This window comes from Neopsephotus bourkii, unplaced genomic scaffold (assembly GCF_033783945.1).
Source record: "Neopsephotus bourkii isolate Nb327-2 ecotype Australia unplaced genomic scaffold, CSIRO-AGI_Nbou_v1 NB_53, whole genome shotgun sequence".
Lineage (NCBI taxonomy): Eukaryota > Metazoa > Chordata > Aves > Psittaciformes > Psittacidae > Neopsephotus > Neopsephotus bourkii.
Window position 1 is genome coordinate 319139 of NW_026900570.1, and position 72089 is coordinate 391227.

The 72089-nt window shown below is 37.3% G+C and overlaps 1 protein-coding gene across 2 annotated transcripts; it reads left to right on the forward strand.

Annotated features, from left to right (window-relative positions):
• The first annotated feature begins 13032 nt into the window (after positions 1-13032).
• LOC133209763 (sodium channel protein type 5 subunit alpha-like) lies at positions 13033-54829 on the forward strand. 2 transcript variants are annotated; one of them, XM_061348554.1, is made up of 26 exons: positions 13033-13348; positions 14877-14995; positions 16368-16454; positions 17483-17611; positions 21797-21876; positions 23777-23983; positions 24593-24656; positions 25250-25394; positions 26617-26799; positions 28716-28907; positions 30541-30634; positions 32812-33050; positions 33173-33325; positions 34474-34827; positions 35591-36043; positions 38209-38328; positions 39644-39755; positions 40885-41039; positions 43594-43767; positions 45264-45398; positions 47687-47941; positions 48599-48652; positions 49531-49672; positions 50199-50299; positions 51114-51378; positions 52854-54829. In XM_061348554.1, the coding sequence occupies exons 1-26, from the start codon at positions 13076-13078 to the stop codon at positions 54026-54028; spliced, it is 5460 nt and encodes a 1819-aa protein (XP_061204538.1). In that variant the 5' UTR covers positions 13033-13075; the 3' UTR covers positions 54029-54829. The 2 variants fall into 2 exon arrangements, with proteins under 2 accessions (XP_061204538.1, XP_061204528.1); XM_061348544.1 differs by lacking the exons at positions 13033-13348; positions 14877-14995 and having other exon boundaries at positions 16310-16454.
• Positions 54830-72089: the final 17260 nt, after the last annotated feature.

Below are 72089 nucleotides of genomic sequence, written 5' to 3' on the forward strand. Positions count from 1 at the left end.
TTCTGTGTGTATGTTTATCAAGCCTGAAGTAAAGACAATATTATGCAAAAAAGTATTGTAGGTAAGATTGTCTTTGTTATGCTGTAAACCTTTCAGCCTTTCATCATGATAGAATCAGTCATAGAATGGTTTGGGTTGGAAGGTGCCTTAAAGATTATTTAGTTCCAACCCCTTCCTGTGGGCAGGGACACCTTCCACTACACCAGGTTGCTCCAAGTCCCGTCCAACCTGGCCTTGAACACTTCCAGGGATGGGGCAGCCACAGCTTCTCTGGGCAACCTGTGCCAGGGCCTCATCACCCTCACAGGAAAGAATTTATTGATAATACCTAATCTAAATGTTCCCTCTTTCAGTTTAAAGCCATCTTCTTTTGTTCTATCCCTATGTGCCCTTGTAAAAAGCTCCTTGTGTTTGTATAATTTTAGGAAAGTGGTAAGATAATCTAGTTTATAATGTTAGCTGTTTGCTTTTGGATTTGGAAGAGAAGGATCATGGTGAGTAGATGAGTCTAAGGATTATTTTTCAATTTCCATGAAAATCTGATTGTCTTTGGTCAAATTGTGAATTTCTGAGAACACTAGACTTAGCAAACAGCTGTTGAGCCAGAAAGAAAGTGGAGGAGAACCAAACATGCCTTGGAAGTGAAGCCAGGATGTTGAGATTAGGAGAGAAGCTAGGATGGAAATGCCAGAATGTAAGTATGTAGGGTGAATGATCATTGTAATAAGTAATAGTATAAAGATGGTATTTCCTTAATAATAGTAGTTTTAAGATTACTATAGACTTTGCCAGCTTCTTCTGTCTGCTGCTCCATTCCCTCTTTGTGAGGTTTGACACTCACAGCATTTAAAGAAAATGTTAAAAGTATTTAGAAATACACTGTAAGAATGATTTGTAGCCTGAGAAGTACGAATTACAGTGTGAAGTTCAGGTGGATTTTGTCTACAGAATAGAAGACGAAAGGAAACATCATTTCAATTTTCAAATAATTGAGAAGAAATGTGGAATAAACTCATCTTTGTGTTCATGATGAATGAAACAAGAAGTAACAGCTTGAGCTTGAAGTTAGGGAAATTCAGGTGGAGCACAGGAGGAATATTTTTTGACAATGAGAATAGCGAAGCACTAAAAGATGTTGTATATGAAGGTTTTGGAATTACCATCTGTTGCAAATAAATATCTCCAGGAATTACAGCAGTAGAGTTGATGCTGTTTCGGGCTAAAGCATGAGCTAGTTTGCTTTAGGATATCACTTCCAACCCCATTTTTTAAATAAAAAACTACAAGTAGCTGGTTTTTTTTTGGTTTTTTTTTCATAAACAAAGGGTTCTTTAAACCTCTAGGAAAAGCTGTAATAAGTTCTGTAGTTGGGAAAAGAGCTACAGGAATTCAAGATATTCAAAGGAAGTGGTAGGTTCTTCATAGCTTGAAAATGAAAGTACTGTAGCCTATATATTATTTATGGGCATGACTCAGTAACTCTTTCCTAACTGTTTGAAATTACTGGATTTAGTCTGTGTTTTATGGAATGTGAAACTTGGTGATCTTAATTCCTGTTTAATTTTATTGTGTACCTAAATTTTCCTGGCATATATTTTTCTACATATCTGCATAAGCAGACATTCAGATAATACCACCAACTGTTTTAAATTCCTTCATGTCCAAAATCTGTAAAAGCCACAAAAATACATTCACAGACAACATAATGAGCCCAGTTTTTGCTGTGGTTCTCCGGAAGCACTATGTCTATAATTGTGCCTCTTGCTGTTGGAAAAGGCCTGAAAAGATGCAGAACATTATCTGGAATAAAGTTGTGATTTTAGGTGACAGCCAGGCAGATTCAGGGTCATGCTGGACAGAGCCGTGGGCAACATGGTCTAGCTTAAGGAGCTCCTGCCCATGGCCGGAGGGTTGGAGCTATATGATCTTAAGGTCCTTTCCAACCCATACCATTCTCTGATTCTATGTTTATTTTTCTTGCACTATTTACAGTAAGGAAATATTTGTAGAAATAAAATTAAAACCACTGCAAATGTGTTGTAGTTTAAACCCAGCCAGACAGCTTTTTCACTCACTCCCCCCCCTTCTTGCCCTCCCCCTACTCCTGAAGGGACTGAGAGGAGAGTCGAAAAGAATGCAACTCCCACGGGTTGAGATAAGACCAGTTTAGTAACGAAGGTATAACACAAATCACTACTGCTACCACCAATAATAATAATGATAAAGGAAATAACAAGGGAAGAGAATACAACACCTCATCACCAGGCGACCGATAACTCGCCCCTCCAGCCCGACCAAGCACTGACCGATACCTCCTCCAACCCTGCCGTCTCTCACCCTTCCGGGTAGCTCTCCGTTACCTCCTGGGCCTGACGTGCTGTACCATGGAACACCTCTTTGGTCAGTTTGGGTCAGGTGTCCTGTCTCTGCTTCCTCCCGGCTTCCCCTCCTCCCTGGCAGAGCATGAGGCTCACAAAGTCCTTGGCCAAACCAAAGCATCATTGTTATCAGCTCTGTTCCCAGCCCAAAAGTCAAAACACAGCACTGCATCAGCTACCAAGAGAAAAATGACTGCTTGTGCTAAACCCAGGACATTATTATGACTGCTACTGCTAAACCCAGGAATTATTTGCAATAATTCTATTTTTGACTGCTGGATGAGGAGTTAGTTTCTGCACTGGTACATAGGAGTGAGAGAGTTACAGGAGTCACTAGGGCAGCTGGCATGTCAGAGTGCATGTTGCAACTGGGCTATTTATGAGCAAGGGGACTGGCAGAAAGATGACTACACATGCTTTCTTAATGACTAATTTCATAGAATCATAGAATGGTTTGGGTTGGAAGGCACCTTAAAGCTCATCCAGTTTCAACCCCCCTGCCCCTGGCAGGGACACCTTCCACTAGACAAGTTTCTCTTAGCCCTGTCCTACCTGGCCTTGAACACTGACAGGGATGGGGCAGCCACAGCTTCTCTGGGCAACCTGTGCCAGTGTCTCACCACCCTCACAAAAATAATTTCTTGCTAATGTTGAGTCTTAATCTACCCTCTTTCAGTTTAAAGCCATCCACCCTTGTCCTATCCCTACATTCACTTGTCAGGAGTCCCTGTCCAGCTTTCTTGTCAGCCCCTTTAGGTATTGAAGCTGCTGTATAGCCTCCCCAGGGCGTTCTCTTCTGCAGGCTGAATAAGCTACTTACTGCATGCAAGTAGGAGATAATGGAACCAGTGTAATGGCAACTGAAAGCAAAGGAAGAAACAAAATTTCCCAGCCATTTTGATAAACCAGATACCCCACCTAACTAGAGAGGAGGGACAGACAGAGCTGAAATCCAGGATGGTTGGGAGAAAGGAGATAACTTATTATTTCAGCATTATCTTGCTTTTAAATTTACTTTTTTGCATTATTCTAACTGCAGACAATGTCTATGCTAGTTCATTAGCATATATGGTTGGTCAGTTTGTTTAAAATTTGTAAAGCTGCATGGCATTATATAATGAGTTGCATTCTTGATATGTTGAAGTTTAGACTTTAATCTTACAGGGAGCTACAATAAGAAACAGGTTTGAAACCAAATGGCTCAATCTTTGCTAATGCCCTTGTATTTATCATGTCATGGTTGTGTTGGGAGGAATGCAATAAAAGTTGAGACTTTAAGAATAAACTGTGTTATCAAAATGGCATCAGAAGTGCTGTAAACCTCTCAGAGACTGTAGTAGCAATATTTTGCATGCTCTTAGCATCTTTTGAGAAATATAAAATGCTTCAAAAATACTAGGACTACTTTTCAGAGTACTAAGAGGAAACAGATGGGATAACTTGAACTTCAGGCACTGAGCTAATTTTCAGACTTATTCAGTGTACATTAGGTCATTAGGCAGAAAGCTACTTTGTGTAACAATGCATTTAATGTGTACTTACCATAAAAGCTATTTCCTGTTATTCTGTAAAGCCAATTAGTTATTTTCCAAATACCAGATTTCATGTCTCTGTCATTTCTTGTTTCATTGTGTAGCATGAAAAAAAAAAGGAAATGGCAACCATATAAATTATTATCTTAATGAATGCATTGTGCTTTATATTATTAGATTATTTTCTAAGAGGGATTGGGGTACACTTAGTTTATATCAGAGATACTTACTAGGCAGAGCGTCTTGTTTTTTCTGTGACAGACTCATACCTTCATATATTTTGTATAATATAAGTTTCTGTTTGTGTGTTGGTTTTGGTTTTATTATTATTTGGTTTATTATTATTTATTCTGCATCCCAAGTATTTCCGCACTACTTTTCTTCTTGTCTGCTGTTCTGTATTATTCATGTTTCAGGGATATGATATTTTATAAAAGATATTCCTGGCATCTTATCTAGGTCTCGAAATTAAGAAGAATCCTGAAGCTTCTGGCTAGCAGCTAAATCAGTTCAGTCCATGAAGGATGCATTTGAGTTTGCACTCTAATAAACGTCTGTGCAGTGTGCATTATTTAGAGATATGATGGCTCTTAATGTGATATGTCAGAGGTTATGGTGTTTCCCAAATTGTGGGCATGCCTCTCCCTTCATGCCCGTTTAGGTTACAGACAGAAGGGAGGATTGCAAATTCTCTGAAGTTGCAGCTGTAGTCAACTGAAATCTCTGCAAATAATTTTCATTGCAAGTGTATCTGATGCAAGTGCTTGAATTACCAATGTGTATGAAATTTTGTTGCTGAGCCATGAACTGCCTCCACTACATAAACTTGTAAAAAATATCATTTATGAGCTGTAAGCATCAGGGTTTACAACTGTTATACTGCCCTAAATAAATGTTTTAAAGAAATACTGTTCTGTCGTGGTTTAAGCCCAGTCGTAAATCAGAACCACGCAGTTTCTCTCTCCCTCCCTCCCTTCCCCACCCCCCACTCCAAGAGGGATGGGGAGGAGAATCAAAAGAATGTAACTCCCATGGGTTGACATCAAAACAGTCCAGTAACTCAGGTATAACACAAATCACTGCTGTTACCATCAATAATAATAATGATAAGGGAAATAACAAGGGGAGAGAATACAGCCGCTCACCACCCGCTGACCGATACCCCTCCCGACTGAGCAGTGAACTAGCCCTTCTGGGTAACTGCCCCCTGTTTTACAGCCTGGGCATGACATCCCGTGGTATGGAATACCTCTTTGGCTAGTTTGGGTCAGGTGTCTTGTCTCTGCTTCCTCCTGGCTTCCCCTCCTCCCTGGCAAACCATGAGACTCAGAAAGTCCTTGGTCTGACTACACATTACTGAGCACCAACTAAAACCGTCAGTGTTATCAGCGCTGTTCCCGGGCTGAAAGTCAAAACCACAGCGCTGCGCCAGCTACTACGAAGGAGAAAAAATGACTGCTACTGCTGGACACAGGACACTGTCCTATGAAAATATGCTATCAATTCTCAAACTGTGTACATATGTATACAGAGATAGGGGGAGATTAGAAAATGAAGGTATAGTGTAATTAAACACTAATGATTTTGAGCATTTGAGAAGGCCACAGATGTTCACAAATTGTTTTGGTACTTAACTGTCCATCCTGTTAAATATGTGTGCCTTTTTTTTTTTTTTTTTGTCCACATTTGACTAGTTTCCATTTCAGCTTTTGTTTATTGAATTGAAGAGCCATCCACTATTAAAGCTCACGTTCATCTAAGTCCTTATGATGTGATCAAGTCAGGTCTCTTCTTGCGAGTATGATGAAATAAAGTGGAAAGTATGATGGAAAATGAGTATGATGGAAAACGAGTATGATGGAAAACATCCCTGAATTTGCTCACTGGTTTATCCTGTGCCACATTTTTTTGAAGATATTTACCTGAAAAGCCTAACCAAGATGGAATATTAGCTTGTCTACCTTTTAAACACAAACGCTTGTTTCCCCAAATGACTCTAACGATCTGCACACAGACTAGAAAGTGTACTTAAGTTTTTGTGGTATTCGGCATCAGTGCCTTGACAAATGCTGTCACCAGCGAGACCAGATTTCAGCAATTGTGTCTCTGTGTTCCATGTGGCTGTCCCCCAAAAGGGCACTTGAAGAGCCATTGCACTGAAAGCAGAAACAGCTTTCCCAGGCACTGATCAGTGATAATTCTGTTTCAAGCAGAAGCAAGGAAATGATGTGTTCACACTCTGAACATTTGTATATAGTGCTGATGCTCCAGGGCAGCATGCATTTGATTTGAAAGCTTAAGAGAAAATCAGATTCTTAATGTAGAAAACCTGTGATTTTTTACTCAGAAATTCTGTCTGTCATGATATTTTTGCAGGCTTACCAGATTTCAGAAAGTTGCACTAATGAGGAACTGTTTATTTTAAATTTGAAAGTTGCTTGGAAAACTTTTTTCATTGCATGTGTTCAGGAGGCAAAAATAACAGCTGATTTCTGTTGATATCAGCTTTTTGCTATGATTATGATTTGTATTTATTATACACAAATGAGACATTCTCTATTCCTGTGGTGTTGCTATCATTAAGGAAACTATAAATGAACCATACCTGTGCTCAATCAACATGAGTTCCATTCCCTGCTCTCCAGAGACTGAGATTCTGCCTTCAGGAGAGTAATTTGATGTCTGTGTTAATACTTGTTTGCTGTTATGTACACAGTTGAATTTTCTGTGTTTTGTGGGGTTTCTGTGTGAAACAGTGGTTTGCTTTGCTGATTCAAATGGAGGATCATCAGCATCACTTGTTTGTTTGAAAATCACTTGTGGTCAGTGTCAACTAATGGGCAGGGAACTATATCAGAAGGTGCAGTCAGCTCCATAATTAGTCATGATTTGTCTCTGTGAGAATCTTAACAGAAATTATACAGTCAAAAGATACTTTATATCAAATTTAATAGTGTTCATCAGTGGATTATATGATCTAGTTATGTACTGTATGTTTTTGTTTTGCAGGATCCATTTCTTGAAAACATGAAAACCCTTTCTCAGGCTCAAGTAATTTTTCTTCCAACTATTCTGGTTGAAGTTACTAGATGTTCTTAATGTGTAAGTAAAGTGATGTTGATTTTTCTATTGGAATTTTTATAAGTGTCCTTATTTTTTCTCTCTAAACCACTTTATTTACTCAAACTTTCTGTGAATGAGTGTTGTGTGAATAATAGTGTGGCTATTGAGTAACATACAGATTTCAGAAACATTAGTTGATGATAGTGACTTTTTTGTTTGAAATCCATTCCCTCTCCTATCCATCTGGTATCTTGTAATTTTAGCCAGTTATAGACTGTATTGTAAAGATACAGCTGTATTTTAAGGGGGATGCGGTAAGAAGGATTGGGTTTTCAACAATCTGGATTTCAGTATTCTCACATATAGTAAGAGCTTCTTGGTCACTGACTGTTCTGAATCAGATAGGTAAAGGAGGGAAATTATGCTGAATTTGTTAGAAACTTAAACAGCAATCTCATTCCTATAAATGGGAAAAATAGGAAGAGAAACCTTGTATGAACCCTCTAAGACAGAGGTACCTGATGTATGTTACCCTACTTGAATACAGGAGACACAGATTTCTAGGATTATACCACCGGGTACTTCACAGATAGAAGCTCACCGATGAAGCGGACAGATAGAATTTGAGGATAAGAGTGTCACGCAGTGTGCATGAATTGTCAAATGCCTTCATCTTTAGTAACTGTATCTTACCAGTAATTTAGAGCAGCATCTAGTGTTTCGAGTTATGGCACAGTCACAAGATACATCTAATTATGCAAAAATCTGTTTTTTTCAGCTTTTGACATCTGCACATTCTTAGTCATTAAACTAATGGTGATGTACTAATGCTACCAAGAAAAATGTTTTTCCTGTGCTCTGGCAATAGAAAGAAAAAAGAGGAGTGCTATACTTTGCAGTTAATGGAAGAGACAGATCCATGTCAAGAACATGGTGATGAAATTTAACAGAGTTAGTTATTTCTATAATGACCTTCTTTATATATATATATATTAAACTTTAGGTTTTGTTGTTTGTTGTTTGCTTGCTTGCTCTTATTATACTGAGGAATGAAACTGGGAAGAAAACAATGTTCTTACTATGAAGTAAATTTTCTTCCCTCTCCTTGCCCCTTTAAGAAACTCCCTTCCTAACAGGAGAAGGTAAACTTTACACAGTAACACAAGAAAAGATACTTGTCTAAATGTTTTCCTCTTAGCTGCAAGTCCCAAGGCTTTCTTTTAACTGCCACAAATATAAATTTTGATATTTTCCATGCCTTCCTTTTTTCTGATTGCAAATATTATAGTATGCAAAAAGGACAGAAGGAGTTTGAGTTCTGTCTTTGCTCCCTGTGCCTCATTTTTCACAGGGACAGAGTGATGAAGAAGAGGCACAGCAGAAGAAAATTGTCTAGGTAAGGATCTGTTTTGTATTTAGTTATACTAGCTGGTAGAGCATTATAAATGTGGCTACTTTTGACTGTAGCAGATATAAAGCTATTATAGAATGATGCTCTACTGATCTTTAAAATTCTGGTCTCTTAATTGAACTTGCCTCGAGAACATACTATTGCTTTCTGGAAGAATAACTTACACTGGAACTTAAAATGGCTTATTGTTGCTTGCATCACAGAACACTTAGTGCTCTATTTCTTTAAAACCATCTTTAGTTGTTTCCTTTGCTGATGATATCTATCAAGCAAAGTGTTTGATCACAATTTTCTCTTTGTGTGCATTAAGGCTGCCTGGCTTTTAAGGACAGCATAGTTCCTTTAGTAGAATTCTTCCAGCAACCCCCGTAGTAACTCTCTTATCATCAGGAAAGACGACAGAAAAGATTTGCAATCTACCCAATAAAGGGGGGGGGAATAAATTAGGCAGTAATGGGTTCTGTTGATATAACTGTAAGAGAAATAACTACTTAGCAGTAGGGCTTACCATTACTGTAAACATGTTACTATCCAATACCTGTTGCTTGCAGACTTTATATATAGCTTTCAATTAAATAAATGTGATTTCAGATATGAGGGTAAATGTTGTGAGTTTCATTTTATTAAAACATGGTTTGTGTATTTTGATGGAAGAACAGTATAATGCGATACTGACTGTACTTTGAGCTCTGATCTTGTAGTTATGAAATAGTATATTTGACTTAAAGATTTTTTTTTTTGTAAGGTTTAATGAACATACATTATAGCCTGGGAATAATACAAAAATAAAAATAAAAGAATAAAACACAGTAATATATAACTCTTAATTTCTAACCAAAAGCTTTCAATAAAGAGCAAATTTTGTGCCTATATTTAATATATGCTGGAAAGTTCAGTTGGTTAAAACCTCAGAATGAAATATAAAACAGGACAGCTCTTGTTTTCGTATGGTTTTACAAATGTGTTTCCAGCTGAACAAAAAAAACAACCCTTCTTTGCTTTCAATAAACGTAACTATGATTTCAGCAGAAATAAAATAATTGATTAATATTTAGGTGCTTAGTCTTCAAAAGTATCACCCATGCACTTTTCCCTTTTCTACGGTGTTCCCAGTGAGATCACAAAATTTCGTTTACTGTTGTCAGCAGAGCAAGCCCCTCCCTCCATCCCTCCCACAGGCATCCTGATACAAAAGAAAACTTCCTGCATGGGAGCTAGATAGGTAGACAGGATGTTCTTTTGTACGAAACTGCAGGCGGGAAAATGAAGACTCTGTCTCTTTGAAGATACAAGCTAGCAGGTATTAGCAAAAGAAATCAGTGTGAAGGTGTTCTATTTTGAAGGGGATGTAAGTATATTGTTTTTGCTAAATGTTTGTATACTATGAGAAATCTCAACTGCTAATTTATTTAATTTAAATCTATGTATGTTTCATTAAAATATTCAGGGATGTATGCATATGAGTGTGTGTATATATGTATGAGATGCATGCAAACATGTTTTGGAGTCTTAGATCTGGTGTTATTTAAGGTATGGGTGATACCAATTTCAGTGACACAGGTAGAATGTTACCTAAGAAAATGTGTCTTTATTCTAGACCTATTCTATTGCTATAAGCATGTAGCTATTCCTGTATTTGACATGTGACATTTTACTAAACATTAATATATTTCTCAGATTAATTACTGACTACTTCTTTGTCTTCTTGTTTTGTTATATGGACTTATGCCCTCAAATTGGCTTTACTACTATCTAACCTGAGTTATACTTATCCTGACATAATAGAATTTCTTTGCCAACACAAATCTGGAATGTTTTTCTCATAAAATGCTATCGAGGGGTATTTATCAGGATTTTTAGGTAATTCACAGTCTAGCCTGTGGCATGTATTTCTGATTTTGGGGGTATGAGTGATTAGATTTTATTATGTTGATAATGTGAATAACTCTGTATATTACATCTGTTAAAAAAAACAAAATAAAGCAACCAAAAAAAGACCCCACTGATAGATATTTATCCAAGCACAAAGGTTTTGCTGGGGCTGGGGGGAGTGGGAAGCAAAGGGTAGGGGATGAAGTGTGAGGTTCAAGAATTGGCCATGTATTTTAGAAACAGCAGTAGTCCAATAAAATGTCCAATTTTGATTTTAAAAAGGACTAAAATCTTTAAAATCCGTTCATAATTAATTGTAGTTAAATAGAAGAAAATGGTGATGAGAGAGCAGAAGTATTTTCTTTTTATTGAAACTGGGTAGGTTATAGCAGTAGCTTTTTGCAAAGTATTGTACAATACAAAACAGAGATAATTACTACCCTATTTCATAAGGTGCTTCTGTTAGCTGTTTTCTTTGGGTTTTTTTGTATTCCAAGTGAACTGATGAACAGTTGTTCATGTGAGATAAATATTTGAGCTAGTATATTTGATTTTGTGCTTTCAAACAAAATCCTACCACAGGGATACATTTTTATTCTTTTTTCCCCATATCAAAGGATCTGCTAAATGCATATTAAACCCCAAGTGAACAGATATTTTACCCTTTATTTTTTCAGATCCAGGTGCTCACAGGCAATATTCAGTGGGTGGCTATTGACAAGGGAGTGGATAGAAATAATTTGAGACTCAGAATTGATTATAATATGAACTAGGACTGGGTGGAAACACAAGGACATTTTTCTACTTATGTTCCTACTAGTTTTATTGAGGTTGGATAGGACTTGGAGCAAGCTGGTCTAGTGGAAGATGTTCCTGCCTGTGGCAAGGGGTTGGAACTGGATGATCTTTAAGGTCCCTTCCGTATACTTGGTAACTCCTCCTCAAAAAGCACCCCTTACTGACTTTGGTAGTGTTTTATTGTACAGTTCTATTTGTTTAAATGCCTCTCTTAAAGACTGTTGAATATCTTGCAGTCAATAGTTTGATTGCTGTTACCTTGCTGCATTTAAAAGGACCTCTGCATGCTTTTTAATAAGTTCTGAAATTCACATAAACGGAACCAAATTAAGAAGTTGTACACAGGGCTTGAATTTGTATTTTGGCTTTCAGTCTAAAAATTTTAATCTGTTAGTTGTCATGTCCAGTGATTAGTCATTACCCTAGTGAGCATTTCGTAATTTGTGCCTGGGAAATCCTGCATTAATAGACTAATTTTTTGACAGCACCTTGCTACTCTAGAGGAAATTGTCCTAAAGTTTATCTTTTATCTTAAGAAATTTTCATAGATAATCGTGCTATAGTAACGCTCACGTCTATTTCGTTTAATGACTTCTTGTTCATCTGTTTCTAATACTTTGCAGATCACTGGTTCCATAAATTTTACCACTGTATCTGGATTTCCTTGGATTTTGGCATAAAAAGATTCTGTGTCATTTTCACAGTACTAGAGTCAGCCTTAAGCCAGCTAGGCTAACTGAAAACCATGGCTAGTTGTACTTACTGAATCATAGAATTGAATCATAGAATCCTAGAATACCAGGTTGGAAGGGTCCTCAAGGATCTCCTGATCCAAGCTTTCCTGGCAAAAGCATGATGTAGGCTAGATAATCCAGCACCCTGTCTAACTGAACCTTAAAACTGTCCCGTGTTGGGGAGCCCACTACTTCCCTGGAAAGAGTATTCCAATGGCTGATTGTACTCAGTGTGAAAATTTTTTCTCTTGTGTCCAACAGGAATGTCCCTGGGAGTTTTCACTCTGCCTTTTCAAAATTTTTTACTCATCTGTATTGCAAGGAGTTTTTTAGTCACGTCTTTGTAGCTTCCTTTTTCTTAACCTAAGTCACAATCTGTAAATACTTGGCAGCTGATGAAAGGCCAAAAAGTCTGTTATTCAATGTAAGCATACATGCACTGCTGGTACAGGTCTTCTGAAGAAATCCTCTCGCATTGTCTGTGGATGTTCGCCCACTTACAACTTCTGATCACTGATGCTGAAGGGGATGTATTTCTTTTTGCCCTTGATCACTGCTTTTGGACAGATTCAGCCTTCATTTTTTTTTTTTTTTAATTCAGCTCCAAAATCCTTGATACTAAAGTTATGTTTATTAGGGTCCTTGAATACATTCAGGAGAGGGCAACAAAGAGGGCAAAAAAGCTGACAGGGCTGGAAGGAATGTCCTATGAGAAGCAGCTAAGGAATTTGAGCTTGTCTACTTTGGAGAAAAGGAGGCTGAGAGGAGACTTCATTGCTCTCTACAGTTTCCTCTGCAGGAGGGGAGGTGGAGATGGAGGTGCTGCTCTCTTCTCCCTGGGATCAAAGGGGATGAATAGTTCAAACCTGCACCATGGGAGTTTCAGACAGGACAGGAGAAAGTGTTTCTTTACCTAGAGAGTGGTCAAACACTGGGACTGGCTTCCTGGAGAGGTGGTGGATGCCCCAAGCATCCAGTGTTTAAGAGGTATCTGGAAAATGCCCCTTAGTAACATGCTTTAACATTTGGTCAGCCCTGAATTGGCCAGGCAGTTGGACTAGATGATTGTTGTAGGTTCCTTCCAAGTGAAATAGTCTATTCTATTTTATTCCATTACAGTCTGTTCTAGCCTAGTCTCTTCTAGTCTCATCTAACGCGTGTTTCACAGAAGTAAGAGCTCATCTGATAGATATTATTTTTAATTTTTGTATTATTTCTGTTCTAATTGTCAGTAGTTTTCTCTTTTAAGTTACTTCTAGCACTGGAAATAAGCATATAGAAGGAAAAATGGATCCCTTGTTTTGGTCTTCAGAAACTAACAACTTTCGACCTTTCACCCGTGAGTCCTTGGCAGCAATCGAGAAAAGAATTGCTGAGAAAAAATCACAGCAAACCAAAGCTAAAAGGGAGAACAAGGACAAAGAAGTTGAAGAAAATAAGCTTACTCCTAAGCTTGATCTGAAAACCTGCAAAAAACTGCCATCTCTGTATGGGGATCTTCCTGTGGAGCTCATTGGGGAACCCCTGGAGGATATTGATTCATACTACAGTGATCACAAGGTTAAAACTTTCAAAAGCATTATTTTATTCAATTTTGTCTGCTGAACTCTTAAGAGATAGTAAAACCTCTATTCAGGAGCTGGTGGGTTTTGATTCTTCTGTAGATGAAGATATTGTTCAAATATTATTGGTGTTTTTTGGGTCAGGAGTGCTAAAGTATGCTCCACATAGTGTAATGAAAAGGTATTTTAAGTTCCAGTCAGCAATTAGGATTAATTGTGAAAACCTGATACACTTGGTAGATACACTTTGATAGGAAATATATTCTGGGATAACTGATGCTTTGTTTTTCAGAGCAACTTATATGATGTCTGTGGGGCTGAGCTTACTGTCATAAACAGTCCTTGTCAAACAGTAAATGACTTGCTGCATTTGTTTTGATGAATTACAAATATTAAACAAATTAGGGGAGACATATGTGAGATATTTCAAGTACTCTGTGTAGCAAACCCACATATTCTCATTATAGTAAATTAATTTCCAGTTATTTTATGTCTCATCAGTTTTTTGTACCATATTTATATCGCATACTCTCCGTGATATTTCAAAGTGGTTTGTGCTGTTGCCTACAGGACTGTGTAAGGTCGGTACTCTAGAAATCCCTTCTAAATTAGGTGTCTATTGTATGATTACTTACTGTTAAGGGGTACTTGACCTGAGGAGCAGAAGCTTCCATCCAGCCCTATGTTGCTTTCTTTATAGCAGCAAGATACTGGAATATAATAACTTAATCAGAGAACATGCAGAAAGCTTTTTTCTTCCAGAGATTTCTTTTCTCAATGTAATCAGTAATAGTCTTGATGAAGAGAAACTAAGGCTGGTTCAGTTCAAGATGTTTACATAAAAGCTAGTGAACTCTGCTTTTTTTAATTAAGAGATTTCATTTTTACTTCATGTGGCAAAAATACTTGGAGCTTCATAGACCTTCAGGTAGCTTAGAGGGAATTTACAGTGCTACTTGATAATTTAGATGTATTTCAAAACTAAAATTTTTAGTTTAGGACTAGATTCTGGCAGTCATACACAACATGTGTTTTGTAAATAATTTTTTGTAGCCTATAAAGCTATCCAAGAGTAAGGTACTTTTGACTATGATTAACACTATTGTTGCAGTCCCAAAATAATATCCTTTGATTACTTTGACCAAGTGAGTATCATCACTTGCTCTTCAAATTCATTCCCATTACTAACTTCTTCCACAGGCAATAATGAACTTTTGTCTTTTAACTTTTGTTCCTGCTCATGGCAGGGGGTGTTGGAACTAGATGATCTTTAAGATCTGTTCCAACCCAAACCATTCTATGATTCTGTGATTTATGTAGCTGCTGTGTTTCTTTCAAAATGTGGTATCGTCAAACTGTAGCTCCAAGTAAGAATACAGGAAAGCATTACTCATAATTGCAGTTAGATATAGTTCTAGATGCAGATTTGAAAAGCCAAACATCTAATTTTGGGGTGAAATTTTGTTTCATTAAAATGTTTGATACTGTCTGAATCTTTTTTCTTCTTTTTTTATTTTTTTTCCTAGACTTTTATGGTATTAAACAAAAATAGGATTATTTACCGGTTTACTGCCACATCTGCCTTGTGTATAATTAGTCCTTTTAATCCAGTCAGAAAAGCAGCAATTAAAATTATGATCCATTCATATCCTTTTATTGGTTTCCCTTTCTTCAGTTTTAAAATATACTGTAACCTTTTCTGTTGTTCTGTTCCTTTGTTTGTATGAATGTAAATGTAAGCTCATATGGCTGTGAGAGAGATTTTTCTAAAGTTATATTGAATGTTGGTTTACAACATCTGAGATATTTGCATAGTGTCGGTATACATTAAAATGCCAAAAAATCTCAAATCTGCAAATCTGATGATTTGCAGATACTGTTAGAAAAAAACATTTAAAGGCTACTGTATGATATTTTAGCTCTTACCCAGAACTCTTTCAAAATCCCTACTGTAGTGACAAGCCTAAGTTTAAAAGAAACCACAAAACCCAGTGTCATCCTGGGAAGGATGTGATTTTCAGCCACGCTTTGCCGAAAGAGTCTGATGTTATCCCCAAAAATGCATTCTGCACTCAAGTTTAGAAAGGCCTGAAGAGCCACCCATTTTTACAGTCTTTTTTTTTTGCAATAATACGAATGTAGTTTTGAGTATGTCAAAATGTGAGGGATCACAGGTGTAAAACCATAGGCTGATAGTTTCTGCTCTTTCTGCCAAACATCTGATTTCACTCGGAATTATTAATTGAAGAAATAGGTCCTTTTATGGGAACTTATGGCTGACTTTGTGCATTCATGCTATTAGAAATTGCTAAATTTACTGTTCAGTTTCAAATAAACCCTAAATGTAAGACCTATGTTTGTTAGAAAAACCCAAACGCTTTTATTAGGGTAAACTTCTATTATAAGAAAACTTTCATGAAAGCATGTTTTTTCTTATGTATGTTTTCATCACCTGCCACATAAAATGAGAAAGCTTTCTGAACTTCTGTCAGGGCTTAAGTGTCTCCTTTAGGCATGTGTATATGGACTTCCAGTTTCAAGGAAGAGTGGTTCTTGGTAATTAAGCTTTTTCATCTGTTTTTCCTAGGCTTAAAAGCTTAAAACCCTTATTGTTATGGGATTGTGGCCCATTTCTGTTTAGCTCCTGCTCCTGCCAGGAAGAAATGAAGGTTTCTAAAGTTTCAAATAGCAGTAGACTGCAGAGGACTCAAGAATTTTTTTCGCTAATGTTCTTCATCTCTTCTGTCAAACATATTATGTCCTGCTTGTGTCCTAACTTCCAAAACTATCTTCACATGCAAATAATTCATTCTTATTTTTAAATCATTGAGTTTATCCATATGAGCAGAATTTTGAGCTGACATCGTTTTCTTTGGAAAATACATGAAAAGTTCTGATCATATATAAAACCAAAGAGATTATTTGAATACCTGTATGATTTCTTATGTGTATATCAGCAACTTTTTTGAACATAATTTTTTTACAGAATAGAACTTTTTCCTTAACTTATTATTCACATTATTTACTTGCTTTATTATATGTACTGTGGTACTCAATTGTGTTTGCATGGCTGTAAAGCTTCCACATGAACTCTACTGGACTGAGTAAGTATTTCAGTTACCATTTTCACTCTTTCTTGGAATACTAACATGCTGGACTGAAGAATTTAAATAGTGTGATTCAGTTCTGGGGTTTAAAATTCTCAGGCAGACCTCTTGGGCAAGATTTGGGATTATTATTATGTCACACAGTCTTCTGTGGAGCTTCAGTGCCTTTTCTTAGAGGCTAACAGCATATGCCCTTTTTTCTATGTTACCTAATTTTGTCATCTGATGTAACATAGAATGTTGCCCCATTTTTCGTTTTAAGGATTAAACCTTCTAGAGAGACTGTGCAGTAGGATTCTAACTTAATATCTCTTATTGTAAGGCAATAACCTGAATTTCTGCTATGGCTGGCTGATGCAAAAGCCTTTAGGGATAAATATTAATTCCGTTCTTCCTTGCTGTTTACTTTAGGAAACAGTTACATTAGGAAGCCACTTAATGTTTTGCTATCTTTTATAATTGTACAATATATCAAGTGTAACTTGAGCTTATGTTCCAGAGTTAAATCTTGAAAATGTGGCTGGAGCCTCAGAGTTTCTATAATTTTAATTCCTCTAATTTTGGGGTAAGCACGATGATAATGATAGCTTAATTTTATGTCGGATTTGTCAGAATAAATGTATAGAATGTGCAAACTTTATAGGCTAAAAATAAGTCTTTGCTGTTACTCTTCTGCCAAAATGATGAGGCTTGGTAATTTGCCAACCTGCTTTAGTACATAAACACAGCCATAAAAACATTTCATAATGAAATGTGAACCATCCTTCGTCCAGAAATAGTATCATATACTTATGTGAACATATGTGTTTATAGATTTACATGGAGATCTTACTACTAAAATTCAGGAAGGCATCCTCTTATGGTATTTCTGAAATTAATGTAACCTGTCTTATTTTACTTCACATTTTCTACCTTCATCTCCATCCAGTGACTAAATCATACAAAAGGTAGGAATGTGCCTGAATGTTTCTCAATCTCATTAATATTTTTATTTCTGCAACTTTAATATGTACTTTCCTTCTCAGATATATTTTTACTGGCATATATACTTGTGAAATATTGATAAAAGTAGTAGCAGCAGGATTTGTTTGGAATGAATTTACCTTTCTTCGAGATCCATGGAACTGCATGGATTTTGTCACTACTGTCGTAATGTAAGTAGAATTCAGTGTTCTTTTGCACTCGAGGGATAAACACCCAAATAAAATGCTGTTTGATATTGCTGAAGTTCTTTAGAGTGTTTGGCATCCTACCTGTTTAAGGGTTACTGTCGTTGAATCATCCTTTGCATACCTGCAAAGAGAAGAATAGTCTAGGCCTTAAAGCAAGACCTAAATGCAAAGCTCATTTTAGAACTGATTGTTCTCAGTACATATTTAAATTTTGTTAAGAGGTGGTTGCATAGACAGACAAACCCAAGCATGCTTATTTATATTCTTAGTTGTAATCTGGATCAGCTGAAACTCATTTGAGAAGGATCCAAAGTGGATCACAAGGATGTTGAATGACATGGTGATAAATAAAAGGTAAATCCCAAGAATTATTCCCTTAATGCTTAAGGAAAAACACACTTAACTTTGCATACACAGTTATGGGTTCTGAAATGGCTTTCACTTGTTGGAAAGATGATGTTGGAGTTCAAATAGATGATCTTGTGAAAGCACCTCTCTGGTGTGCAATCATGGGCAGAAAAGGAAATAGAAAATGAGGACCTGATGGGTAAGAAATAAAGAAAGAAGCAGAACATATAGTTGTTTCTATGTGTGGTCTTGTATTTTTCTCTAGGACAATGTGGCATTTTGCTCCTGACATCTTGAAAGAATTAAAAGAAGATACAGAGAAGCTGTATATCTTTTATTCGATACAATAACAAACAAAATAGAGTAGAACTATAATGAAAAAAGAAAATACAGAGAAGGAATAGAGTTGAAGTCTGTAGCATAAAGCCAAAAAGAGAATAAGTTATTTTATTGCATTTTTTTTCTCCTACAAGAAGAGCTAAAGGCACCAAATGAAGTTGCCATATAGCAGAATAAAAAAGGAGCAATTTCTCACACTACATTCCTCCTATGGGAGGTTGTGGATGGAAAGAACTTAGTTTGATCCAGGAGTCACCTGCACAAAATCCCAGATAAAAACATATTAAGGGTTACTTTTAACACAAATATACTGTGTCTTGTTCAGGAAGTCCCTGAGCTATAAACTTACTGGAAAAATTAAAACTGGGAAGCATCACTGCCTTGATTCTAAACTCCCCTATAAGAGTCTGTTGTGGGCAATTCTTGAAGACAGGGTAATAGGCCAGATGGAATACTGCTCTGATCAGTTTTAAATTCATGTCAAAACCAACTAGCTAGGTGGACAAGAAATTAGGAAGAAGTCAGAATTTGCATCTCTAATACAGAATGTTAATCTTGAAAGCAAAATAGTCACACTTGCAGCAGTGAACAGATTCATTCATGTCCAGTCTCAGAGCTTTCAAAGCAAGTATGTCATGTAGCATTTCTGAATGATTTTCAGTTGTCATATTCCAACTTTTTAGGGGTGTAGAGTCATTTAGATTGGAAGGGACTTTCTATTGATCATATGGTTCAGCTCTGTGCTAAAAGCAGTACTAATTCAGATTAGGCTGCTCAGGATCTCATGCAGGGAAGTTATGAGTTTCTCTAAGCATGGAGGTTCAGCAACATCTCTGAGCTAGCTATTCCAACCACATTGTGTTGGGGTTTTTTTTTTCTCAAATTTCTAATTGAAATGTCTTGTGTAGAAACTTATGTCTGCTGCCTCTCATTCTTTCATGGTGAGTTTTCAAGAGCAGCTTAGATCCATCTTCTCTAAGCCCTTACACTGGACAGCTGCAACCAGCAATTAGATTCCTGCTCCAGCACATTAGCCTGCTCTTCTTCAGACTCAACAAATCGAATCCAGCCTAATAATTTAGCCATCTGATTATCTTACTGCCCTCCTTAGAGCCCTGGTTGGACCTGCTCCACTATGAAAAATGTCTGAAAATGAAAAAGCTGGACACAGATTCACTCTCAGAAATCACTCCCTTCAATGTATGAACTAGACTTATCAACGTATGAACTAGACTTCTCAACATATGAGCTACATTCATGCTAATCTAGCCCAGCATGTGATAGGGATTCTGTTTCACAAGTGTGCTCTGCTCATGCATGTTCAGTTTGTTTTCCATGACCCTAAGTCCTTTTCTGCGCAGCTGCTCATTATCTAGTCTGTCCTGAGCTCCTACTTGTGGTCATGATGACTTGGGGGCAAGGTTTTGTATTTGGTTTTGCTGACCTTTGCGAGGTTAATACAGTCCATAACTCCAGTCCATCAAGTTCATGCTGCAGAGCAGATTTGCCACCCCTTGTACTGACTGCTTTCCCTCCCGGTTAGTATTTGTGAACTTGAAGGCAAACTCTGTTCCATTCTTCAGGACGCTGATGAAATTGTTAGCAAATATGTGCCCCAGGACTGACCCATGAGGGATGCCAATAGTTACCACCCACCAACTGAATTTGGACCCTTCAATCACAGCACATAGATGCATGGATAATATTTCACTTCCACAGATTTATACACTAGACTCAAAGACCTGGGAGGCCTGAGAGCAGATCTCACTAATCAAGGCAATGCTGAGTAGTTTCAGCTTTTGAATGTCCTTGGCACTAGGTTCCCTGCCCCCTTAAACAACAGACCCAGGGTTTCTTTAGTTAACTTTTTACTGCTTGTTGCCCTTCATATCTCTTACTATCTTCAACTTCAGCTAAACACTTTGTCTTTCCTTGTTTCATCCCTGCATGCTTGGCAATGTCTTACTGTCCCTTCCCAGAGCTGTGTCTGCTTTAGCCTTCTGCATGCTTCCTTTTTGAATATGAGATTAGTCAGGAGCTCCCTGTTCAGCCAATCTGGTATTCTGCCACATCTGCTTGACTTTCTACAGAGTAGAGTGTGTCATTCCTGTACATTAAAGAAAATACCCTTGAAGATCAGCCAGATGTTCTGGGGGCTGCTTTTCCCTTTGGGAAGTTTCAGATGCCTGAACATGCTGAAATCTGCTGTCCTAAAGCCCAAGATTGTTATTCTGCTGTTCATCTTGCTTATTTCTCTTGGGGTCTTAAATTCCTCCATCTCATGGGTTCTGTAGTAAAGGCTGCCATCAACAGTTATACCCCTGACTGTTCTTTCCTTTTTCATAAATAATAGGTTATGAACTCAGATGTCATCACACACATATATATGTATATGAACAAAGTATTCTTATGGGTAATCTGTAAACTGCTAAGGAGCTTACACATTGTTAATCATCAGCCACTGTCAAGAAGTCCAGCAACTGTATGAACAATCTAATTTTATGTTTTTACTTTCCTACCCATGCTCCTAATAAATTTGTATTCAAGCAGATATAAGCACTTTGCACTATAGTATCTCCTTCTGGATTTTTTTTGGAGGGGCAACAAATAAAAATGTTTGGAACAGTTAACTGAAGTGCAGTTATTACTTAAGGTACCTGAGAATTATTGAATGTTACAGGCTAGGCAAAGTCATAGTGTTCTGGTCTACTGCTGACAAAGTCCATGCTTTGCAGTCAAACTCCAGAGTTCCTTTCCAACCAATGTTTATCAGATTCTGTTATTGAGAACTTTTATTTTAAGCAATTATGTTACCAGTTATGATCATGTCATAACATGAACCTCAATTCATGTCCATTCAGACATGAAAGACACCTTATAAAATATATTATGTAATATAAAGCCTACTTAAGTGCTGTATAGAATATGCTACTTTTAAAGTAGTAATTTTCTGATATTTTCAAATTGTTGAAATTATTAAATTGAAACTAGTTTCAATACTCAAGTACCTAGCTGACTGTTAAATAGAAGCTAGAAAGAGAGCCATGTGGTGCAGAATTAACATACTCTAATCCTAGCTTTTCTCAACACCTTTCTCCTAAAGTATGTATTGTATAGTTTTGAGGTAGCTGCAACATATATTTTCATGTGGCGTTCTAAATCAGATTAGTCTCTGACAGTTATGACATTGAAGGTTTTATATTTATTTGGCATTTGATGGATAAGAAGTCAAAAATTAAGCATCCAAATCAACATTAAGTAAAAACCTTTTTTTTTTTTTTCAGAGGTACTATTCAAAACTCTTATTATTTTATATCAGTATCTAAAAATGGACTTAGATTCCTAACTTTATGTATCTACCTTAGGACACAGTTGACCTATTTAGTTGCTGTACTTTATTCATTACTGTGTGCTTAATATGCGTATGCTCTGAAAAGCTAGGTCTTTGTCATTCAGTTATATGGTGATTTAATTTTATAGCTATGCTACTGTGGGCAAGGGTTCAGCTCTTCGAACTTTCAGAGTACTGAGGACTTTGAAAGCTATTTCAGTAATACCAGGTAAGGAAGAACATGTGTTACTGCTTTTCTCTGTGCTTCAGCAGTATGCTAATTCTAATTCCTCTCCTGTTCTTGTCTTCAGTTTTCTGGTCAATTTTTGTGACTGTTAAAGAGGTTGCAATGTGTAACTCTTTTGCAGTCTGTAGTAAATTTCAGCAGCACCCCAACAGAATATTTTTTATCATTGTTGTGGTTTAAGCCCAGCTGGTAACCCAGTACCTGCAGCTGCTCACTCACCCTGTGCAGACCTTAGAGTGTAGAAAGTGTCTCCACTTGTCTCTTGAAGCGAAAGTGCATAATGGACAGGTCTGCATGCGGTGCGCACTGGTGTAGGTCCTCCTGCAGCAGGGACTGGTCTGCAGGACACTGTCAGTAGGTAAAAGTTGTCAGGGAAGCTGAGAGGGGCTGGACTGCTTGCTTCATGGGCCAGGAGCATCACTCACCCTGTTGTCATCATCTATATTACCCTTACAATTTCCATGTAATTGTAAATATATTCTTTTAATTTTCTATTGTAACAAGAATTAAACATAAGAAATATTTAATTTTTAATATTACTACCACTGATCAGTACTTTTTATTTCATATTCAGTATGGAGAAGAGAGATTAAATGTAATCTTACTTTTTTCTTACCAAAGACTTCTAGAAAAATCGTGGGTATCACTCCCTGGCTATGTCATATTTCAAATTCAGTTATTCTGCCAGAATATTGGTCTTCAGTTTGTACGTAACCCATTTTCACAGAATTACAGAATGGTTGAGATTGGAAAGGGCCTCTGGACATCATCTGGTCCAGCCCGTCTTAAGCAGAACTATCTAGAGTTAGTTGACCAGGACTGTGTCCAGACGGCCTTTGAGTGTCTTTGAGAATGGAGATATGCCAATGTCCCTGGGCAACCTGTGCAAGTGCTCAGTCACCCTCACAGTGAAAATGTGTTTCCTGATGTGCAGAGGGAGCCACCTGTGTTTCAGTTTGTGCACATGGTTTACAGACTTGTCACTGGGCACCACTGAAAAGAGCCTGGCTGCATTCTTTTTGCATTCTCCCTTCAGATATTTATACACATTGAGATCCTCCCTGATCCTTCCTGTCTGACGGCTGAACAGTCCCAGATCTCTCAGCCTTTCCTCACAGGAAAGATGCTCCAGTCCTTGTCATCTTTGTGACCCTTTAGAGGACTCTTGCCAGTGTGCCCATGTCTGTCTGGTAGTGGGGAGTTCAGAGCTCGACCCAGTCTGCTAGGTGTGACCTCTCCAGTGCTGAGTAGCGGGGAATGATCACGTTCTTTGTCGTGCTGGCCATGCTTTGCTTAATGCAGCCCAGGATACCATTCATATTTGTTGCAAGAGAACATTGCTGTGTCATGTTCAGCTTGTGCCCATCAGAACCCCACGTCTTTTTCTGCCATGCTGTGTTTCAGCTGGGTGGTCCCCCAGCATACATTCTTTTCTCTTCCTAGTGTCACAGGTGCTCTTTTGTTTTTAAACTGGTGATATCTGTAAGGCATTAACTTCAAAGACAAAATTCCATGAGGTCAGCAGAAGCTATCCTTTATTGTAATGTATATTTGGCACACTGTGAAGTACTTGTTGAATGTTAATCAAGCACAGAAATCTGTCTATATTCATTAACACTCTTAAAGAGTTTGCTTAGATGCCACCTTAATTTAGAATTTTCAAGTTAGCAGAATTAGTGTTGAAAGGAAGTAAAAGCTAGATAAGATACGATTAGGAATTTTAAGTAAAAGCACATTAATCATTCCTATGATTTATTTTACCTCATTTAGTATTCTGAAGTTACAAAACCACAGCATACTTGCAGCTGTTGTATATTACCATATGGGAATGCAACTGCGTTCCTCTTCTCATTTTGCATATTGTTGAATCTTACTTTTCTAGGTCTGAAAGTCATCGTAAATTCACTTATTGAATCTGTTAAGAGACTTACAGATGTGTTGATCTTCACTGTTTTTTGCTTGAGTGTATTTGCTCTAATAGGCCTTCAGCTTTTTATGGGCAATTTAACATCCAAATGTGTCCTCAAGAATACTGATTACAATGACACATTATGTAAGGATGCTAAGATCTATGTACCTGACACTGAAGGTAAATTTTATTCTTTTCTCTCATCTCTTGTTATGTATGTCTTGGGGTTTTTTTTAACAGATGTTAAAATATAGTTGCACATACTTCTCACAAGAAAGTGTGTCCTTCCATTTGCACAAGTAGTAATAGGAAGTCTCTGGGGCAACTGAATGTGAGATTAGTGGATCCTAGATTTGGAGAAAGATAAGCAGTTTGTAGGATAGAAGAGACTGAGTTTTCTGTAAGCATTTGCTTCTTCACCTATGCACATTGTATGGGGATCCTAATTTGAGGGGTACTGCACAGAGAATGTTTCAATTACTTAATTATATCATTCAGGGATTTTGCCTGCTTCTGACAGATGTTTTTATTTTTACCAGAAATCAAATAAAATCTTACCTTGTGAGCTGTTCATGATTATTATTTTTTTTTAATTGCATAAAGACAGATCTGTTGAGAAACAGCCCTATGTGCCCTTTGCTATGAAAGGAGCCTTTCACAGAGATTTCGTCCAGCAAAGTTTTTTCTTTTAAGGTGCAACAATATATGGTTTACTGTCAGAGTGCTGTAAGAACTGACAACTTCTGATTTTTTGATTCCTTGATTAATTAATTAATTATTTTTTTTTAGATATCTGTGCTAGAATGAATAAATCTTCTGAAATACTGCTCTGTGGGTTCAGTTCATATCCTGAGTAAGTGAACAAAATAGTTTTAGTATACTTCCTTATTTTTTCCTCCAGGTGTATTTTCTCTCCTAAAGGAATGGTGATGAAGAGGGTGGCACATCTGTGTGTTATTAAGTTAAAGCCCAGATATTTTACATCAGAAAAAGAATGAAGTATAGTACTAGGATGCAAGCAATTATTTATGTGCTTTGTTGATAACCACTGGTAGTATCATAGTAATGTAGAATTATATGCATGAGTAGGAAAAGATTAATGACTTGTGAAATATGAATAAACTCTCCTCCTCTTGGTGAATTATTTTTTAAATCCATTTTTTCCCTCTCTTTATTTGTTTGAATGTAACCTACATCAGTGGAGAATTTCTGTCTAGTCAGAAACTAGGCAGAACTAGGGTTTCTGTCTAGCCGGTTTGATTGGACAAATGACTTTCTAGGATTGTCTGATATAAATCAGCCCTTCTAGCAGAATTATACTGGGGAATAATGGAACAGACTTTCAGATAAACTGACCCAATATATATTTGATGTTGTATACTGGATGCTTTCAGGTACAATCCAACACTGCAAGTGAATACTGTTTAACGTTTCTTTTGTTGCTAGCAATGAGTGCCCCAAAAACTATACCTGTAAGAAGATTGGGAAGAATCCTGACTTTGGTTATACAAGTTTTGATCATTTTGGCTGGGCTTTCCTTTCTTTGTTCCGTCTTATGACACAGGATTACTGGGAACGTCTCTACAGACAAGTAGGTACTTTTATTACCTGCTATAATGACTTTAGACATGCAATTTAGAATGTTATGTCCACTAGAAAATTAGGCACCTGTCTCAACATTACTGATACCAAATTTCTTATAAAATCAATGTAAGTATTAAAGAATTAACTTCAAGTGACTAAGTTGCGACACCTTCTGTGAGTGACATTGGATGGGAGCAATCCTGCTGTGTATGCTCATTGGAGAGCACACTTGGGTCAGTGATTAATCGTTAAATATTAATATGAAACTGCCATAGGATTTGGGTATATAGTGGATTTGGCTAGTGAGCTCACTGCTGCTGCAGGGGAGATGAGGACTTGTTACACACACTGTTTGTCTTCCTTTGACATCCTGACTCCTCACAAAAGCCTTTTGGCTCAACATATACACTGATTTTAAAAATTTTTTGACAATTGATACCAGAAAAAAAAAAGGAGCATTTATGTTTTGATTCAGAGAGCTGAATTTAACTTTCATGTTCTGCTTTTTGGTAAAAATGGTACAAAAATTGCATGTAGAGAACTCTCTGGGTCCCTTACATCTATGCAGGGCCTTTGCTAGAAGGGTATTATCCTCTGCCTTGTTTTGTAACTTTCATATGGTCCACCTTAAGTTATTTACAGCAGCCTTTATAAATTGAGAAAATGTAACAGTAAGCAATCAGTCTAAATATTGCCTCTGATTCTGCCATCACAGCATCTTTCATGATTGTTTAGATAATCTTACCTTTCATCTCTATTTCATCTATTTTTATTAATTTCTCTGGTAGGCACCTGTGTATTTCTTTACAGCTGAAGTTGTCTTCTCTTAAGTTAAACTCTGATGATCATTTGCCCAATTTGCTGTGAGATATTAAATTTAATTTTATGAATGTATTTTGTAGATTATTCTCTGCAATGGCATCATTATGAACATTTGATGGTCTGTTAAGAAAGATAAAACATTGTGTGATCACAGAGACATTTTTAAGAGCTGAAATTTAATCACTTGGAGGCCAGGGGAACTCCTGACTAGATGTATTTCTATACCTTCTATTTAACTTACACCAGAGGTATATCCTACCATTTTTTAATGAAAACAGTGCAGTATGTTGAGCCTTTGTTTTGTATAGGAAAATAAATTGTTTAAAGTTAGCTAGAAATTCTATTTTAAAAGTTAGTTTGTATAAAAATTATTATAACCTTTATTTATTATAACCTTTTCCTCACAGACTATCCGTACATCTGGAAAGAGCTATGTTTTATTTTTTATGGCAGTCATCTTTTTGTGCTCATTTTATCTCTTCAATCTGATCTTGGCTGTGGTAACTTTGGCATATAAAGAGCAAAATAAAGCTCTAGAGGAAAAGGAAAAAATACTTCAGGATGCCTATCATATTCTAGAGGAAGAACAGGTTTGTAAATTATTACAGATAATATATATAATATATGGTTCCTTCTGTTTTCTTCTGTTTGTGAATTAGGGAAATAAGAGTTTTAATTAAGCATCTGCTTTTTGAAATATTTTCTTACACTTCATTTGTCTTTCTGTCACTTTATAAATGCATGTGTGTGTCTATATATACAAATATATATATAAATATAATACATATAAATATATATAAGCATTTCTGTGTTACAAACAAACAGAATAAGTCCAAGTTAAATCATATTAAGCATTAGGATTTGCAGACCTGATATTGCACAGGACTGGCTTGCTGGCAAGTATATAGCTTTCATGGTATTGCACAGGTGCCTGTGCTCTGTGGTTTACCCCATTCTTGTATACTGCTACTATTGTTGTGTACAAAAAATCCTTTCTCTGAATATTCCTTCTTGCTATTACTGTGTAGTTTGATGAAGGAAGTACAAGTGCATAAATTGAAAGTTGGGGCTGTTCAGCCTGGAGAAGAAGTGGAGACTGCATAGCAGCCTTCCAGTATCTGAAGGGGGCCTATAAGGTGCTGGGGAGGGACTCTTCATTAGGGACTGTAGTGATAGGACAAGGGGTAACCAGTTAAAACTTAAACAGGGGAAGTTTAGATTGGATATAAGGAAGAAATTCTTTACTGTGAGGGTGGTGAGGCACTGGAATGAGTTGCCCAGGGAAGCTGTGAATGCTCCATCCCTGGTGGTGTTCAAGGCCAGGTTGGATGAAGCCTTGGGTGACATGGTTTAGTGTGAGGTGTCCCTGCCCATGGCAGGGGGGTTGGAACTTGATGATCTTAAGGTCCTTTCCAACCCTAACTATTCTATGTTTCTGTATAAGAAAAATTGTCATTTCTACAGTTCCTTGATATTGGAAGTTCTGATGCTGATAGATTTCAGGACTGATTAATAATGTAGGCTGAGAGCCACTTGATTGGCTATTTAAGGCATGTCGTGCCTTTTTTTTGAGTGACTGTATGCAGAAGGCCTACCATTTGACAAGAGCAGTCACAGTCTTTGTCCAGGCTAATGCCATTAATTCCATATCAGTGTAAATGGACATCCAGAGACTGTTAATTTCTTTGCTGTTGGTTTGGAGACCTCATAGACACACATCAGATTTCTCTAGTGTTTCCTCTTGGCGCAATATTGCCTAGATTCATTCATTCCTTGCCTGTATAGGAGCAGTTTGTTGTTATTTCTGAGAAATTATTTTATTTCTAAGAAATGAAGCTCTGACCTGAGGCAATAAGGTAGACTGAAAATTATTGGTAGGACATTTTATCTTCTAACTTTTTATAAAAGATACCTCTGATTTACTGCTAACAATCAGAAAAGTCAGACTTGTAAAAGGACATTCAAATATTCTCTAGCAACTATCCAATTTCATCATTAAGGTTAATTGCATCACCAGTTTGCCAAATTCCTCTTCTGTAGCTGTTGACAGGCCTGTAATGTTTCTCTGTCCGAAATTCCAGCTTGCCAAGCTTTACTTATTCTTCCACCTATTTTTCATTCAATGGGATTAGTAGTTCAGAAAGGTTTAACGCTTTAGGATTTAGTTTAAGCCTTAGTCTTCTGTTGTCTTTGGGCTCAAGGTCCTTTCCAAAGCAGGAAAAAGGAGAGTAAAAGGATACACCAGAGTATCCTGTAATTCAGATACAAAATCAATATCTAAAGTGGCAAAGACAGACTTTAATTACAGTAGTTGGTAAGTAACACTGTTTTATCTTTCAGTATCGTAAATAGCATTTTGTACTTCTATCTTTTTATAGTATTTTAATATTTTAAAGTAGGAGTTGTTGGTGCAGAGCATGCAGATAACATAATAATTAAATTGTATATGGTCCTAGTCCATGCATTGGCATTTGCCTTGACAGATCTTTTGCTGATTCTTTTACAGATGTTGGCTGTGGGAGAAGGTAATAAGGCCCTACATGCTGAATCCAAAATGTCAGCTGCTGAGTTGAAAAATTCAGAAGAAAAAGAGATGAAGAAAGAAAAACCTATTTTAAGAAAAAGTTCAATTTTAAGTGATCATGACAAAGATGAACATATGTTTCAGTCACAGCCTGTTCACTGCCACAAGAAGCTTGTAAGTATTTGAAACAGAAGATAGATTCATTAGACTTACATGTGGTATGACAAGTAGATGAGAAGAAAAGCTTTCTTTTTTTGCAATTTTTTCTCTCTTTTTCTTTTCTTTTTTTTTTTTTTTTTTTAACACCCACGCCTCCTCCCACCTCCCACCCCCTTCTCTTTCATGCATTGGATTAACTTGTGTTTTAAAGCAATATGTAAGCTAGATTTTTGGGACCAGAGGGAAACAGAACTAAACGGACTTGAAAGGGAAGTTTGAAGTGGTCATCAGCATAGTTAAGACACAGTGTAGACCTCAGCACTTAGCGCTGCAGAAAGATCTGTCAGCATCTCTATTGTGCTGCATAAATAAACACACAAAATCCTGTAAGTTTTAGAATTTCCCTAATGGCCTAATCTTTCTCTTTTTTGTACACACAGCTAGTTCTCTGGCCTAAATATTCTGGGTTGGATTTAGTTCAGTATGAAGATATCTAATGTTAGGGGCATAATTCACTTTTGTAACTATAAGAATCTAGTGCCATTTTTAGATATTCTTGGAAATCTTGGATATTCTGGTATCTTTGGTGTCTGTGGCACATCTTCCAGCACTGTGTGAATATCTCAAATACATTGTGGCATCTTAAATGTTACTGTATTTCTATATTTAGGCAACTGGATTGTGCTCCAGGTTTTTGTTTGCAGGTGTCTACATGTTATTTACATTCTGAACTCCCAAAGTCGACTATAGATTTGAATTTTTGGGTCACAAATTAATCCTTAGTGACATCAGATGTTTTCTAGAGTGTCTTACTTGGTGTCCACCTGCTCTACAGAAGGGTACAGACATGATGTGTCATGTCTGCTTGGTCTGAGACTCTGGATGTCTCAGATATCTAATGTCTAAACAGACAGTCTCAAATGGCTTCAGACACTTAGGTTTAAGTGAATCAAACTTATATATAAAGCATGAATTGTAATAAAGCAGATTTTGGATGCATTGTTCACATGAACAAATTAAACGTGGATGCCTGAATATTAGGCTGAATCCTACACATGCTATTTCACATCTTGATTACAGCTGTGACTTCTGGCTTCCCTGCTCATTACTCCTTTCTAAATCCATTAAGAAACTGCTTCTGAGAGTTGAAATTGTTACTTTCCCTAATCTTGGGTTTTTTTACAGTACAGTTGACACTGGCAAAAGACCATATATCTCATGGACATTCCTTAGTATCACGTTACCAAGACCCCAGCACTACTTATATAATGGCATTATTATAGTTGTTAAATACTTTCAGAAGGAAACAACTTCCTGAAAAATATTACTGGTTTTGATGAAATGTTCTTTGCCTTTCCCAGACATATGCATTACCACCACCACTGATAGTTATCACTTAAGCAGAGTTGGGAAATAAAGGGTTGGGGGGTGGAACACACGACCACACCGTCAAAAGCAAACCCATGGTATTGTTGTATTGTTTCATTTTACATGTTTCCAGCAAGGAAGTAAATGTAAAAAATGTAAAACATTCATAAAATGTGTATTTAAAAAGCCATATTGATCTTATGCTGGACATAATTTTATTAATATTTGCCATTTCTTCATATTCTTTTTTTATATTATCTTCTGTTGTCTTTCTAACTAGAGGCAGATACTGCTGTCCTATGAATTGTCAGTGGACTCTATTAATGATCCTTTTCAAAGACAAAGGTTAATGAGTGCAGCCACTATTATTACAGGTAATTTGTGTTAAGTCATTCTTTAGTGTTTTTCCTATGATGATTGTGTAACTTGACCTAAGAGATCAAAATGTCACAACCAACCAGCATTATTTTTAGTCACTGGAGGAAATTATGCTGCTATTAAATGTACCTTTCAGTAAAGTAAATATTTTCATATCACATATCTGTAATTGTGACTTACCATTACCAAAGGTCATACCTGGACAACCTGATTGCCCTATACAGTAAAATGAATGGTGTTTGTGGATGAGAAGAGCAATGTTTTCATTTACCTTGACTTTAGCAATGCTTAACAACACTGTCTCACACAGTACTTTTGTCTCGCACAGTACTTTTGTCTCGCACAGTACTTTTTCTTCCAAGTTAGGGTGTTAGGATCTGCAAGGGTGGACAACCAGCTGGTCAGAAAAGAAATAATATGATTGGATCTTTGGACTTAAGTGTCTGGTGAACAAGCTGTATTCTACCTGGAGGCAGGTAACAAGTGGAGTACCACCAGGGTATATCCTCGGACCCATCTTGTCCTCAGTGACCTGGAAGAGGCAACAGAGGGCTTGATCTTGAATTTCGCAGATGATTAAGGGAGTGGAACATCTCCCTTATGAGGAAAGACTGAGGGAGCTGGGTCTCTATAGTTTGGAGAAGAGGAGATTAAGGGGTGACCTTATTAATGTATAGAAATATATAAAGGGGGAGTGTCACGAGGATGGAGCCAGGCTCTTCTCAGTGGCAAACAATGATAGGACAAGGGGAAATGGGTACAAACTGGAACACAAGAGGTTCCACTTAAACTTGAGAAGAAACTTCTTCTCAGTGAGGGTGATGGAACACTGGAACAGGCTGTCCAGGGAGGTTGTGGAATCTCCTTCTTTGGAGACATTCAAAACCCACCTGGACATGTTCCTGTGTAACCTTATCTAGGCGTTCCTGCTCCGGCAGGGGGATTGGACTAGATGATCTTTTGAGGTCCCTTCCAATCTCTAACATACTGTGATACTGTGATACTGTGATACACCAAATTAAGGGGGAACCTCTTGATACACTGGAGGTAAGGGCTGCCATCTAGAGGGACTTAGACAAGCTGGAGGAATGGGCCAACAGGAACCTCATGAAAATTCAACCAGAGCAAATGTAAACTTCAACAAATCTGCAAGAACCTCTTGCAACAATACAGGCTGTGAACTGGCTGGCTGGGAAGTAGCTCTGCAGGAAAGCCCCTGTGGGTCCTTGTAGGCAGTGAGCTGAGCATGCAACATGCCCTTGTAGCAGCAATGGCTAACAGTATCCTAGTCTTATTAAAAGGAGTATAGCCAGGGGAAAAGTGATTATTGCTGTTTATTAAGCAGCCTCCTAGACCACATACTGTGCCCAGTTTGGCCCCCAATCTCCCCAGTACAAGAAATACATTGAGTTCAGTAGGGTGATGCCAAGCCAGGTGCTGGAGCACTTGCCCAGTGCTGGGCTGGTTCAGGCCAGAGAGAAAGCTTTGAGGCAAAGTTAATATCAGCCTTCCAGTGTGTAGGAAGACATTCTCAAGAAGGTGAAGCCAGGCTGTTCACAATGGCGCACAGTGGAAGATGAAGCAACAGACATGAATTGAAAGAAGAGAGTTTCAAACTGTGTGTAAGTAGAAACTTTCACCATGGGCAGAGGAACGGCTTATGTGTCTCTGCCCTCATAGCTGACCCTGCTTTGAGAAGGGGGTTGCACTACAGATCTGAGGTCCCTTCTAACTTATTTTATAATCATATACTCAGCTATGGGACATCAAGATATGGGGCACACCCTTCTTCATTTTAGCCTGGGCTTTTCTTCAAGCCATGCTGCATCTGTGACTGCATAGATGCAACACACAGAAAACTAGCTGACAGTTTCCAAAGACAGTTATTTCTCCTTAATACAGATCCTTTATTATCCTTCAATAGTCTAATAAACGTATGAAGAGGTGGGCAATATCACCTGTTTCTTTAATTAAGAGATTTGTTGATAGTGACCTTCAAATAGTCTGTAATACGTTTGTGTAGAATGCGTGAAAATTTATTTTCAGTGATGCTGCTTTGCTCACATAAATGAATTTTCTTTCCAAATGTTTCTACGAGTGATTGTCTTTTTCTTCATGCTATGATATTGTACATAAAATTATCTGTATGTCACTTTACCTCTTTGTCATTTAGACATGCAAAAGTCAAAAATTACATGCCCTTCTCGATGGAAACATCTTGCTCGAAAGTGTCTAATTTGGAATTGTTGCTCATTCTGGAGAGCAGTCAAAGAGAAGGTGAAAATGGTAATTTTGGATCCATCTGCTGAAACCTTGATCATGGTCTGCATTATCGCAAATACCTTATTCATGGCTTTGGAGCAGCCTGACGTGAACCCTGATTACCAAGAACTATTTTATAGACGTGATTTGGTAAGTTAGGTCTATGTTAGAGTGAATATGGAGTTATGACCCTGTATTTATATTTGGACAATCCCATAAAGAGACATACTTTTTCAGTGACTTTTTGCTGGATTTCTTTTTCCTCTTCCCAGGTCTTCACCCTGATTTTTACAGCAGAAATGATCTTGAAAATCATTGCTCTTGATCCTTACAACTATTTTCAGCACAAATGGAATATTTTTGATAGCATAGTTGTTATGATTGACCTAATAAGCTTTGAAGAAAATCTATCATATTTCAGGCTGGTAATTATTTCTTTATTCTTTTTTTAAGTATATGTTGTATAGATTTGTAAAATATTACAGTGAAATGCCTTCAAATTATTTTACTGATGAACCTGTTATATCACTTATCTTCATTAGTAAATAACAAGCCTGTGTGAGTATTTAATTAGAGTGAGTATTAAATGAGTATTAACAAATGCATCCAATATGATTATTATACTGTATATATTGGATACTATAAATCCTGTGGCACAATGTGCTCTTTTGAAGATTTGACCTAGCAGACAGTTCACTGGCTTTCTGTTAGGTCTGTACAGTGGCACCACTCAACTACATTTCAGATCTTCCATTAGGAGAAGGTATTATCTGAGCTTAGGGATAGCAGCAGTTCCCTCACAGCTTTTCCTTTTGAGTTGAGATTTGTAAAATAACACAGTTTTCCTCAAGGCTTAGGCTTGGCCTTGAGGTCTTTTCAAGGCTTTCCGCCATCTTAGGGAACAGGAGGAGTATCTCTGAAATGTCTATGTGTAATGTTTTGGTTTTGTTTGCATCCTTACTATGTATGTAGAGTGCTATATTTCCTAACATTCTTCATAGCTTTTCAGAGTCATCACACCTAGAAATTCATTTGAATTCTGTTTCATCTTGTGTATCATGACTGAAAGATTGGAGCAGCCCTGATGCTAATTTTACTAAAAGTGTCCTTTTTACTCATGAGAATGCATACAGTAGATCCCACTTGGCTTTTCAGATCCTATTTTAAGTCAGTTGTGTAAGAGGCAGAAAATTTTTTTTCTATTTTTCTTTAGTCTACAACGCAGTCATTTCATAAGCCTCATGCAAGTACCTATAAGCCACTTGAATATTTCTATTACCATCATCGCTATTAATACTAATTAACTATCTGAGCTGAAGCACAGTGTTTCACATTGGAACAAATATAAACCTTTCTTTGGGGGAGCGAGGTGTCCCTGCCCATGGCAGGGGGGTTGGAACTTGATGATCTTAAGGTCCTTTCCAACCCAAACTATTCTATGATTCCATGAAAAGTTACAGTGGTGTTCCTGTAGCAAAGCCAACATGATAAATGCAGGGTTTGTTTTTTATTTGTGCTGTGCTACCTATGTAGTATTTGCTACTCACATTGTTCTCTTGTGTTTTACTTACAGCTCAGGATCTTCAAATTGGCAAAATTCTGGCCAGCCTTAAATACTCTTATGAAAATAATTCTAAACTCAGTTGGTGCTCTGGGTAACCTCACTCTGGTTTTGATTATCACTATATTTATTTTTGCTGTAGTAGGAAAGCAGGTTTTAGGCCCTTATTATGAACAATATTCTTGTAAAATAAGCACTGATAAACAGTTACGCTGGCATATGAAGGATTTTTATCATTCATTCCTGATTATATTCCGAATATTATGTGGAGAATGGATTGAAACCATGTGGGAATGTATGGAAGTGGCTGGAAAAGGGCTATGTCTTCCCATTTTCTTGATAGTCCTGGTCATAGGAAACCTGGTGGTGAGTTTCAAGCTATTTTTTCAGTCCATTCTGAATGAATCCAATTACATCAGCATCTTTTTTTCCAAGGCAAACTTTATTATTTGAAACATGTTCACAGTATTCTTTTTTTCTGGATGTTACTTAATGTATGTTTTTCTTCTGACTTTTTTTCCTTTCCCCTTTCTCACACAGGAGGTAGCTGCTAAGCAAAATAAAATTATTTCTTCTACCCAGAGTATAGAAGTGCAGTGCTTTTGATAATTTGGTCTCTGATTTTTTCATCTTTGATGTTACTAGGATAAATTAACCAAATTATTCAGTGCTTTTAATGATTGCCAACTTACCCTTTTATTATCTAAAGTCCCCAGATTTTCTGGTTTGTGTGCCATATAATTGATCTACTGTATATATGTGGGAAGACAAAATCTTTTTCATGTGCTTGATTTGTTGGCACATACCAGATCCTTTTTGATGGTAGTGTTACTGAAATTTGTCTTTGTCTGCTGTTTTTCTACATATCTACCTCCTTGCAGACATTATGCACATCAGAGCATGTGAAAATATATTTGCTAGACCCAAACTGTCACTTCTTTCTTTTTGTTCCTGCCGTTCCTTCCAGACAGAGCCATATTATAATATATTAATGTTTCAGTATAATAGTAAATTATTTCATTGCAGTGGTTGATGAAAGCAAGACTGAGATGTTTTTATCTAAGGAAGGTTTTCTGAAATGCCTTTTCTGTTACCAGTAATGTCTCCAACTTACTTTAACTATTTTAAGGTGCTCAACCTATTCATTGCCTTGTTACTGAATTCGTTCAATACTGACTCCTCAACGGATCAAGAGGAATCTGGACAAATGCCCAAAAGTCAGATTACCATTGCTCAGATTCGCAAGAGCCTGTGGTCTGTGAAAGACAGAATTTTGGGTCATTGTGGCAAAGCAATGAAACGAAGCCTCAAAACAACAGCCAAAAAGAACACTTTGGTGAAAACTTCAGCCAAAGACATAGAGGAAAATAACTATGCCATGACAGATGTCAGAAAGGATATAGACAACAGCTGCTTAGACCTGGGTTATTACAATACTGAAAGGAATTGCTCGGTAACAATGAAATATGAAGAATTTTTGACCAGTCATAGTACCTGTGTTCCCATTGCAGTACCAGAGACCTACATGGATGAAGGTAGTGATGAGCAGAGTGTATGCACAGAAATCGAATACAGAAAACAGGTAGGGAATAGTATTATTATATATTTGAAAAATTATTGCAGCTTACATCTATAAATATGATCTTGAAGACTCAACTGTAAATGTTATCCTTTCTGTCATTTCTATCATTTTACTTTCTTTGTTCTTCTAGTAGCTTCAAAATGCAAAATAGACCCAAATAGTTTTAGTTATTTAATAATGTTGAATATTCACTTTTTCATCATTCTTCTCATTGATAGCCATCATTCTACTTTGATCTGTTTTGCTTCCATTTATGGTTGTCAATTGCTAAATGAAGTTTGATCAAGACAGAAAGTCTCCTTTGCCTTACAGATGGCACCTGGAATTTTTTGAGGACAGTATTCTTGTGTTGTTTTTATGTTGCTTGTCAGTTGCACAGAGTCCAGATGAAAAAGCAAATAAAAGCTCCTCCTTAAAAAATTAATTTCTTATTTTTTTAATCCCCTTTTCAGTTCTATGGTACTTTGGACTCCCCTTTATATCTCTTTATTTTTTTGTGTTGGGCAGGTCTTTCTGCGTGCGAGGTATTTATATTGCCATGATAAAACGGTGTGAATAATTTTACTGTACTGTATTTAGGGATATTTGAGATACTTGGGGTATCTGTCACATCCACATGGGACTGACAAATAAGACAGAGAAGCTATAGGAACTTCCGTTGACATCTGGCGGCCAGGGGTGTGTAGAAACACCTCAGATGACACTGGGTACCAGCCACAATTAGATTACACCACTTAGATACCTGAATTTCAAGATTGCACATACTACTCACCTTATAGATGTCAAGTGTCATTTGAGGTGCTGGGTCATCTCATACAGCTCTAAATGCATCTATAAAAAGGTGTCTGTCAGTTCCTGTATATCCTGCACTGTATCTAGCATGCCATGGGTATGCCTTAGATACCGTCCAGGTATCTTAGAAGGCACTAAGCATGCATGAATGCATTTTAGTTCAAAATAATTAGGTCAACCTCTGAGATTCTTATTCCTGTACAAATATTTTTGCCTATAGAAGGCAAGGGTGATACCTTTTAGCCCACTGACAGTACTGCAGCTGTGTATGAAACACCCAGTAGTAGTTTCAGCTTGTATTAGCAAAAAGGGACATCAAGCTAATTTCTTTCAGAAAGCTGCCTTATTCACACGCAGTTGTAATAAGAGGTAGCAGACTCCAATATACCTTCCTTGCAATCTTTTGTCAGAAGGTGAACAAAAAATTACTAACCTGTCGTGGTTTAACCCCAGACAGAAACTAAGCACCATGCAGCTGCTCACTCACTCCACCTGTGCTGGGATGAAAGAATGTGAGAAAAGTAATGGGCTGAGACAAATATTAATTAATAGGTAAAGCAAAAGCCACCCACACAGGCAAAGCAAAACAAGGAATTCATTCACCACTTCCCATCAGCAGGTGGATGTCTGGGCATCTCCAAGAGAGCAGGGTTCCATCGTGTAACAATTACTTGGGAAGACAAACTCCGTCACTCCAAATATCCACCCTTCATCCTTTTTCTTCCCCAGCTTTATATGCTAAGCATTATGCCATATGGTATGGAATATTACTTGGGTCAGTTTGGGTCAGCTGTCTCAGCTGTGTCCACTCCCAACAATTTTGTGTACCCCAGCATCCTTTGTGCACCTACCCATATTAGACTCTGCGTAAGAACTGCTGAGCAATAATGAAAAAATTGCTGTGCTATCAACAGTATTTCCAGCACAAATTCAAGACACAGCCCCATACTAGTTACTGTGAAGAAAATCAACTCTACTCCAGCCAAAATCGGCACAGGACTGAGAGGTGGTTTGGACCAGTTAGCTCTTCTCCCTGTGACTAGAAAGATGAGAAGATTCTTGGGGTCCAGCTGAAAAGGTTGCTGCTGAGATAGTCCATCTGAACTTAGTGATTTGGGTGCAGGAATACATCAGTGGGCTAAATGTAGGTCTCGAGGCATGGTACCTTTCCACAGTGTAACTACAGGAACACAGTATTTGAAATTTAAGAAAAAAAAACATTCTTTTACATGCCTTTATGGATATAATTTAATTATCTGTAAAAAGACAAACATGCTGAATTTTGAGGATGCTTTAGATTCTGTTAAAGAATTTTTACATTTAAGAATGTCAGTAAATGTGGAAAGTCAACTGTTTCGCATTATTTTATGCAGGGAGACAGGTTAAGACATAGAGGGGAGTGCCGAAGTTCAAGTGTCTTCACTCAGATTTCTGGGACTTCTGAAACTTTAAGTTGTGTTTCAGAAATACACCAAAAGAAAGAGCAAACAGAGGTAATTATAAATTTAATCACCTTGCAGAATATGCTAGAGGTGAAAATTGTCACAGTGGTTCCCTCATTCAGCAATGACAGGATAAGCTCAGATTTTCCAAAGAGTAGTAAGTATAATCCTTGTGAAGATGGTACATATTTCTAGAGGCAATAATAGTTTAAAGCATGGAGGTTTGTCTCTCAGAAACAACCATGGCTGACAGTGTAGCTTCAGATATCATTTCGTACAAAATAAGTAAACAAATTAATCAAGAAACACACTTACTTTAAAGATGTGTTACATATTATTCAATTTTATAGATAATTCTGTTTGTTCAACCCTGGATGCAAAAAATTTTTCTCTGCAAACAGTTCCCCAAACAGACATACTTTTTCTGGTCCAGAAGCATGGCTTATTCTAATACAACAGCTCCACATCACAAAAGGTGAAGAACCATGGCTTGCCTCCAATGACCCAGTAACTTTCTGGATTACTACCTCCAAATGTCAAACCACTTCAGTATTTTTTGATTTTAGAGAAAGTGGCCAGAAGTTTTATTTGCTAGACGTTATTTAATTTTATATATTAATTATATTTAGATTAAAATATTAAAATGCTCATGAATTTAAGTAATTACATTTTTGTCTATGTTGAAGATTCCCTAGGACCCTAAGTTAGTGTAGAACAGCATGGCTGTCAACAACAGCAATTATCCCTTCTTCTGGCTTCTCATTGTTATCCCTATCCTTATCCCTTCCCTTTCCATGTCATACAGGGCATTTATATTTCATGGCTGATAGGTTGCTTTATTCCTTTTTCTTTACACTTATTTTCCTTATTGTCTTTAGTTTTATAGTTGTGTAGTTTATTTACCAATAACAATAACTCTTTGAAATGTGTAACCATACATACATTTCTTTCCTGCTAGGACTTCCTATCTTCAGGCCTTTTGAGACATGGTTTGTGTCTCTGAAAATGAAAAAAGAATTGGATTGTCATGAAGAAATCAGAGTTTTCTCTAAAGTAAAGCTGTGGCATAATATAATCTCTTCTAAATATTTTCCTTGCTGCAAGTCCAATGTAGATGCCTAGAAGATACTTTATTAAAGCCATGGAAACAGAGAGGAGGGATTAGCCTTTTCTGTCCTTTTGTTTATAGTTTTGTTTTGGTAGTTCAGCAGCATTAAATTCATTGAGATATTTTATAGGGTGCAGTTTTCTTTTTGTTTTTTCTTTTTTTGGGGGTTGTGGGTGTGTGATAATTTTAATTTATTTTAAATCTGGTAACCTTTTTAACGAAAAGCAAATAAATTCTCTTCTTTACCGTCCTCTGCAGAAATGTGATGGTGGTAGCTGTTCTGAAGCCAGCACTGTGGATCCAGTTATTCTCCTGGAGACCTTTTCCCAGCCTCAAAACTCACACCTACCCAAGGACTGTTTTACAGAAAGTAAGAATCCTTTATATATTGTGGTGACACCAAATGAACCAGTGTTCATTTGTTCTGTTTAGAATGTTTCCAAATTGGCAAAAACTGAGACACTTGTTTGTAAACATAAAAATTCAGATAAACAGACCTGAAGCCAGCACGGAAATGTAGCAGGGCTGGGATGCCTGAACACAAGCATTTAGAACCATATGAGATGCCTGAAAGCAGGCAATATAACTGCATGAAGCTGGCAGAAGTATCATGGGAGCTTTACAATATCCGAAGAGGCCTAAATTGGTTTAAAACACCTGTGTTTAGGTAGCAAAATGCCATCTTTGGAGTGTGATTCAGTCTTGTATTGAGGCATCAGGCTGTAGGTATCTGTATACCTGCACTCAAAGCATTTCTGAAAGGGCAGCTGGATGTCGGGGTATGTATGTCTGCACCTAGTGTCTTAAATGGCACTTCAAGTGAATTTATCTGAGCTCCCAGCACAGTGGATGAATATCCAGTCAATACAGCTAATGGCATTCAGAGGAATTCACAGCTTATCCCAGTGTGGACACCTACTTTTGATTGTCTGAATGGTTCCTTAGACTCCATTGACCTCATGGTTCAACCCTACTGCCTTTACAGATTAACGAAAAAGTCCATTTCCGGTGCAAAATAGTGAATAGAGAATCTAATTGTAATGTCTCTGCAGTGCAATTGAGTGAACTTATCAGTAGAAATACTAATTTACTAACCAATTTTTACATTATCAATTTTTTTTTTTCAAAACGAAAAAGAATAAGTGCAGGGAAAAAAAAGACCAACAAAAAACCCCAACAACCAACCAAACAAAAAAAAAACCCCAGAAATTTTTAGATCAAATTAATGGCTTTTTTTTTGTGCCCACAGAAGGGCTTGTGGGCACAATGGCTTTTCTGCTTTAACCATGTATAAGTTGCTCTATTAAAAGATATTTTTTACCTACAAATTTTGCCTTTTATTTAGCTTTTGATTGCTTCAGACACAGCATCACCCAATAGATAAAACATCACGTTGGTTGTATAGATTGTGGAAACTCATATTAAGATACCTTACACTTTTTATATTACATGTCTCTACATTTTCCATGGGACCAATATGTTCTTCTTTCTCTTTTCAGGTTGTGTTGAGTGTTTTCCATGTTGTGCAGTGGATACCGCTAGGTTTCCAGGCAGAACTTGGTGGAACTTTAGAACAACCTGTTACAGAATTGTTAAGCATAGCTGGTTTGAACATTTTATAATTTTTATGATAATACTGAGCAGCGCAGCACTGGTAAATTTAATTTAATTTCTCAAATTTTGAATTGATTGTCAGTAAAGGGAAATTATATTATTATATTTATTTCTTCTACTCTCACATTCCTTTCCCCACGGAGAGACAAGTATTATAAACATGTCCTTTAGAATTTATAAGGTTCTCCCCAACTTGCACAAGATATTTAAATATATGGAATCATAGTCTTCTCATAGTTCTTCATAGAATCATAGAATCAACTAAGTTGGAAAAGACTTTTATGTCTAACCATCATCCCAGGACTCCAAGACCATCACTAAACTACGTCACTGAGGGCCTCATCCACACTGTTTATGGAACATGATTCCTCACACACTTATGTGCTTAACTAGGAGGCTAAATCAGGGTGTGAAATTTATTAGGAAAGCTTATATAAAGAAACAATAACAAATCCTTTTTATCGAAGATGTATTGTAGTGTTAAGAACTTTCATATTCCTAAGATGCTGTTGTCCTATTGTGAAAAGGGACTTGTCCATTACTGTTTATTTTTAAAATTGTTTGCTGATACAGAATTTCCTGAACCAGCTAGAACAAAGGGCACCATACCATCAGGCATGCCCATGCTTGAAAGTAAATCAAATGAGGTGGTGATCATAGAAAGAATGCATAGAAAAGTATGTGGTGAATGCTCAAAGCTCAGAGCAAAAGAAGAGTTAGAATTTTGAAAGAGTATCACTGCTAAGTAATGAGTGATTTAACTAGTAGGTAGAAATCAAGGTAGTCAAGGTTAAACAGTGAAAAAGGTGACATTACTTATCAAACTTGCTCAGAAAAAAATGTAGGAAATGGTAAATAGGCTTATGTACATGAAGTTCTCAATTACTTACAGTCACATTAGTAGTACTGTGGACACAGTGACAGCTCTGCTCTGTAGATATTTCTTCTGACTGCCACACAAGTGAATGACCACTGCTTTAAAGACCACTTAGGTCCAGAAGCAGTTTTACTATTTCATTACACTGTGGAGCAGGAGTGCGTAAATTCCACCAGATTAATGTGACTGGCGATAACTCATAACTGTTAAGGCCCGCTGTAGCTGAGCTAATGCTTGCAAAACCACTGAGTTTCCTTTGCTGCCATGCTCCCCTGAACCAAAGATCTATGGACCATCTAGGTCATGTAACACAGCCCACTGTTTCCTTAAATGGTGCTGACTGTTCATGATCTTACTAAAAAATAACAGCAGAATAAGAGATTTCAGGGTCGGGTAAGAGCTGTTAAGTGAAGAGCTGATGTAGATTGAAACTGGATGTGGATTAAAGTTTTGACACCCTCTGTTTGGTTCCTGATCTTTGTCACAGACTACAGCCACGTGACTTTGGGCAAATTAATTGATCTTTCTGTACTTCATTTGCTCTTCTATAAAATAAAGATGCTGTGGTCCAACATCCCAAGGACATGAGATAGTATATTCCTTCTGAGAGGACAGACAAACTCTTAAACTTCTCATTTCAAATTTTTTATTTGTCTCATGGCAAGAAAGAAGACAGAAAGTTAGCAGCTGCAGAGGCTATTTCAGAGAAGGGGACACAGATTTGAATAAGGATAAAAAAAAAGGAAGTTGTTAAATGCCCTGATGTGCTCTAGAGGCACTTTCAGCTCTTGAGACAGAGTGTGAAAAAGAAGACAAAAGGAGACTGAGTAATTTATATCTAGGGAAAGTAGAGGGTCAGAAAGGGTGTGGTACAGTGTGGCTACTTTACTTAAAACAAAAGTTTTAAGTAAAAGTAATGACAGAAATGGGGAAAGAACGAAAATGGATGGATAGATCATAAGAAATGCTGGCAGCAAAAGAGAAATTGAATGGAGATGGAGCTATAAGGTGGGGGAGAAATGGATGAAAGGAAGAATGAAGACATCACCAGAGGCTTGGTGGGGAAGTAGTGCAAGGTGCTAAAAGGAACTGAAAATAGAATGGCAGTATCAAAAGTTTAAAATAAATTAGCAAGGCAGCAAATATATTGAACACAAGCGAACCATGATGTAAACTAAAGCAATCAATAAAACATTTTCCAAAACCCTTACTGACATCAAAGTAATGTTTAGGTTTAGGTGAAAAATTGTGAAATTCTGGCAATTAACAATTCCAGGTAAAATGCTTGCCATATTCTTTCATCTCTTTATTACAGCTTTGCAGGCTGACTAAAGATGACACATTTGGAAGACCTAGGTCTGAAATTAATGTGTTTAATCCAAGCTTTATTGTGAATAATTTTAGACTAACACCTTCAAAATTATCCAGTAGTTTGGGAAGCCAAGATTTTTGGTAGCCACAATTGACCCTTATGAGATAATTTTTTGAAGAAGTGTCGAGCATAAACATCTGAAAGTACGTGATTTTTTAAACCAATCTGAAAATGAGATTGTACTTTACAATTTAGGTTTTTACTTCTAAGCATAAAACTATGTGGTGGTTGCCCATAATTTAATATGAAATGGTTATAATAAGCCAAAATCTGTATTCTTGTGGAATTTAAAAGATTTTCCATAAAACTACCAAACTGTTTTAAAACTTAAGTCTGAAATTCCAGGCGTTTGAAGATATTCACCTACAGGAGAGACAAAAAGTGAAAATGCTCCTAGAATGTGCTGATAAAATATTTACCTACATCTTTTTTATGGAGATGCTGCTGAAATGGGTGGCTTATGGTTTGCACAGTTATTTCACAAATGCCTGGTGTTGGCTAGACTTCATCATTGTATGTGTAAGTATTATATTCACCTTATGTATTGAATTTTGATATTTTCTGTTTAGAGAACTTGAATGTTGATATTTTCTGTATAGAGAACTGCATGTAAAAACTAATTATGAATTAACACAAGTCTAAAACACAGTTTCCAAAAGCTGAAAAAAAATTATAATCGAAGGAAATGTTAGAACAGATTTAAGTGGAAGTTTTAAGTAATAATCAGAAGTTGATTAAGAAAATTTATTCAGTGTCACTGTCATTGAAGACCATAAGTTGTGGTCATCAAAAAAAATGTTGGTTATGGAAACATATAAGTGGAGAGAGAAAGTGCAATTAGCAATCAGAAATAAAACAAATTAATTACGACGGTAGAAAAATGTGAAGCTGTTGTTGGCTCTGGTATTTAAAAACAGAAAAAAATAGATTTTCTTCTTTAAAGGAGAAGAAATTTGGATGGTATAAAGAGTTGAAAAGTATTATTGGAAAAATAATTAACCAGAGAGTTAAAGACATAGAAAAGTATGTTTTGCTTTGCAATCTAAGAAGTGCTAGCAATCCTTTATATAGCTGTAAAGAGAAATGCTGAAATCATCAATACTGAAATGGAGGTAATGGAGTGTTCGATATATACATATTTATTATGAATTCAAAGTTAAATAATCTAATCTTGCCATATAAAACTGAAAAATATTTCAGTATCTTCCCAATACATCTAAGCAGCTGACTTCTAGTAACATCAAAGTAGCTGCTTGATAACCTCTGAGTAGTTAGCATTGAAAGTTGCAAAGTACTAGGAAATATCAACAGAAAAATCTAATATCATTATTATTTATGAAGAATATACAGCACAACTTTAGCAATTACAGTTCCGTAATATTAATAACAATGCCGTTCAGAACGGAGAAAAGGCATGCAAATATGCAAAGGCTAGACTATGAGACAAAAAAATTCAAATACGAAGAGGCAAATCATGAACAGTGAAAAAAAAGAATTATGGAAAGAATAATGAAGCATAATGTTTACAGTTCATTGTTTCTCTTACAAAAAATAAAACAAAGAATGGCTATCTTTTAAAAAGTATTTTTTATTTCCACACCACCATCTTAAGTTATGATAAGGAATTACTGTATACGCTTCCAAGAATAACTATGCAGAAAATGGGGATATTTTATTTGAACAGTCCTTTCTGGTCTGGTAGTGTGTGAAAGCACTGTAGTTACCAGTTTGGTTGCTGTACCAGCATTCTGAAAAAGAATTACAGGAACTGTTTTTAGGAAAAAAAAAAAAAAAGTGTTTCAAATTAGAATGAATTTATCCCATTATTTTTAAAAATATTAGGAAATATTAAAGTAAAATTTTACTATGGTAGCTTTGAGTGTGTATTTTCTTCATTTGACTTACTGGTCAAAGAAGACTTACTGGAACATTCAGGTTGTGGTTGTCTGCTGACACGAATAAAATAAATTTCTGTATGCCGTTCAATAATCTCAGTTTCAATTCAATGAACACAGCTGTCATTTGGTTCCTGGGGAATGAATACTGCTTCCGCCTCATCACTTTGTTCCTCTGAGAATGCCCTGAAATCTCTCAGGACTCTTAGAGCATTGAGGCCTCTCCGAGCTTTGTCAAGATTTGAAGGTATAAAGGTAAGGATATTGGAGGTGTGGGTGCATATTCTCTAATAGCTGCACTTGAAGTTTTTGTGAAAATTACACCTTGAATCTCTTTTTGGGACTTGATGGCATTAAGATGGTTCAGATTGCCTTCTTATATGTATGGCTGTTATTTTGAAATAATACTTAACACTTTCACAAAATTCATCAGTACAAATGAAATAAGGAAATTAAATAATAATGTGCTACCACAAGGAATCATTATGTATAGTAATGTGAACACTGGAACATCTTTCTGTATTTCCAGTTTCGTCTTGGCAGTTACCTAGACAGGCTCATGTGCCACATTTCAGATTCTCCAGGGTAGATTTGAAAGACAACAATCCTTTCAAACTTAAATAGTGTGGGATTTTCTTAAGAGGAGATTGTCATATCTGGATTTTAAAATCTGCTGTAAGTGAACTGAATCTTAAAGTCAGTGGGGAGAAAGGCCATTAAGGACAAGAACGAATCAGTTACAAGCAGCCAGTATGGATTTAGGACGGGAAATTTTGGCTCTCAAACCTAATAGTCTTCTATGATGAGGGAGAGAAGAGCCATCTGTGGTCTCAGATAGCCTCTGTATCTGGTTTGGATTGACTTAACTGCAAAGTTCAATATACAGAGATCATTGGGATCTTCACAGAGTGGTGGAAAATGGTGAAAAAAAAATATAGATAGAAGTCCTCAAATTCCCAGTGGCAACAATCGTGGTCCTGCCTTTGGTCATTAATGAGCTGGATTTGAGACTACAAATTCTTATCACTGCTTGTGTCAGGTCCCTTGATGTCACCAGCAGAAGCTCCAAAAGCTGGAATACCATTTTCACTGGTACCATTTCTGGAAGAGGCTTACTGGTCATCATGGGCTTCCATTTTCCTTGTCCTCAAGCAAGTCTAAATGAAGGAAAACTGCTGACCAAAACAACTTAGTCTTTTGGAAACCAGACTTTCTTACTTAGTGTGTGCAGTCAGTTGCCAGTGGTTATTGGGTGAGGTTCACTTTCTTTATGGAGAGCAAGTTGTTCTCTCGCAAACGCCCTCCAAGATAAAAGAAAGGGATATTTATAATGTTATGGTAAATAATAGGCTAGAGTGTACCCTCAGCAAGTTTGCTGATGATGCGAAGCTGGGAGGAATGGGTGATGCACCTGAGGGATGTGTTACCATTCAGCAGGACCTTGATAGGCTGGAGAATTGGGAAAAGAGAAACCTAATGAGGTCCAACAAGGGGAAGTGTAGGGCATTGCACATGGGGAGGAAGATCCCCAAGTACCAGTACAGGTTGGGGGCTGACCTATTAGCAGTTCAGCAGAGGAGGATCCTGGGAGTATGGGTGGATGGGAAGCTGACTATGAGCCAGCAGTGTGCCCTTGCAGCCAGGAGGGCCAGTAGTATCCTGGGGTGTAACCAGAAATTCCAGGGAGGTAATCCTACCCCTCTACTTGACCCTGGTGAGGACACATCTAGAGTACTCTGTCCAGTTATGGGCTCCTCAGTGCAAGAAAATCAAGGAACTACCAGAGAGGGACCAGCAGAGGGCTGTAAGTATGTTTAGGGGTCTGGAGAAACTCTCTTACGAGGAGAGATTGTGGGAGCTGGGCATGTTTAGTCTGGGTAAGACTGAGAAGGGATCTCATTAGTGCATATAAATATCTCAAAGGTGGGTGCCAGGTGGATGATGCCAGACTCTCTTCAGTGGTTCTCAGCAACAGGACAAGGAGCAATGACCATAAACTAAAACATAAGAAGTTTCACTCTAACATAAGGAAGAACTCAGCACTGAGGGTGGCAGAGAACTGAAACCAGCTGCCTAGGAGGGTTGTGGAGTCTCCATCTCTGGAGACATTCAAAACCCGCTTGAACGTGTTCCTGTGTAACCTGCTTTAGGTGGCCCTGACTTGGCAGGGGGGTTGGACTAGGTGCTTGCCAGAGGTCCCTTCCAACCTTAGTAATTCTGTGATTCTGTGAACCCGTTCCCCTATACCTGACTTTTAGTTCCCTTAGGTACTACAGGCTCAGAATCTTAGGTATTTATTTTACCTAAAGATAATTCTGGCTGCCATCTGGTTTGCTTCCTCAAAAAGGCAAGATAGATACTGCAGAATTACATGTTAAGACAAGATTGAAGCTGAGCTGAAAGCCAGCTTTGTCATCTGCTAGTTTTTATATGGGTAAGAATCTGCAGTAGATCCAGAAGAAGAAAAAATAAGTGCTTTTTCTGGGAAGGTGTTCTATTGAATGTAAATAATCCATTCTTTTCATTCATTTTATTTATTTAAGGTTGTTGTGAATGCACTCTTGGGAGCCATCCCCTCAATCCTGAATGTTTTGCTCGTCTGTATTGTCTTCTGGATCCTATTTAACATTGCAGGAGTAAAATTACTTGGAAAAAAATTTTGGAAATGCACACTCTTAAAAGGAAACATCAGTTCAATTCAGAACAAAAATGACTGTACTCACTTTAATGGCACATGGACAAATAGTGATGTGAACTTTGATAATGTTGGGATGGGATACTTGGCTCTCCTCCAAGTGGTAAGCTCTATAAAAACATGCACAGTTTTGTTTTCTTCAAAGAAATGAGTTGAGCAGCCCAAGTGGAATACCACTGCGCTTCCGATTATTCTCACTGAAATGGGGGGATTTTAGCTTCCATAATATTTTTCTTATCTATAAGCTGCTCGGTTCTTCCTAAAGAATCTTGGGTTAAAATCAAGCACTGTATTAATGGCTTTTCAATTTTGTTTCTATTTTGATTAATATACTAAGCCTGAAATAGTCTGCATGTTACTGGATTTATTCTCATTTTATTTAATAAAAGTTAGTACAGAGTGGATAAGAATGAAAATGCACAATGCAATTTATATTTCTATATTTTATTTTATTGTATAAGTCATAAAGTATTGGGGTGCTAATTTATTGGATCTCCCTAATACTACAACAAAGCAGAGAAAGACATTTTTAGAAGTGGTTGTTATCCCTGTATCTTTTCTAAATGAAGTTCATTGCTGTATATTCTCCAAAGTGTTCCATGATTCTGCAGAGCTGCTAAAAATTGCAGGAAGGAATTGTCTGTTTTCTTAGAAATTGTTTTTATACTTTTAGGATATATTTACTAGTTAGGCTGAATCTTGTCCTGCTTTTTGAACAAGCAGGACATTTACAAAAATGTTAATTTATGTTTTTTTCCAGGCAACTTTTAAAGGTTGGATGGATATTATGTATGCAGCAGTGGATTCTCGTCAGGTACATCACTAAAATGAAATTTTAATTCCTTTCCCTTTCCTTCTTTCCTTTTCTATCCATACCATTAATTTTTCAACTTTATTTACAATATCAGAAATATGAGCAGATGAATGCACAGGGGTACTCCTTGGAGTACCAAATATCAGGAATTTAGACACGAGAAAACTGGTCAAAATGGAGTGATACCACATTAAAACTTACTATATCGAGAAGGCAGAGGGAAGAGGCAGCAAGCTTTAGACAAATCTGTTTTGGGAACAGAGTTCAAAAGATCTTGGAGGGAATATGCATGCATCTTTAGCAGTTATTTCTGAAGCTTTTTTTCCCTATATTTGGCACCCTTACTATTTCTTCCCCATTTCCATGTGCTGTTTCTCACTCTCTTGTTGGTACAGTGTCTTTTAACTTTTGTATGTTTAAGTTTACTTGCATTTTCCTTATTCATTCAAGCACTGTATGCTTCAATGTATTGAATTAGCTGCTAGTTAAAAAGTTTGATCCTTTTAGGGCCGATCATAGTGAGCTGGATTTTCAAAATCGTGTCTTGTCTGATGCAGTGTTTAAGGGGTTAGAGGTTCACCGTTATGTTTAGTCTGAGCTGTTGCTTTATGTAGGAAATTCACAGTATCACTTCTGATTGGAACTGTTCATTTATTACTTAAGTAGTATTAAATTTACTAGAGCTGGATTGGGTTATGTATCTTTGTAATTATCTTTATAAACATTAACAAGACAGAACAAGACAGTTCTACTTACACATCTAAATAAAGGTTTCAATGTGTAAAAATATAATTTTTTATTATAAATTGAAAATGATAAAGTTGTGATTATCGGATTTTTATCAATATTATTTTTCTTTTTTGATTTTTTTTTAACAGATAGATGAACAGCCAAAGTTTGAAGCATTCTCAGCCATGTATATGTATTTTGTGATTTTCATTATTTTTGGATCTTTCTTCATGCTGAACCTTTTCATTGGAGTGGTTATCAGCAATTTCAACCAACAAAGGAAAAAGATAAGTACTACATGAGCTAATTCAGGGGCTCTAGTAATCCCAGTTTCATTTTGTGAATGTTAGTTTGACAGTGTTATGGTTTGAAACAACTAAGTCCCATGCAGATGCTTGCTCACCACCCCCCCTTCCTTCTTCCCTGGAGGGATGGGGAGGAGAATCAAAAGAATGTAAATGCCATGAGTTGGGATAAGAACAGTTTAATAACTAAAATAAAGTAAAATACACTACTACTAATAATAGTAACGATGAGGGGACTAACAAGCAGAGGGAATATTAAATCAAAAGGGGAAAGGAAAAAATCAATAATAACGAGCAGTGATGCACAATACAGTTGCTTACCACCTGCTCACCGATACCCAGCCCGACTCAAGCAGCCATTGGTCCCTTCTGTGTAACTCCCCCCAATTTATATACTCGGCATAATGTGCTGTGGTGTAACTTACTTTTTTTTTTAACATAAACTTGTTAGTGTTTATTTAGTTGACTGCTTAAACTTCAGCTGAACAACAGTATTTTTTTCCTTTACTTAGGTGGAAAAGATCTATTTTTGACTGAAGAACAGAAAAAGTATTATAATGCCCTAAAAAAACTTGGGTCAAAGAAACCTCAAAAACCCATCCCAAAACCATTGGTGAGACTATCTTAAGTAGAATATGACAAAGATACAAAGATTGTGACCATATTCAAACTCAGTAGCCATTCACCTGGAATAAAATTCATGTTAGAACCCACCATATTCCTCATTCAATATAGTGCTTATATTTTTCTCTCTATTTCTTAAATCTGTCTAATGCAGCCTTTCTTTGTGGGCGTTAATTAAAGAATTTCACAGCCTGTTTATCACCTATTCAAATGTACAAATTATTTATAAAGGTTCATATTAAATATCTGATAATCATAAATCCATGCTTGTATGTCCATATGATCTTGACATTTGAGTTGCATGATACTACTTCTACAACTAGATTTGATTATTGCAAGTGAGAATAAATAGGGAGTACTACATGCCAAATGGCTGTTACTTACTTTCAAATAATCTTACGCTTTATTTCATATAGGTTCTTAAATTTAAGTCCACGCCTGGGTTCACATAGTAACTGCTTAGAGGTTTTCTTGATTATGACATTTTAGTTCAAATTGCTTATCCTAAAATCTCTGCTTCAATAACTGATTCTATTAAAAGAGCAATCACAATGTACTCTGAATGCTTTCGTCCTGAATAATTATTTCCTAAGGAAATGTGGTTGCATGGTGCCTGCAAATATTTCTCCAAATACTGTTTTCTTCGAAGGTCTAAAGAAATGACCTAAAAAAGCTTGTAGGAGCTTATAGTTAGATATATATTCTCTTAAATTCCCTTTCTAAGCATAAGTTACTGATTTATATTTGAATGTAGTCTGGGTCTTACATGTAGCAGTAAGCAGCTCTTCTCATTCTCTCTGCAGAATATGTTCCAAGGATTGCTGTTTGATATAGTATCGCACAAAGCATTTGATATTACCATTGCAGTTTTCATCTGTCTAAATATGATCGTTATGATGGCAGAAAATAACCAGGACAACGTCAAGGATGTTCTTAATAAGATCAATCTGTTTTTTGTGGCAGTGTTTACTGGGGAATGTGTCATAAAAATACTAGCCTTAAGACATTACTTTTTCACCTGTGGCTGGAACATATTTGATTTAGCTGTTGTGATCCTTTCACTAGTTAGTAAGTATTAATCATCATTAGACCAGGTAATATGTCTTAGCAATACTAAGCCAAATTTCAATATGAAGTAACCACTTATGTATCTGATAAACAAATTCCAGATCCATTGTACTTTTTCAAACCATATGCTGAGTGATCCTTTCTAAAAGTATTTATTGTTGTTTTTCCTTATATTTCTGCAGAGTGCTAGAAGGTAAATGGATAGATTTCAACTTTTTGCTTTTTTTTAAGTATGAGATTTATTGAGTAATTAATAGAATAGGAATTTAATGAGTAACATATTTTCTAAGTTACTGTACTTAAATTTTTCTCTTGCTGTTTTTATGCCTTCATTTTACATGTAATCACCTTAACCATTGTTTTCACAGTAAAAGCAAATTCAGGTTAAAAAAACATTTGTATGAAAAATGGAAAAGATTTATTTTATTTTCCAGGACTTTCTTTTAAGAAAGCAGATCCTGAGGACTGATTTAGAAAGCTCAGGAAAATTTAATTGCTCAGTGCCATTCTAAATCTGGGCCACTATTGGTGACTGTGAAAGTCATAAAAACTGGCTTGTTTTTATTTTACTTTTCAACTAAGACTAAATGCATATCATTTTCCCTACAAAGGTTCATATACAGCTTAGTTTCTTGTATGGTTTATTTGTCTGTGCTTCCTACCAAGCTCAGATTATGTCATAGAAAAAAGGATAGGAAAGAAACTGATCTGAGTTCTCTGCCTCATCCCTAAGCACAGTTTCCCTTTGCTATCCCATGCAACTCAGAAAAAATGCTTGGATGGTGCTTTGAGGAACTTTGTCTAGTTGTAGGTGTCCCTGCAAATGGCAGGTGGGTTGGAACTAGACAAACTTTAAGGTACCTTCCAAACCAAACAGGTCTATGATTCTATAAAAATGTTGACTTCTTAAGTCCTCTGTAATCACTTACATTACTACTGTATAATTATTCTGATAGTAGGATCATAGAATGAGGTGTGATGAAGGATAAATACTGAAAGACAGTTTTCCTTTATTTTCTTCTTGCTCTTCTCTGATCTCATTCAAGTACCAAGCATTAATAAAAGTCTCACATTTAGCATGTGGCTTATGCCTGTAGAAGAAGCAGCAATTAGCAGCCAGGAGACAAGCCCCACAGCTTCCAGCACAAGAGCTGAATGGATTTTAAAGGACTTTTTAGTACTTAAGCAATGTGTAATTTTATCCCCTGAATTTAGAAAACTGGGAGAATGCAGTTGCCAAACTATATGAAATCTTAATACCTCTTCAAGATTTAAAGTTATTACAATTTGTCTTCCTTTTCCTAAGCTCTTTTGTAAGCAATTGCAGTATTGATGATAATATTTTTGGTGAAAGTTTTGTAATATGCTCAGTGTTATTTTCAACACCTAAAGCATAACATATAGCAAAATAGACATAAATAGGGAATTTCACTGATATGGCTTGACAACATTCTGTTTTCTTTTTAATTTCAAAGGTACTGGACTTGCTGAAGGCTTTAATAATTTTTTCTCCCCCACGCTTCTGAGAATTTTTCGTTTGGCAAGAATTGGCCGAATCCTGAGGTTAATTCGACAAGCTAGAGGAATTCGAGCTCTGCTTTTTGCCTTACTGATGTCTCTTCCTGCACTGTTCAACATTGGTCTTTTGCTTTTTCTCGTTATGTTCATTTATGCAGTTGTGGGCATGACAAACTTTGCCTGTATTGGCTGGGAAGGTGGAATTAATAACCTTTTCAACTTTCAAACCTTTGATAGTAGCATTCTCTGTCTCTTCCAAATTACAACATCAGCTGGCTGGGATGGTCTTCTGGCCCCTCTGTTAAAAGAATCTAATTCATGTGCTCCAAACTTAAATTTAACAAGTGAACAGAAAAAAAGTTGCAGAAGTAGGGGGGTTGGTATTTTTTATTTTGTAAGCTATGTCATTATATCATTTCTTATTGTTGTAAATATGTACATAGCTGTCATTTTAGAGAACTTCAATGTTGCCACTGAAGAAAGCACAGATCTTCTTTGTGAGGATGACTTTGATATGTTTTATGAGACCTGGGGAAAATTTGATCCTCAGGCAACACAGTTTATTGAATATTCTGCTCTTTCAGACTTTGCAGATGCTCTGGAAGAACCCTTACGCATTCCAAAGCCTAATAAAATTCAGCTCATGTCCATGGACCTCCCTCTAGTTAGTGGAGATAAGATCCACTGCTTGGATATCTTGCTTGCTTTCTCTAAGAGGGTTTGGGGAGAATCTGGAGATTTGCGTGATCTTGAAATGCACATTGAAGAAAAATTTATGGCTGATGATCCAGCTAAAACTTCTTGCAAGCCAATTACTACTACCCTTAAAAGGAAACAAGAGGAAGTATCAGCTCGTATTATTCAAAAGGCCTTCAGGAGGTATTTGGTGCAGCGCTCTTCTAAAAAGAAACCTTTCTTGTACCATCGTAAACGCTACAACAGTGCTGTCTTTGAAGGAGGAACATGTGAGAAAGAAAGTCTTATTGCATCAATGCTTAATAAAGATAATGGTAGGAAGCTAGACAAATCATGGACATCTTCCATATCTCTCCCTTTATTTTATGATGGTATTGCTGAAGCAGATAGCAATAATGTGGACAGACAAGGTTGCCCCAGGCTGCAGCATTTTTAACTAAATCAGTATCAGTTGTTTTCAGATGGAGTAAATATTCAGATGGAGCATAATACTCTACATTCTGAAAAATGCTGGCAGCCTTTAAGTATTGTGATTGTGCTATTTTGCAAATGCTCCTTGAAACAATTAAGGTTTGAACAACTAAGTCAAATATTAGAGGAAAATCAAACTATAGATTTATTTTTTTTTCTCAGCTGCTGGAGTAGGTGAGTTAATATTTACAGCAGTTGTTTTTTGTGTTACTTCATATTTGTGTGTTTACAGAAGTAACCCGTAGATCTGTTGTAACTGTAAAAACAATGTAGACATTGGTCTACACAAGTCTGTAGAACAATGTATATCTCTTTAGAGATAAAGCTTGGTTTGAAAAATCAGTTACTGTAGTAAAATAATTACTGCATTTCATTTAAAAGAGCTTATTCGAGACACTTGAGTATAATCAATCACTGATTTCTATGTTGCTTGGGGCCATCTTCCTACTAGTACCTTTGGATGGTTTTGTTTATTCTTAAGAATTTTTGTGGTGTCTTTATATATGCACCTAAGTGAATTTAACATATCATCCTCAGGTGTCTGTGCTTAAAAATGATATATGATTTGTTCTATGTATCATTTGGTGAATGAAAGTTGTGATAACGATAGTTACCAAAATCAAAGGATGTTATGCAGGAGGTATTGTTTCAGAAAATCTTAAGGATTGTTGTACATACATTTCATCAGTATAGTTTATCTAAATGTGAAAGTATTAATTAGTAATCTGAAAAAGAGTTCAAGGTATATCTTACAAGACAACATTTATTAAAGTTAGAGGAAGCATTTATTTCATTGGTTTTGAAAAAAAAAAAAACCAACAAATCCATGTATGAACAATGTGTATTAATATTACCTTTACTGGGTTTTTGTAGTTTAAGTTGGTCAGGTGAAGTGTCATGGTGGCCTCAGAACTAGTGAAATAGGACTATTAAGATTCTTTAATAAAGGTGTTCGGATGTTTAACATATTTTTTGTCTCTTTTGTAAGGGGTATGTTCAGTTTCAGTTTCTTACAAGACATTATTAGAGGGGTAAAACCACAGTAGTATAATTAAAAAAAAATAGCTACCTATAAAGTATAAGAAAAGTGTGCTTTCCTTTTTTTCAGGGAATCAGAAAAGATTTAGCATTCTCAGGCAACCAATAGCAGGAGTAATAAGGTAATTGCTCAATTTCTACTCTAATATTCTTTGTTCAATGATCAAACACCATTAGATGGCAGCATTCACTACGTTTTAGAATACAACCAGTCTGAAGAGATGTCAACTTTCACATCAGCCAGCATGTAAGTATAAAATTAATTGTAAATAACACCTAGAGGAGGGCCACGAAGATGATCAGAGGACTGGAGGCGGGCTGAGAGAGATAGGGATATTCAGCCTGCAATAAAAAAAGAGGCCCTGGTGAGACATTTGAGCAGCTTCCAGTGCCTAACAGGGCCAAAAAGAAATCCGGAGAAAAACTTTTCACAATGGCAGATAAGGATAGGAAAAGCAGGGATGGCTGTAAGCTGCAAAAGGGTGGATTTAGATTATATATTAGGAAAAAGTTCTTCACTCTGAGAGTGGTGAGACACTGCAACCAGTTTCCCAAAGCAGCTCTGGCTGCCCCATCCCTATCAGTGTTCAAGGTCAGCTTGTATGGGGCTTGGAGCAAACCTGGTCTAGTGGAAGGTGTCCGTGCCTAGAGCAAGGCATTGGAACTGGATGATCTTTAATGTCTCCTCCAACACAAACTATTCTGTGATTCTATGGTTCTATGAAACAGTGTCATAACTCTGGTTTTCTCTCCTGGGCTTTCAGTCTAGCCCCAGGTCTCAGTAGGTGCTTGTTTTCTGACTGTTCTGTTTTTCATATGACAGATTGGCAGAATCCTGTGTGCTTGGATCTTCCAGTGGGATAGTTTCCAGCATGCCTTTATAACACCATAGCAAGAAATGTTTTTTAGGAAAGAAATAAGAGTGCTTCGTTCTTGCATATTGGAAAATAAGGGAAGACTGGAAAAACCATATGAGAGAATTTTAAACACTAATAATACTCTAACAAAATGTCTTTCTTTTTTATTAATCTGAGCTTTGCAATTTAAAACTATATTATTTGAGTGCAGCAGCAGCGGCTATGCCCTGGTCCATAATTAGAAATATTTTAAAGCTGAACACTTTTTGTCCATTGTAGGGACAGCAATTTTGGACTAAATCATGCCTGGCATGAATGCATGCTTTGTGATTATTTTACCTCAGAAACATACAAAAGCACCCGAATTCACCGCAGTGCAAATTTAGAAGTCTGAACAATTTTATAGTATCGCTTAAGCTTTAAAATAGCCTTGTAACGCTATTGCAGGGTTGAAAAGAGAATGGTGATATCCAGCTGTTGTGGCTTCTTCATGCTGTAATTGTCCCAAAGCCAGTTCAGCTGCTGAGGTAGCATAGAGTTTCTTTATGAAGACTGTATACGGTGAGGAGTTAATAGTGAAGAACAGGTGGGAGTTTTTTGACAAATCTGGTATCTGGAGCTGTGAATTCCTCCAGGTAAAGCTGCCTGGACATGTGAACTTCATGAGAAGTGGTCAGGCATGCTTAGAACACAATAGAAGAATATTACTTTCTGTTTATGAAGTTTGATACTAAAATGTTGGAATGTTGGATCCCTCCAACAATTTACTAGTGAATTCCTGAGAATCAGCAATATAATACATAGCAATGTTGCCCTCTTAGTGGTGGGGCAGAACTCTATTATCACATTTCCACTTATCACTTTCCTGTGTAGAAATAGTTAACAACTGACCACTGGTCATTTAGAGTTTTTTCCTACTTTTGTGATAGTCCTGTATCCCGGAAAACAGGCTCCATAAAGGTTTTGTGGAAAATGCCTTTTGCTTTCTGGAACTCTTCAGTTACTGCTAGCCTTGCAATGTTTGTATTACTCATAGTGTTTCTTCAGGACACAAAGAGGCCCCATATGTTGCTATTTGAAAAGAAGTGTAATAGAAAGAGAATCTCATCACAGCATATTTTCCCTGAAACTACCAAAGGTCATTGTGCTTGACAAGTGTTTCATGTATAATGTCACTTTCCAAAGCCAAATGTAAACATTCTGTCTCAACTTGAGAAATCCCTGTAAATTATGTTATACAAGAAGACATGCCAAAATATGCTTGTCTAACTCATATCTAAGGTGAATACTCCCATAAGAATAGCACACCCAACAACTGTAGCAGCTTTAGGCAGAGCTCAGGATTATTGCTAGAAGTGATGGAGAAGATGTCTGTCATATTATACTGAAACTGAGTAGAACAAATTTTTCAGTTTTTATGGAAAAAGTTACAAAGATGGAGGAACTGTGCTTTGATGCTATTGTTAACTACCACCAGCTAATAGTAGGTCTGACTTAGGCTTGCTTCAGCAGACTTTAAAGGATTACTTTCTGAAGTCTCTCTGACTCACCTGCCAAAGAAAGGTTCTTCCAGTTGCTTCACAGAGATGAACAGTAAAATGGGCCTGGCACCTGCTTATCTCTTCTGCTCCTCAGAACATGAATACCTAGACTCTATCCCAGAGTATCTGCTGATCAGTAACATCCATTCCAGCTACTGGTCCTGTTCTGCCTTGGAGTTGCTTTGGGCATACATTGGAGAACTGAACAGATATATTGTAGGTATTGCAACCTAATTCAGCAAGCATATGCTGTCCTGAGAGATAGGATTACCATGTTTTGAACAGGTCTCATGCCAGTGAACCTTCTCTATGGCTTCCCAAATCTTTTTCCTTTTTAGTGTTAACATAAGATTAATGTGCTGTCTGTTAAGTCTGTGGGGTTGAAGCCTGTTCAATGACTGCGTGTGAAAGCCAAAACTTGCATGTATGTTAACTAACTTGGCTCTTATGTGTAGATAATTGTGTGGAAGAACTATCACTTATAGCAGTATCTCATCACAGATTCAAGGTAAAGGTAAGAAAATGCCAGAGATTGTGGTAACTAGCCAAAGAACAGTGCAAAACCCTTTTCCTTTGGTAACCCTAAGTGTCATCAATTTCTCGTAAAAGAGGGATACAAATGAGAGATTAGAAGAACAAGAAATGGTGCAACTAAAAGGTCAGATTGATTGTTTAGAAGCAGCTGGTACAAAAGAAACCTTTAACAGGAAATAGTAGTTCAGAAAAAGAGAATCGATATGGATGGGGAGAAGAGATAAACTTTGGATAAGAACAGACTATCTGGTATGTTAAGCATACACCTCAGAGAACTCTGGCAATCACATATTGCCTACTGAATCTAAGAAGGTTGGAAGGAGCATCCATTATACTTTCCCTGCCCACATAACAAATGAGATATTTTAGTTCCAGAAGTGAAAACTATATCATAAAAAAAAAAAAGCTTTTACCAGTATCTTAGAGGTCTATATTGCTAAGAGATATATAAGTGGTTCCCAGCACACTTTGATCAGGCTACACTGGAAGGCAAAATATTCAATATTTCCAATACTTTGAACAGAAGGAAAATTCCTACTTCATCCCTAGTCTGGTAACAAATTAGTCTAGTGTTTTGCTTTAAATGAGCATGTACTGACCCAGTTTATCTCAGATTTTACTAGTTCAGCCACAGCTTTTCAGTGCTTTACTACCATGTGGTAGTCATAAATGACTAATAATCAAATTAATGCAACTAGAATATTGCCTAGTTTTGGGTTTCTCAAAAGAAGAGACATATTAGAGCAAGTCCAGTGGAGGGCCATCAAAATGCTGGATCATGTGACGTACAAGGAAAAGCTGAAAGATTGGTTTGTTCAGTATAAAGAGCAAAAGGTGAAAGTGCGGATCTTACTTTTGACTTCAACTACCCAATGGGTAGTTGTAGAGAAGTAAAAGCCGAACTCAGATGTACGCAGTGATACAGATAGGAATCCACAGGCACAAGTTCCAGCAAGGGAAGTTCTGATTACACATTAGGGAAAAAATCCCCAGTGAGAATGAATAAACTTTGGAACAAATGACCAAGAGATGTTGTGGCATCTCTATCTTTGGAGAAATTAAGAACTTGACTGGAGAAGACACTGTCCAGCCTGATTTAGCTCCAGACTTGAATATACCTTGGAAGATGGATCTGCCTTGAGTTGTGTTAGTTGAACTTCAGGGTCCCTTCCAATCTAATTTACTCTGTGATTCCAGGACAGTAGCTACATGCTTTTCAAACTTAAATATCATGGCTAAAGAGGACTTACCTCCATTAATGAACCACTATTTGCATTATCGGAGATTCTGATTCTATACCAGTAAGTATTACTTTGGGTATACAGTTCTACCATGTTTGTATGATAGGAAGACAATTTACTGCAAATTAACAAATGATCTCTTATCTGTCTTCCCTGGGAAACAAAGGATGAGTCCTCTGTAACTTCACGTTAGATCATGTCAGAATTCTTTTTGTCTGAGATTTTCTTCAGTACTCCATCCATTATAAATATTTGGAGGAAGATATTGAGTGATTTCAGAGCTGAATGTGGTGGCACAATTTTAGGCTCTTTGCTCTGCCAATTCCAGAGAAAATACGTGAAGGCATCAACTCTGTAAGTGGTTTTATTGATCTACAGAGACTTTGGAAGAGCAATAGTGGTATTTTGGCAACCCCTCAGAAAAATATAGCTATTTGGGCAAATCCATTGCAGTTATCTGCTTCATGGTTTCATTGAGCTAACACAAGACAGGCCAAGCTGATTTTTAGTCATTAAGTCGTTACCTTAATCAGAGTGCTGGCCCTCTGGGCAAATTGAGGGCAATTCAGTTTCCTCTTCTCTCCAGGTTCCAGCCAAGATGGGCTACGCAAGAGTATTCAAATGTTAGAGATTCATAGGTCAGAGTTAAGAAAACAGCCACCACAGCTTGATACCCAAACACTGGGTAGAATTTGTCCCGAGTGATAAATTAAAGTAGTCACTGGAAAGATCAACTTTTATGTAAATTTTCTTTTGTATATTCATACTCTTCCTGAAAGGAAGAGAGTTGAACTGGAGACAGTATTTTAATAGTGGTCCTACTAGGCTACCCCTAGGCTACCAGTCTTAACATTCTCTGCAGAATTTATCAGCAAAGGTTTCGCATGAGTACTTCACTTACCTATTTTTTTTTGTGGGGGTATGGCTGGAATAATAACACAGACATAATGAGGCAAATAAAAAGTCACCCTTTTGTTCTTCACTTGATATGTTGTGATGCTTATAACTGCTGCAGCCAGAAATCCGTGTTGGTGTAAAGAGACAGATTCTGCAATATCTGTACAAAGAAGTTCACAAAAATACCTCCACCTGCTGCTTTCCCCCTACCTTCTGAACAGCATCTATAGAAAATTTCTCCCACTTTTCAATGAAATAACAGTAATTTTTAATCCAAATAGCAGCAAGACCCCACCACAGCACCTTGGAGAATGACATGCAGTTGCTCCCTACACATATGTAGTGCCCATCACTCATTTCTCAGTCTGTCTGACATCTCATTTCATACAATACTTGTGCCTATGTCCATTATGTCCACCCTACTTATCTTCAGCTTCCTTATATAAATTCTTCTGTCTGACAGCTGTGCAAAACTTAGAATATCTGATGGCAGTGAGAACATCAAAAATAATGGGTAACAGTTAAGGTCTCCTACTTTCCTCTGAGTAGGCAGCTCATAGAATAGTTAGGGTTGGAAAGGACCTTAAGATCATCTAGTTCCAACCCCCCTGCCATGGGCAGGGACACCTCACTCTAAACAATAACACCCAAGGCTTCATCCAACCTGGTCTTGAACACTGCCAGGGATGGAGAGCATTCACAATCTCCCTGGGCAACCCATTCCAGTGCCTCACCACCCTAACAGGAAAGAATTTCCTCCTTATATCCAATCTAAACTTCCCCTGTTTCAGTTTTAACCCGTTACCCCTTGTCCTATCACTACAGTCCCTAATGAAGAGTCCATCCCCAGCATCCCTATAGGCCCCCTTCAGATACTGGAAGGCTGCTATGAGGTCTCCACGCAGCCTTCTCTTCTCCAGGCTGAACAGCCCCAACTTTCTCAGCCTGTCTTCATATGGGAGGTGCTCCAGTCCCCTGATCATTCTCGTGGCCCTCCTCTGGACTTGTTCCAACAGTTCCATGTCCTTTTTATGTTGAGGACACCAGAACTTTACACAATACTCCAAATGAGGTCTCACAAGAGCAGATTACCTAGTAACTTCAGGCTGCTAATTTAGGCCTGTAATTTAGGTACATGAAGAAGTTGGTGCAAATACCTCCCATGGTGCCTGCAGTATTAGCCATCAGCAGTGGCTGGGTGAGGGCTGAAGGAGAGTGGATTGTTTTCAAAGGCAGGTCAGTGTCCTTTTAGCCTTATCAAAAGTGCTTCTCTCTCTGTGCTGCAGATGAAGGACTTCAGCCCCTGAAGCTGGCAGGGGTGACTTTCCAAGCATTGATTGTAAAGGAATCAGCATTTGCAAGCACATGGTGTTGTGGTGAGCACAGGGAGGGATTACCCTACATACACAGCCAGGGTTTGAGCACGTGGGCTTTTGGCAGGCAGAGGCTGGTGAGACAAGAGCCCAATATCCTAAATCTGTGTGGGGGCAGAAGCCAGCCCTCTTGTGCTGTATGGCTGGGTAAGAATGGAATACTTAACTCTCCTTCTGTGGTGTCAGGATCGGATTTGGAATAATAAGGCTCTTCATCCTGCCAGCTCTGAAGGCAGGACGTGCTGTGGTGAATCCTAAGCCTTCTCTTAAAGATTCAGAAAGAGAAAGAGATAAACAGAAAATTCATCCGACAGTGTATTACATAGAGGATGTAAAGGGTATCCTCCGCTGCCTGTTGTGTTCATGGTGAAGCACTAGCACACCAGCAGTACTGGCCTGCACAAATGCCCTCAGAGGGGTATGTCTGGAGGGATAGGCAGAGCCCTCGCCTCATGTGGCTGGGCTGTGCCTGATGTGTTGTGCATGCTGGCAGCGCCAGCAACTCTAGGACCTTCCTGGGGAGAATGCAATGAAATAAACTCATGTGGGCACTGCCTGGAGTGTACTCCATCCAGCATCCATCTATGGACATGAGCAACTTGGTGTGTTTAAAGCTTACTGCTGGCCTGGCCTGTTGGACGTTGCAGGTGACACACTATTCTCAGACGTGGGAGAGGAAACCAGGGAACATATGATAAACTCAGGCATGGAAGCATTAGGACCGAAGCCCCAGGGATAAGGATGCTTAAAATGACATCTATCACAACCTTTTGAACGCCCACTAGGGTTCTGAATTACCTTCTAGGTTTTGTCTTTAAGGCTAATTACAGACTCACAGAATGGTTTGGGTTGGAAAGATCCTAGTTCCAACACCCCTGCCTTGGGCAGGGACACTTTCCACTAGATCAGGTTGCTCAAAGCCCCATCTAACCTGACCTTGAACACTGCCAGGGATGGGGCAGCCATAGCTTCTCTGGGCAACTTGTTCCAGTGGTAGGCAAAGTATTTGTGCCTACCTCTGCAGCCACGAAACTCCTCAAAGGCTGAGGTGGTTTTGTGATTAAAAATTTCTGTACATGGTATGTGGTAATGTTTTCCCTTGGAACCCAGCAGGTGGCAAATCCACAGAATCCAACCGGCATTTTTATGCAGTGACAAACAAAAATTGATAGTTTCTTACTCAAACCAGAAGCCGTGGGGACCGGGGTAAAGTCAGTCTGGAGTAGCCACACCTTAGGAAAGGGTCCTTTGAATTAGAGGGCCCTGAAGGGGATATTTTAAGTGGTTTCTTTTCATCCATTTTTTCACCAAATATTAGATTTTTTTTCAGTAGAAATGTGTCAGTTTTGCAGCTGACTTTCAAGCTAGTTGGAAAGTGGACTTTATTTCTTTTTTTTTTTTCCACCCAAATAGTCCAATTTAAAATTTTCCAGTTATTTCTTTTCCAATTATTTCTTTCATCCCTTAAGAAACAGTCAATAATCCAGATGGCAAACACCCAAAAAATCCAGATAGGAAAGAGAGAGTATTAAGGTACAAGCATGGACGAAGTCAGTGCAAGCCACACTTTCTCATACACCTGTGAGTCCACCAACAAAATACAAAGTCATAGGGAAAACTAGAGTTTTGTTAATTCTGCTGCTTGTCTGACTAGTTGGTATTTATTTTAGAATACTAAATCTAAAAGTAGTTTTGCCCTATATACGTTTTTACCAGTTTGCAGCCTGCAATTTTCAGTCTGAAACATGCTTGAACTGATAAATGCTTTACATGCTTAAACTGACATTCTACTTCAGGTAGTCATGGTTTAAACTCAGGCAGCCACACAGCTCTCTCTCTCACTCTCCCCCCCTTCCTCCACACACCCCACACCCCACACCCTGCTCCCAGAGGGATGTGGAGGAGAATCGAAAAAATGTAACTCCCATGGGTTGAGTTGAGAACAGTCCAGTAACTCAGGTATAACACAAATCACTGCTGCTACCACCAATAGTAATGATAAGGAAAATAACAAGGGGAGAGAATACAACTGCTCACCACCCGCTGACTGATACCCAGCCCGACTCCAGCAGCGATCTAGCCCTTCTGGGTAGCTGCCCCCAGTTTTACATCCTGGACATGACATGCTGTGGTATGGAACACCTCTTTGGCCAGTTTGGGTCAGGTGTCCTGTCTCTGCTTCTTCCCAGCTTCCCCTCCTCCCTGGCAGAGCATGAGACTCAGAAAGTCCTTGGTCAGAGTAAACATTACTGAGCACCAGCTAAAAACATCGGTGTTATCAGCGCTGTTCCCAGGCTGAAAGTCGAAAACACAGCACTGCACCAGTTACTAAGAAGGAGAAAAATGACTGCTACTGCTGAACTTAGGACAGAGCTGAATACAGTATCAAATAAAATAGAAGTTGTTTTTTTAAAATTAAAGTTATCTCAGAGTTATTTTTTTTCATTATATTGTATTGTCTCATTAGGTGCATGGTGACATGCGTAGATCTACCTGACTGCCAGAAGATAATCTTTTTTGTTAAACTGATATTGCCTAACGCAGTTGGGCCCATTTTCAGTTCAGGGCAAAAGCATTTTCTTCCTATATGACTGCCCTGGAATGGAGAAAGGCTCAAAGGAGATGGGCAGGGGTGATATGCCCAAGAAGCTCAGGGAATAATGTATGGTGTGACTGACTACAAGTGCTGCAAAGAAAGCCAATTTATCTCAGCACAAATGAGCCTGGAGGGTGGCCTTTTTTTAGATAAACAGCCATCAACAGTTGAGTGGATCAACAGACTACATCAACAGTTGAGTAGATCAGATGTGCAAATATTTCTCCCTAAGTTCATTAAAAGAGAATGTTTCCTTGAGCTAATGAGAACAGTATGGGGGGAATGTGTGTATAGGTTGGCCCAACAGAGAGTATAAAAGCTAAGAACAGTAACTAAGCAAAGAATTTAAAGAGAGCAATCTGCTTAGAGAGCAGTCTGCTTCAGCCCTTCTCCCTGGTCTCTGGGGATGCCTAGCATCATGATGGTGGGCATATTATAGAGAGGATAATGGAGATCAAATTGGTAGTGTGATTGAACTGTATATTGCAGTTGCTAATTTTTGCGGAGTATAACGTTACATTTGCATTGTGATTTTAGCATATTATATGTCATTCTGCTAAAACAAAAATTCCATATTGCATCAGATATCTTCAAACAAGTAAATGTGATATTAAATGCATATTCCTCCTCATTTATCTGAAAGAATCTGAAAAAATCTGGTCAGGCAGTGTCAGACTCTGCCAGCCTGTCATGGCCATTCTTCTTTCTGCAACTGTCTCTATCCATGAGTATAAATAAGCACATATTTAGAGAAAAGAGATTTTTTCTTTGTTAAAGATGGGGCAATAGTAAAAGAAAAATATGATTTTAGAACTTCTTCACTCATCTTAGTGATAATAGAAACAACAACAGCCATCTTCATTTATGGTTATAAATTTTGTATGTTTATCTATGTATATACAGAAACAAGTATTTTAATTGCAGTGCAATTAAATTAACTTCATAATGTTTCATAGCATGCCATGAATAATATATAAGAAGTAAAGTGAAATCTGTCTCCATAATTCCTGGTCTGATGATGATGCCAATTAGTGGATTTGAATACTACATCCAGCTGTAGCAAAGGAAAACACAATGTGCTTGATTGGCAGAAGCTTTCAATTCCAAGTGCCACGTTATTGCCCTGCTTGTGTTTTAACAGTGCACACTGTTCAATGAGCCTTTTCTCACAGGGAAACGCAACGGTCAAAATCTGTCTTTGTGATCACTGCTTAGATAGCACCCATATTTCAGAGATTTACACAAAAAGGATCACTGAAATATCTGTGGAGTAATAAGCATTTCCTCACAGGGCGCTTCCTGGTTTTCTGAAGGTGATACAGTAAACCTGCTTCTCTACATAGCTAAATGTCATTTCTTCCTTCTTCTAAGCTTTCTGTCTTTCCATATTTCTATGGTGTTAAAAAGCATGAAGATATTTACTGGGTTCATCATGCTGCTAGCCTTTTGCTGTTGCCTGTCCTACTAAATACAAAGTTGGATTACTAAGTTCTTTAACACGGTAGAGGGAAAGTCCCTGGCTGACTTCAGGAAGAGAAACAAATCACCGGAAATCTTATAAGAAGGTGTGCCCTTACCAAACAGTTAGCAGTTGGATGAGTTGTGATATGTGTATGTGTACCCTAACTAATAAATACAGTCCTATGGTTGCCTAGTCTTCAAAGTGAAAATTGTAAGCATGCTTGCACGTTCTTATAAATCACAAAAGTTTTCATTTTCTGGCTGCAATCAAACCCAGCTATTACTGCTATCCCTTCAACTTTTGCTTGAATTTTAAGCCCAAGAGTGTTTATCAGCCAAACATCTCATGAACAAGCTTTTCATGTACCAAGGTAATGGTTGTTATAAAGGATTTGGTTTTGGTTTTGTTTTGTTTTGTTTTGTTTTCTTGTGTGTGGAAAATATTAGATTTTGCTACTTTAAAAAGGAATCCTTACCCAATGCATCAGTTCTGGTATTATGAACTGTTGATTTTGATTTTAAAGGAAAAGATGTTTTATGCCAAAATCCTCACTAAAAAGGGAAGCTGAATCTTGTTTCAGTAACTGAGTAAGAGTCTGCATTAAAAAAGCCAAATCCTGCTTCAGCAGCTGAGTAAGATTCTGTATGAAACCTGTGGATTAATACAAGCACTTCCTTCTTTTTCCCTCTCACCTTTTCCCACTTTTTTTCCCTTTCAACATTAATTTCTTTATATTCTACGTGTTGCAGGAAGCTGAATGATAAAAACAGTGTGGTTAAAACACGAGAATTAAGCCAGCCTCTAAAATCCTGGGCACTGTGTTTCATGTCTGATACCTAGAAAACCTTTGTATTTTTACAAGTGACTAAGAATGAAAGTGCTTATAAAATAACACAAAAGTGTGGCCCCAGCTGGAGGCCATATGATTTACTTGGGGAAAACCCACCAAATTTATGCATTTAGATGTGTAAATACACTTGTGTTTTTATGACATGTTACCACAGGTGCACTAATTTGACACAAAAATACTTGTGGCTGGCAAGGCACAGATGTTTATAACATGTTCAATAGCAGGATACCTTCCAATTGCATGTCCCTATTTCCACAAATTCAAAGCTCTAGTTTTAGCTTTAAAAGATGAGAGTGAAATGAATGATGAAACAAATCCTAGCTTTCCTTTTTTTTTCTTTTTTTTTTTTTTCTCCCTTCTGTTTGTTGAATTTGATAGACTTTTAAAGCATGTCTTCTGAGAGGCAGACAATTCTCTTAGCATTGTCCAATTATGCATTGGCTGCAGCTCACTGTATCTGTCAAAGTGTCACAGATGCTTTCATGGACGCAATATATTGCCTTTTCGGACCCAAGAGAGAGGGAAAGTCAGGCACCCCTGCATCTTCTTCTTAAGTAGGTGTTGAGCAAATTAGTCCCATTACAATACAGCATGCATTAGTCCATTAAAGAGCTGGAGGAAGATTCCTCTGTGTAAATGACCAAAAGGTTTTACTGTATATTTGTATTAGTCACTTCCTGTTGTTCTTTAAAGAAAATTCTTGATACCTGATATTTAAAATGTCTTAATTTCCAAATAAGCCTAACTTAAAAAAAAAAAAGGCAAGCATTTCAACATATTTAAAAAGGTAATTAATTCCTTTTTAATATCATCAAATTATATTACTTTTTGGCTCAAAGAACATAACAATTTCTCAATTTACAAGTGCCTATATAGTTATCCTGTGATTAATGTGGCTCCTTGTGTGCAAAACTCCCTTCCTCAGATAATTTCTTCTGCTGTTCCCAGATTTAATGGTAGACCACATAAAAGACCAAGTCCTCAATCAGAAAACTTAGATACCCCTCCTAGAATGAACATACTCAATTCAAATTGGGAGGATTAAGGCTCTTCAACTCTCTTGAGATACTTGGTTGAAAAGACTTGTGGTAATGAATCAATACCCTGACCATGAAGTTTGCTTTTCTTACACTCCTTCTGTAACATAAGAAGTTTAAAGACCAACTGAAAATGCACACAAACTGGAAAAAAAAGGTACTATATGCTCAGTTCCCTTCTACCACAGGCTACAAGGTCCAATGAGGCCACCATTGCACAGAAAACCACAAAAGGAGAGGCAGAGATGCTGAAGAAATACCTCACAGAAACATGCAATAGATGCAAGAGAATTACATTACTGTCCTGGGTTTAGCAGTGGCAGTCATTTTTCTCTTTCTTGGTAGCTGGTGCAGTGCTGTGTTTTGACTTTCAGCTGGGAACAGAGCTGAAAAACAATGATGTTTTGGTTTGGTCAAGGACTTTGTGAGCCTCATGCTCTGCCAGAGAGGAGGGGAGGCCGGGAGGAAGCAGAGACAGGACACCTGACCCAAACTGACCAAAGAGGTATTCCTACCACAGACGTCATACCCAGGATGTAACTGGGAGTTAGCCGGAAGGACTGGGTGGACTGCAGGGTTGGAGGAGGTATGGGTTGGTGCTTGATCGGGCTGGGGGGGGGCAAGTTATCGGTCACCTGGTGATGGGGTGTTGTATTCTCTTCCCTTGTTATTTCCTTTATCATTACTATTATTGGTGGTAGCAGTAGTGATTTGTGTTATACCTTAGTTACTAAACTGTTCTTATCTCAACCCATGGGAGTTGCATTTCTTTCTGATTCTCCTCTCCGTCCCTCCGAGAGTAGGGAGAGGGCAAGAAGTGGGGGGGGGGGAGTGAGTGAAAGCTGTCTGGGTGGGTTTAAACCACGACAATTACCAAGATTACAAAGGAAAAACTGGAAATTCCTACAACAAACTGTTGAAGATAACAGGCAGTGACAAACTCCTCTGTTCCAGAGAAGGTGGAAAGAATAAAGGGTGTAGTTCAAAGTGCAGAGGCTGGCAGAACAAGCTGTTGAGGATTGCTCAGCTTAGATCCTCTTGTAAAACTATTTTGCACACAGAAGAGTACCTCATTTTCTAAGCAATATTTGACACTCTTTTTTTTTCAGCTATTCCAATCTGATGAATAATGCAGTCTCTAAATCACCGTACGCTGCCAAACAGAAGCTTTAGTCGATCATATTATTATGCATTAAATAGCTTGTAATGTATGTAGGTCCTTAAAACTCCCTGCTCCTGAAGACTATAGTTTATTCTTGCCAGTCTGGACCTTCATTCCAGTGCATAATATCTTCAAAAAACTGAAGTTGCCTCTGATTTACATCAGCTAATCAGGTTTTTGTGTTTTGATTTTTCATAATAATGATAGAGATATAATGGGTAAAAAAACCTTCTCAAAGAGTAAATATCCAGTGTCTGATACAGCTAGGAAAATCTTGAGACCTACTTAATGCTGCTTGATGAAATAGTGTTAGGAATGTTAATTCTCTAACTTGATCTACTTCACTACCCTTATTCTCTTACTATTATTTAGATAGACCACTGAGGAGAGAGAAAAGAGCAATCCATATTTTTCCATCTGAATAGATGATAAGCAAATTTTCCTGATTGAGATGTGCATTGGACCATTTACAGAGCTGAAGATTGCTGTATGTAATAGAATGATTTTAATACATACTTACTAAGAAACCAATTTCCTGTTACTCTGTAATACCAATTATCCATTCAAGAGAGTCTGAATTTTACATCATCATGATGTTTTTTAATATAATTTCATTCTCTGATGAAAGGAAATGAGATTCCTTTATACTGGGTCTTTATTTTGACAAAAATGCCAATTAACTACTTTATACCATTTAGACTTCCCTATTATGTGAATCAGAAAATGGCTTCAGCTATTCTTTCAAAATAAAGCAGCAATGTAATATATTTTAAAAGCTATTTTAATCTCTGTGCAGTAAAGGGCCTTCATAAATCACTGAAAGCTCTCTGCAGCATCATTTCCTTGGTTTCAGACTGGGCTACAAGTCCCACATATGCTAATACTCATCCCATAAACAGCAATATATGAGGGTTTCCCCTCTTGACTGGAAGCTCTCAGTGTCCATTGTGTTAGAGAAGTGTTATATAAAAAACCCACCCAACATTGAAGAGCTTCTGGTTTTGCAAAGTCCCAGAAACATTGTACAGATGAACATAACTCTTGAGCTCATAAACAAGCATTTTCAGGGTTCATTTCCATACCATAATTTCATTGACAGAATAAAATCAACAACACATCCATGAAAAACTAGAAATGTGGTGATATGAATCTCATCATGGTGATTTCTTTATGGGAAAGAGAAAGCGTTAGAAGGTAAATATGGTCCTTATCTGTTTAAAACCGTACCAGTTAAGCTATTCTAACTTAACTGAAATTGTTATACTGAACCAGTACATACAAAGAATTTGAAAAATTCATTTTTTTCCAGTCTGTGTTGGTTGGCATTAGAAATCACAATGCTTGCAATCAGAAAGCTATTGTTTATAATTCAGTTATACATATGCTGCTCAGAGCATGTAAGTTTGCTTTTGATTAATGAGTATGTGATTCTGTATTGCATATCTGAAATCTGTCAAAGAATTTCGGTATGAAATATAGTTAGCAACAGTAATAGAAAGCTATCAGAACACTGACTTGTTTTCCTCTACCAGATGAAGTATTCATATGTATTTCACACATTAGATATTAACACTTTCTATTTGGTCATCTCCTTTCTCCCACATTGTGCAGTTGAAAGGTTTCTGATTGATGCATGTTTATGAAATTAAATGGGTTACAAAATCAAAAATCGACACTGTATCCTTAAAACATGATAGCAAAATGCAAAAGGAATTTACAGATATGATTTTTGAATAATATCCAATTTCTCAAAAAGGACCAAAAATTAATCTTTAATAAATTGGGTGATGTTCAGAGATTCCAGAAATATATTCAAAAATGATTGCACTCCTGCAACTCATCTGCTTTCTTCCTATTAAAACTGCCATTGTAGTTGCTTTTGTGTCCCTGTTACTATAGCGATGAAATCTATGTAAAAGCTGGATAGACACTGACTGATTGCTGTAACTGATACGTAGTTTTTCACAATCTACCTTCCACCCATTGTTTCTGAAATTGCTATAAAATAGCATAATTTATCATAACAGGTATGTACACACATACCAATTACAACACCTTCAGGAGATATGCAGAAATAAGTTGGTGGTTATTTTTTAAAGGATTAAGAAATTAAATTACTTTGTCCCATTTTTATGTAATCGTTCCCTATCCCAAAGTTATTGCTATGCTGTGGAGGGTAAAACCAAAAGGCAATTTGAATCTCACTTTAAGGTGTCTGTTCAGCTTTGTTGTAGATTAAACTACTTTATATTTAATGAATATTCTTCTTTTCTAACAACAAACATACTTCACATGTGTATGTTTCACTTGTCTTTAAGTATTAATTTTTATTAAGTTTAAATATCCGTTAATATCAAATATTTACCTGCTTCCATTAAGCTGTTTCTGTGTCATTTGCAAATGCATATATTGCTCAGCTTTTTAAATACCTCAAGAAATTTTCTCTCCAAACACCTTGATTTATTTTATTTTATTTTATTTTTATAGACTGTTTCCAAGTATTTTCTTTACAAATGGGGAACGCTTTTTGGCTCTTCTTCTTCATTTAGCAAGGTTGAGATTTTGTCATGGCAGCATTTACATTTCCACTTTTTCAACTTTCTTTTACTTTGAGATTTATTTCCCTCCAACTGCTTTGATTGACTTGAATTTGCTGAGGTTCTTAACTTTTCCTGCTGGTGGAGCAGAGGGGACTCAAAATGCCTTGCCATGAGTACAATAGGCAAAATAAGGATTTCATTTTGGATAGAGGAGGACAAGTCAGTGCCAAAGGTGTCTCACCCTTCCCTGCTGAGCAGCGAAACTCTGCGTTCTCCCCACACATTTAAAAGGAGATGGAACATGTTTAAATTCCTGTTTATCCTGACACGAGATTTCATCAACACAGTCTATGGAGACTAGACAGCTGCCCTTGGATTAGACAGCCCTTGAGCTAAATGTGCATTTTGTTTGGCCACTACAATTCAACATTCAATATGTTTTTATGGATGTGCTACCCTTTGCAGGCTACACAGGGAGTTGTGACCTGAAGCCGCTTCGCAGCACAGTGATGTGAGACACCTGATTTCTCAAGCAACCGTTGGGCTAAAGCTGGTTGACAGAGCTGATTTGGTTGTCTGTCACAGGTAGTCAAAGGTCTTGGATACTTTGGTACATACAAGGAATATACCTTGAATGCAATCTGTAGAAGGAAGTTCCCTTTGAAAATACCTTGGGATATTTTTAATAAATGAGAGCTAAGCTTGTTTCTGACTCAGTCTGGGCCAGAGCTGGTAAGGAACTTGTCCATCCCAAAGGCAGTACAAGGACGAGGAAAAGTCTGAGATAAACGAGATGCCATTTCTCCTTTCTTCATTTATAGATGACAATAACTCCATCTTGCCTCTAGAAACTGCAGATTATCTTTCCCTCAAAGGAGAGAACAGCTAATAGGGAGGA

What these genes read in the sequence shown, in the direction of transcription:
- LOC133209763 (XM_061348554.1), top strand. Translation starts at nt 13,076, where the DNA reads ATGGATCCCTTGTTTTGGTCTTCAGAAACTAACAACTTTCGACCTTTC. An exon ending in AAATCGAATACAGAAAACAG is followed by an intron (nt 36,044 to 38,208) that starts GTAGGGAATAGT and finishes TATTTTATGCAG; the next exon opens with GGAGACAGGTTAAGACATAG. An exon ending in ACTTGGCTCTCCTCCAAGTG is followed by an intron (nt 47,942 to 48,598) that starts GTAAGCTCTATA and finishes GTTTTTTTCCAG; the next exon opens with GCAACTTTTAAAGGTTGGAT.